This window comes from Hypanus sabinus, chromosome 1, assembly GCF_030144855.1.
Source record: "Hypanus sabinus isolate sHypSab1 chromosome 1, sHypSab1.hap1, whole genome shotgun sequence".
Lineage (NCBI taxonomy): Eukaryota > Metazoa > Chordata > Chondrichthyes > Myliobatiformes > Dasyatidae > Hypanus > Hypanus sabinus.
Window position 1 is genome coordinate 52,504,028 of NC_082706.1, and position 72,089 is coordinate 52,576,116.

The following is a 72,089-nucleotide window of genomic DNA, read 5'->3' on the forward strand; positions in this document are numbered from 1 at the left end:
CTGTGTCCCTGTGTGTTAATGCAGGATAAATCTCTTTCACTGTGTCACCGTGTGTTACTCCAGGACTAATCTCTGTCACTGTGACTCTGTGTGTTAATCCAGGACTAATCTCTGTTACTGTGTCCCTGTGTGTTACTCCAGAACTAAAAACATTCACTGTGTCCCCGTGTGTTACTCCTGGAGTAATCTCTGTCACTGTGTCCCAGTGTGATACTCCAGGACTAATCACTGTCACTGTGTCCCCGTGTGTTACTCCAGGACTAAACTCAGTCACTGTCCCAGTAGGTTAGTCCCGGACTAATCGCTTTCACTGTGTCCCTGTGTGTTAATCCAGGACTAATCTTTGTCACTGTGTCCCTCTGTGTTACACCAGGACTAATCTCTGTCACTTGGTCCCAGGGTGTTACTCCAGGACTAAGTGACTGTGTCCCCGTGTGTTACTCCAGGACTAATTGCTGTCACTGTGTCCCCGTGTGTTACTCCAGGAATAATCTCTTTCACTGTGTCCCTGTTTGTTACTCCAGGACTAATCTCTGTCACTGTTTCCCTGTAGGTTAATCCAGGACTAATCTCTGTCACTGTGTCCCTGTGTGTTAATCCAGGACTAATCTCTGTCACTGTGACCCCGTGAGTTACTCCAGGACTAATCTCTGTCACTGTCACCCCGTGAGTTACTCCAGGACTAATCTCTGTCACTGTGTCCCCGTGTGCTACTCCAGGACTAATCTCTGTAACTGTGTCTTACTCCAGGTCTAATCTCTGTCACCGTGTCCCCGTGTGCTACTCCAGGACTAATCCCTGTACCTGTGTGTTACTCCAGGACTAATCTCTGTCACTGTGTGTTACTCCAGGACTAGTGTCTGTCGTTGTGTCCCCGTGTGTTACTCCAGGACTAATCTCTCTCACTGTGTCCCTGTGTGTTAATCCAGGACTAATCTCTGTCACAATGACCCAGTGTGTCTTGCTGGACTAATCTCCGTTGCTGCCCCTGTGTGTTGCTCCTGAAATAATCTCTGTCACTGCGTCCCTATGTGTTACTCCAGGACTAAACTCTGCCACTGTTTCCCCGTGTGTTACTCCAGGACTAATCTCAGTCACTGTGTCCCCTTGTGTTACTCCAGGTCTAATCTCTGTCACTGTGTCCCTGTGTGTTAATATAGGACTAATCTATGTCACTGTATCCCAGTGTGTTACTCCAGGACTAATACTTTCACTGCGTCCCTGTGTGTTAATCCAGGACTAATCTCTGTCACTGTGACCCCGTGAGTTACTCCAGGACTAATCTCTGTCACTGTCACCCCGTGAGTTTCTCCAGGACTAATCTCTGTCACTGTGTCCCCGTGTGTTACTCCAGGACTAATCTCTCTCACTGTGTCCCTGTGTGTTAATCCAGGACTAATCTCTGTCACAATGTCCCAGCGTGTCATGCAGGACTAATCTCCGTTGCTGCCCCTGTGTGTTGCTCCAGAAATAATCTCTGTCACTGCGTCCCTATGTGTTACTCCAGGACTAAACTCTGCCACTGTTTCCCCGTGTGTTACTCCAGGACTAATCACAGTCACTGTGTCCCCGTGTGTTAGTCCAGGTCTAATCTCTGTCACTGTGTCCCTGTGTGTTAATATAGGACTAATCTCTGTCACTGTATCCCAGTGTGTTACTCCAGGACTAATCTCTTTCACTGCGTCCATGTGTGTTAATCCAGGACTAATCTCTGTCACTGTGTCCCCGTGTGTTACTCCAGGACTAATCTCTATTACTGTGTCCCTGTGTGTTACTCCAGGACTAATCTCTGTTACTGTGTCCCCGTGTGTTACTCTAGGACTCATCTCTATCACTGTGTCTCTGTGTGATAATCCAGGTCTAATCTCTGTCACTGGGTCCCCGTGAGATACTCCAGGACTAATCTCTTTCTCTGTGACCCCGTGCGTTAATCCAGGACTAATCTCTGTCACTGTGTCCCCATGTGTTAATCCCGGATTTATATCTGTCACTATGACCCGTGTGTTACTCCAGGACTAATCTCTGTCACTGTGTCCCTGTGTGTTAATCCAGGTCTGATCTCTGTCACAATGCCCCAGTGTGTCATGCAGGACTAATATCCTTTGCTGCCCCTGTGCGTTGCTCCAGAAATAATCTCTGTCACTGCGTCCCTTTGTGTTACTCCAGGACTAAACTCTGCCACTGTTTCCCCGTGTGTTACTCCAGGACTAATCCCAGTCACTGTGTCCCCGTGTGTTACTCCAGGTCAAATCTCTGTCACTGTGTCCCTGTGTGTTAATCTAGGACTAATCTCTGTCAATGTATCCCGGTGTGTTACTACAGGACTAATCTCCTTTACTGTGTCCCTGTGTGTTAATCCAGGACTAATCTCTGTCACTGTGTCCCTGTGTGTTAATACAGGATAAATCTCTTTCACTGTGTCGCCGTGTGTTACTCCAGGACTAATCTCTGTCACTGTGACTCTGTGTGTTAATCCAGGACTAATCTCTGTTACTGTGTCCCTGTGTGTTACTCCAGAACTAAAAACATTCACTGTGTCCCCGTGTGTTACTCCTGGAGTAATCTCTGTCACTGTGTCCCAGTGTGATACTCCAGGACTAATCACTGTCACTGTGTCCCCGTGTGTTACTCCAGGACTAAACTCAGTCACTGTCCCAGTAGGTTAGTCCCGGACTAATCGCTTTCACTGTGTCCCTGTGTGTTAATCCAGGACTAATCTTTGTCACTGTGTCCCTGTGTGTTACACCAGGACTAATCTCTGTCACTTTGTCCCAGGGTGTAACTCCAGGACTAAGTGACTGTGTCCCCGTGTGTTACTCCAGGACTAATTGCTGTCACTGTGTCCCCGTGTGTTACTCCAGGACTAATCTCTGTCACTGTTTCCCTGTAGGTTAATCCAGGACTAATCTCTGTCACAGTGTCCCTGTGTGTTAATCCAGGACTAATCTCTGTCACTGTGACTCCGTGAGTTACTCCAGGACTAATCTCTGTCACTGTCACCCCGTGAGTTACTCCAGGACTAATCTCTGTCACTGTGTCCCCGTGTGTTACTCCAGGACTAATCACTCTCACTGTGTCCCTGTGTGTTAATCCAGGACTAATCTCTGTCACAATGTCCCAGTTTGTCATGCAGGACTAATCTCCGTTGCGGCCCCTGTGTGTTGCTCCAGAAATAATCTCTGTCACTGCGTCCCTATGTGTTACTCCAGGACTAAACTCTGCCACTGTTTCCCCGTGTGTTACTCCAGGACTAATCTCTGTCACTGTGTCCCTGAGTGTTAATATAGGACTAATCTCTGTCACTGTGTCCCTGTGTGTTAATATAGGACTAATCTCTGTCACTGTTTCCCCGTGTGTTACTCCAGGACTAATCACAGTCACTGTGTCCCCGTGTGTTACTCCAGGTCTAATCTCTTTCACTGTGTCCCTGTGTGTTAATCTAGGACTAATCTCTGTCACTGTATCCAGGTGTGATACTACAGGACAAATCTCTTTCACTGTGTCCCTGTGTGTTAATCCAGGACTAATCTCTGTCACTGTGTCCCTGTGTGTTAATACAGGACAAATCTCTTTCACTGTGTCACCGTGTGTTACTCCAGGACTAAACTCAGTCACTGTCCCCGTGTGTTAGTCCCAGACTAATCTCTTTCACTGTGTCCCTGTGTGTTAATCCAGGACTAATCTTTGTCACTGTGTCCCTGTGTGTTACACCAGGACTAATCTCTTTCACTTTGTCCCAGGGTGTTACTCCAGGACTAAGTGACTGTGTCCCCGTGTGTTACTCCAGGACTAATTGCTGTCACTGTGTCCCCGTGTGTTACTCCAGGAATAATCTCATTCACTGTGTCCCTGTGTGTTACTCCAGGACTAATCTCTGTCACTGTGACCCCGTGAGTTACTCCAGGACTAATCTCTGTCACTGTCACCCCGTGAGTTACTCCAGGACTAATCTCTGTCACTGTGTCCCCGTGTGTTACTCCAGGACTAATCTCTCTCACTGTGTCCCTGTGTGTTAATCCAGGACTAATCTCTGTCACAATGTCCCAGCGTGTCATGCAGGACTAATCTCCGTTGCTGCCACTGTGTGTTGCTCCAGAAATAATCTCTGTCACTGCGTCCCTATGTGTTACACCAGGACTAAACTCTGCCACTGTTTCCCCGTGTGTTACTCCAGGACTAATCACAGTCACTGTGTCCCCGTGTGTTACTCCAGGTCTGATCTCTGTCACTGTGTCCCAGTGTGTTAATATAGGACTAATCTCTGTCACTGTGTCCCCGTGTGTTACTCCAGGACTAATCTCTGTCACTATGTTCCCATGAGTTACTCCAGGACTAATCTCTGTCACTGTGTCCCCGTGTGTTACTCTAGGACTCATCTCTATCACTGTGTCCCTGTGTGATAATCCAGGTCTAATCTCTGTCACTGGGTCCCCGTGAGATACTCCAGGACTAATCTCTTTCTCTGTGACACCGTGCGTTAATCCAGGACTAACCTCTGTCACTGTGTCCCCATGTGTTAATCCGTGATTTATCTCTGTCACTATGACCCGTGTGTTACTCCAGGACTAAGCTCAGTCACTGTCCCCGTGTGTTAGTCCCGGACTAATCTCTTTCACTGTGTCCCAGTGTGTTACTCCAGGAATAATCTCTTTCACTGTGTCCCTGTGTGTTACTCCAGGACTAATCTCTGTCACTGTTTCCCTGTAGGTTAATCCAGGACTAATCTCTGTCACTGTGTCCCTGTGTGTTAATATAGGACAAGTTTCTGTCACTGTGTCCCCGTGTGTTACTCCAGGACTAATCTCTCTCACTGGGTCCCCGTGAGATACTCCAGGACTAATCTCTTTCTCTGTGACCCCGTGCGTTAATCCAGGACTAATCTCTGTCACTGTGTCCCCATGTGTTAATCCCGGATTTATCTCTGTCACTATGACCCGTGTGTTACTCCAGGACTAATCTCTGTCACTGTGTCCCTGTGTGTTAATCCAGGTCTAATCTCTGTCACAATGCCACAGTGTGTCATGCAGGACTAATATCCGTTGCTGCCCCTGTGCGTTGCTCCAGAAATAATCACTGTCTCTGCATCCCTTTGTGTTACTCCAGGACTAAACTCTGCCACTGTTTCCCCATGTATTACTCCAGGACTAATCCCAGTCACTGTGTCCCTGTGTGTTAATCTAGGACTAATCTCTGTCACTGTATCCCGGTGTGTTACTACAGGACTAATCTCTTTCACTGTGTCCCTGTATGTTAATCCAGGACTAATCTCTGTCACTGTGTCCCTGTGTGTTAATACAGGACAAATCTCTTTCACTGTGTCGCCGTCTGTTACTCCAGGACTAATCTCTGTTACTGTGTCCCTGTGTGTTAATCCAGGACTAATCTTTGTCACTGTGTCCCTGCGTGTTACACCAGGACTAATCTCAGTCACTGTGTCCCTGTGTGTTACTCCAGGACTAAAAACATTCACTGTGTCCCCGTCTGTTACTCCTGGAGTAATCTCTTTCACTCTGTCCCCGTGTGTTACTCCAGGACTAAGCTCAGTCACTGTCCCCGTGTGTTAGTCCCGGACTAATCTCTTTCACTGTGTCCCAGTGTGTTACTCCAGGAATAATCTCTTTCACTGTGTCCCTGTGTGTTACTCCAGGACTAATCTCTGTCACTGTTTCCCTGTAGGTTAATCCAGGACTAATCTCTGTCACTGTGTCCCTGTGTGTTAATCCAGGACTAATCTCTGTCACTGTGACCCCGTGAGTTACTCCAGGACTAATCTCTGTCACTGTCACCCCGTGAGTTACTCCAGGACTAATCTCTGTCACTGTGTCCCCGTGTGTTACTCCAGGACTAATCTCTCTCACTGTGTCCCTGTGTGTTAATCCAGGACTAATCTCTGTCACAATGACCCAGTGTGTCATGCTGGACTAATATCCGTTGCTGCCCCTGTGCGTTGCTCCAGAAATAATCTCTGTCACTGCGTCCCTTTGTGTTACTCCAGGACTAAACTCTGCCACTGTTTCCCCGTGTGTTACTCCAGGACTAATCCCAGTCACTGTGTCCCCGTGTGTTACTCCAGGTCAAATCTCTGTCACTGTGTCCCTGTGTGTTAATCTAGGACTAATCTCTGTCACTGTATCCCGGTGTGTTACTACAGGACTAATCTCCTTCACTGTGTCCCTGTGTGTTAATCCAGGACTAATCTCTGTCACTGTGTCCCTGTGTGTTAATGCAGGATAAATCTCTTTCACTGTGTCACCGTGTGTTACTCCAGGACTAATCTCTGTCACTGTGACTCTGTGTGTTAATCCAGGACTAATCTCTGTTACTGTGTCCCTGTGTGTTACTCCAGAACTAAAAACATTCACTGTGTCCCCGTGTGTTACTCCTGGAGTAATCTCTGTCACTGTGTCCCAGTGTGATACTCCAGGACTAATCACTGTCACTGTGTCCCCGTGTGTTACTCCAGGACTAAACTCAGTCACTGTCCCAGTAGGTTAGTCCCGGACTAATCGCTTTCACTGTGTCCCTGTGTGTTAATCCAGGACTAATCTTTGTCACTGTGTCCCTCTGTGTTACACCAGGACTAATCTCTGTCACTTTGTCCCAGGGTGTTACTCCAGGACTAAGTGACTGTGTCCCCGTGTGTTACTCCAGGACTAATTGCTGTCACTGTGTCCCCGTGTGTTACTCCAGGAATAATCTCTTTCACTGTGTCCCTGCTTGTTACTCCAGGACTAATCTCTGTCACTGTTTCCCTGTAGGTTAATCCAGGACTAATCTCTGTCACTGTGTCCCTGTGTGTTAATCCAGGACTAATCTCTGTCACTGTGACCCCGTGAGTTACTCCAGGACTAATCTCTGTCACTGTCACCCCGTGAGTTACTCCAGGACTAATCTCTGTCACCGTGTCCCCGTGTGCTACTCCAGGACTAATCCCTGTACCTGTGTGTTACTCCAGGACTAATCTCTGTCACTGTGTGTTACTCCAGGACTAGTGTCTGTCGTTGTGTCCCCGTGTGTTACTCCAGGACTAATCTCTCTCACTGTGTCCCTGTGTGTTAATCCAGGACTAATCTCTGTCACAATGACCCAGTGTGTCTTGCTGGACTAATCTCCGTTGCTGCCCCTGTGTGTTGCTCCTGAAATAATCTCTGTCACTGCGTCCCTATGTGTTACTCCAGGACTAAACTCTGCCACTGTTTCCCCGTGTGTTACTCCAGGACTAATCACAGTCACTGTGTCCCCTTGTGTTACTCCAGGTCTAATCTCTGTCACTGTGTCCCTGTGTGTTAATATAGGACTAATCTATGTCACTGTATCTCAGTGTGTTACGCCAGGACTAATACTTTCACTGCGTCCCTGTGTGTTAATCCAGGACTAATCTCTGTCACTGTGACCCCGTGAGTTACTCCAGGACTAATCTCTGTCACTGTCACCCCGTGAGTTTCTCCAGGACTAATCTCTGTCACTGTGTCCCCGTGTGTTACTCCAGGACTAATCTCTCTCACTGTGTCCCTGTGTGTTAATCCAGGACTAATCTCTGTCACAATGTCCCAGCGTGTCATGCAGGACTAATCTCCGTTGCTGCCCCTGTGTGTTGCTCCAGAAATAATCTCTGTCACTGCGTCCCTATGTGTTACTCCAGGACTAAACTCTGCCACTGTTTCCCCGTGTGTTACTCCAGGACTAATCACAGTCACTGTGTCCCCGTGTGTTAGTCCAGGTCTAATCTCTGTCACTGTGTCCCTGTGTGTTAATATAGGACTAATCTCTGTCACTGTATCCCAGTGTGTTACTCCAGGACTAATCTCTTTCACTGCGTCCATGTGTGTTAATGCAGGACTAATCTCTGTCACTGTGTCCCCGTGTGTTACTCCAGGTCTAATCTCTATTACTGTGTCCCTGTGTGTTACTCCAGGACTAATCTCTGTTACTGTGTCCCCGTGTGTTACTCTAGGACTCATCTCTATCACTGTGTCTCTGTGTGATAATCCTGGTCTAATCTCTGTCACTGGGTCCCCGTGAGATACTCCAGGACTAATCTCTTTCTCTGTGACCCCGTGCGTTAATCCAGGACTAATCTCTGTCACTTTGTCCCCATGTGTTAATCCCGGATTTATATCTGTCACTATGACCCGTGTGTTACTCCAGGACTAATCTCTGTCACTGTGTCCCTGTGTGTTAATCCAGGTCTGATCTCTGTCACAATGCCCCAGTGTATCATGCAGGACTAATATCCGTTGCTGCCCCTGTGCGTTGCTCCAGAAATAATCTCTGTCACTGCGTCCCTTTGTGTTACTCCAGGACTAAACTCTGCCACTGTTTCCCCGTGTGTTACTCCAGGACTAATCCCAGTCACTGTGTCCCCGTGTGTTACTCCAGGTCAAATCTCTGTCACTGTGTCCCTGTGTGTTAATCTAGGACTAATCTCTGTCAATGTATCCCCGTGTGTTACTACAGGACTAATCTCCTTTACTGTGTCCCTGTGTGTTAATCCAGGACTAATCTCTGTCACTGTGTCCCTGTGTGTTAATACAGGATAAATCTCTTTGACTGTGTCGCCGTGTGTTACTCCAGGACTAATCTCTGTCACTGTGACTCTGTGTGTTAATCCAGGACTAATCTCTGTTACTGTGTCCCTGTGTGTTACTCCAGAACTAAAAACATTCACTGTGTCCCCGTGTGTTACTCCTGGAGTAATCTCTGTCACTGTGTCCCAGTGTGATACTCCAGGACTAATCACTGTCACTGTGTCCCCGTGTGTTACTCCAGGACTAAACTCAGTCACTGTCCCAGTAGGTTAGTCCCGGACTAATCGCTTTCACTGTGTCCCAGTGTGTTAATCCAGGACTAATCTTTGTCACTGTGTCCCTGTGTGTTACACCAGGACTAATCTCTGTCACTTTGTCCCAGGGTGTTACTCCAGGACTAAGTGACTGTGTCCCCGTGTGTTACTCCAGGACTAATTGCTGTCACTGTGTCCCCGTGTGTTACTCCAGGACTAATCTCTGTCACTGTTTCCCTGTAGGTTAATCCAGGACTAATCTCTGTCACAGTGTCCCTGTGTGTTAATCCAGGACTAATCTCTGTCACTGTGACTCCGTGAGTTACTCCAGGACTAATCTCTGTCACTGTCACCCCGTGAGTTACTCCAGGACTAATCTCTGTCACTGTGTCCCCGTGTGTTACTCCAGGACTAATCACTCTCACTGTGTCCCTGTGTGTTAATCCAGGACTAATCTCTGTCACAATGTCCCAGTTTGTCATGCAGGACTAATCTCCGTTGCGGCCCCTGTGTGTTGCTCCAGAAATAATCTCTGTCACTGCGTCCCTATGTGTTACTCCAGGACTAAACTCTGCCACTGTTTCCCCGTGTGTTACTCCAGGACTAATCTCTGTCACTGTGTCCCTGTGTGTTAATATAGGACTAATCTCTGTCACTGTGTCCCTGTGTGTTAATATAGGACTAATCTCTGTCACTGTTTCCCCGTGTGTTACTCCAGGACTAATCACAGTCACTGTGTCCCCGTGTGTTACTCCAGGTCTAATCTCTTTCACTGTGTCCCTGTGTGTTAATCTAGGACTAATCTCTGTCACTGTATCCAGGTGTGATACTACAGGACTAATCTCTTTCACTGTGTCTCTGTGTGTTAATCCAGGACTAATCTCTGTCACTGTGTCCCTGTGTGTTAATACAGGACAAATCTCTTTCACTGTGTCACCGTGTGTTACTCCAGGACTAAACTCAGCCACTGTCCCCGTGTGTTAGTCCCAGACTAATCTCTTTCACTGTGTCCCTGTGTGTTAATCCAGGACTAATCTTTGTCACTGTGTCCCTGTGTGTTACACCAGGACTAATCTCTTTCACTTTGTCCCAGGGTGTTACTCCAGGACTAAGTGACTGTGTCCCCGTGTGTTACTCCAGGACTAATTGCTGTCACTGTGTCCCCGTGTGTTACTCCAGGAATAATCTCATTCACTGTGTCCCTGTGTGTTACTCCAGGACTAATCTCTGTCACTGTTTCCCTGCAGGTTAATCCAGGACAAATCTCTGTCACTGTGTCCCTGTGTGTTAATCCAGGACTAATCTCTGTCACTGTGACCCCGTGAGTTACTCCAGGACTAATCTCTGTCACTGTCACCCCGTGAGTTACTCCAGGACTAATCTCTGTCACTGTGTCCCCGTGTGTTACTCCAGGACTAATCTCTCTCACTGTGTCCCTGTGTGTTAATCCAGGACTAATCTCTGTCACAATGTCCCAGCGTGTCATGCAGGACTAATCTCCGTTGCTGCCACTGTGTGTTGCTCCAGAAATAATCTCTGTCACTGCGTCCCTATGTGTTACTCCAGGACTAAACTCTGCCACTGTTTCCCCGTGTGTTACTCCAGGACTAATCACAGTCACTGTGTCCCCGTGTGTTACTCCAGGTCTGATCTCTGTCACTGTGTCCCAGTGTGTTAATATAGGACTAATCTCTGTCACTGTGTCCCCGTGTGTTACTCCAGGACTAATCTCTGTCACTATGTTCCCATGAGTTACTCCAGGACTAATCTCTGTCACTGTGTCCCCGTGTGTTACTCTAGGACTCATCTCTATCACTGTGTCCCTGTGTGATAATCCAGGTCTAATCTCTGTCACTGGGTCCCCGTGAGATACTCCAGGACTAATCTCTTTCTCTGTGACCCCGTGCGTTAATCCAGGACTAACCTCTGTCACTGTGTCCCCATGTGTTAATCCGGGATTTATCTCTGTCACTATGACCCGTGTGTTACTCCAGGACTAAGCTCAGTCACTGTCCCCGTGTGTTAGTCCCGGACTAATCTCTTTCACTGTGTCCCAGTGTGTTACTCCAGGAATAATCTCTTTCACTGTGTCCCTGTGTGTTACTCCAGGACTAATCTCTGTCACTGTTTCCCTGTAGGTTAATCCAGGACTAATCTCTGTCACTGTGTCCCTGTGTGTTAATCCAGGACTAATCTCTGTCACTGTGTCCCCGTGTGTTACTCCAGGACTAATCTCTCTCACTGTGTCCCTGTGTGTTAATCCAGGACTAATCTCTGTCACAATGTCCCAGCGTGTCATGCAGGACTAATCTCCGTTGCTGCCACTGTGTGTTGCTCCAGAAATAATCTCTGTCACTGCGTCCCTATGTGTTACTCCAGGACTAAACTCTGCCACTGTTTCCCCGTGTGTTACTCCAGGACTAATCACAGTCACTGTGTCCCCGTGTGTTACTCCAGGTCTGATCTCTGTCACTGTGTCCCAGTGTGTTAATATAGGACTAATCTCTGTCACTGTGTCCCCGTGTGTTAATCCGGGATTTATCTCTGTCACTATGACCCGTGTGTTACTCCAGGACTAAGCTCAGTCACTGTCCCCGTGTGTTAGTCCCGGACTAATCTCTTTCACTGTGTCCCAGTGTGTTACTCCAGGAATAATCTCTTTCACTGTGTCCCTGTGTGTTACTCCAGGACTAATCTCTGTCACTGTTTCCCTGTAGGATAATCCAGGACTAATCTCTGTCACTCTGTCCCTGTGTGTTAATCCAGGACTAATCTCTGTCACTGTGACCCCGTGAGTTACTCCAGGACTAATCTCTGTCACTGTCACCCCGTGAGTTACTGCAGGACTAATCTCTGTCACTGTGTCCCCGTGTGTTACTCTAGGACTAATCTCTCTCACTGTGTCCCTGTGTGTTAATCCAGGACTAATCTCTGTCACAATGTCGCAGTGTGTCATGCTGGACTAATCTCCGTTGCTGCCCCTGTGTGTTGCTCCAGAAATAATCTCTGTCACTGCGTCCCTATGTGTTACTCCAGGACAAAACTCTGCCACTGTTTCCCCGTGTGTTACTCCAGGACTAATCACAGTCACTGTGTCCCCGTGTGTTACTCCAGGTCTAATCTCTGTCACTGTGTCCCTGTGTGTTAATATAGGACTAATCTCTGTGACTGTATCCCAGTGTGTTACTCCAGGACTAATCTCTTTCACTGCGTCCCTGTGTGTTAATCCAGGACTAATCTCTTTCACTGTGTCCCCGTGTGTTACTCCAGGACTAATCTCTATTCCTGTGTCCCTGTGTGTTACTCCAGGACTAATCTCTGTTACTGTGTCCCCGTGTGTTACTCTAGGACTCATCTCTATCACTGTGTCTCTGTGTGATAATCCAGGTGTAATCTCTGTCACTGGGTCCCCGTGAGATACTCCAGGACTAATCTCTTTCTCTGTGACCCCGTGCGTTAATCCAGGACTAATCTCTGTCACTGTGTCCCCATGTGTTAATCCCGGATTTATATCTGTCACTATGACCCGTGTGTTACTCCATGACTAATCTCTGTCACTGTGTCCCTGTGTGTTAATCCAGGTCTAATCTCTGTCACAATGCCCCAGTGTGTCATGCAGGACTAATATCCGTTGCTGCCCCTGTGCGTTGCTCCAGAAATAATCTCTGTCACTGCGTCCCTTTGTGTTACTCCAGGACTAAACTCTGCCACTGTTTCCACGTGTGTTACTCCAGGACTAATCCCATTCACTGTGTCCCCGTGTGTTACTCCAGGTCAAATTTCTGTCACTGTGTCCCTGTGTGTTAATCTAGGACTAATCTCTGTCACTGTATCCCGGTGTGTTACTACAGGACTAATCACCTTCACTGTGTCCCTGTGTGTTAATCCAGGACTAATCTCTGTCACTGTGTCCCTGTGTGTTAATACAGGATAAATCTCTTTCACTTTGTCGCCGTGTGTTACTCCAGGACTAATCTCTGTCACTGTGACTCTGTGTGTTAATCCAGGACTAATCTCTATTACTGTGTCCCTGTGTGTTACTCCAGGACTAAAAACATTCACTGTGTCCCCGTGTGTTACTCCTGGAGTAATCTCTGTCACTGTGTCCCAGTGTGATACTCCAGGACTAATCACTGTCACTGTGTCCCCGTGTGTTACTCCAGGACTAAACTCAGTCACTGTCCCCGTAGGTTAGTCCCGGACTAATCTCTTTCACTGTGTCCCTGTGTGTTACACCAGGACTAATCTCTGTCACTTTGTCCCAGGGTGTTACTCCAGGACTAAGTGACTGTGTCCCCGTGTGTTACTCCAGGACTAATTGCTGTCACTGGGTCCCCGTGAGATACTCCAGGACTAATCTCTTTCTCTGTGACCCCGTGCGTTAATCCAGGACTAACCTCTGTCACTGTGTCCCCATGTGTTAATCCGGGATTTATCTCTGTCACTATGACCCGTGTGTTACTCCAGGACTAAGCTCAGTCACTGTCCCCGTGTGTTAGTCCCGGACTAATCTCTTTCACTGTGTCCCAGTGTGTTACTCCAGGAATAATCTCTTTCACTGTGTCCCTGTGTGTTACTCCAGGACTAATCTCTGTCACTGTTTCCCTGTAGGTTAATCCAGGACTAATCTCTGTCACTGTGTCCCTGTGTGTTAATCCAGGACTAATCTCTGTCACTGTGTCCCCGTGTGTTACTCCAGGACTAATCTCTCTCACTGTGTCCCTGTGTGTTAATCCAGGACTAATCTCTGTCACAATGTCCCAGCGTGTCATGCAGGACTAATCTCCGTTGCTGCCACTGTGTGTTGCTCCAGAAATAATCTCTGTCACTGCGTCCCTATGTGTTACTCCAGGACTAAACTCTGCCACTGTTTCCCCGTGTGTTACTCCAGGACTAATCACAGTCACTGTGTCCCCGTGTGTTACTCCAGGTCTGATCTCTGTCACTGTGTCCCAGTGTGTTAATATAGGACTAATCTCTGTCACTGTGTCCCCGTGTGTTAATCCGGGATTTATCTCTGTCACTATGACCCGTGTGTTACTCCAGGACTAAGCTCAGTCACTGTCCCCGTGTGTTAGTCCCGGACTAATCTCTTTCACTGTGTCCCAGTGTGTTACTCCAGGAATAATCTCTTTCACTGTGTCCCTGTGTGTTACTCCAGGACTAATCTCTGTCACTGTTTCCCTGTAGGATAATCCAGGACTAATCTCTGTCACTCTGTCCCTGTGTGTTAATCCAGGACTAATCTCTGTCACTGTGACCCCGTGAGTTACTCCAGGACTAATCTCTGTCACTGTCACCCCGTGAGTTACTGCAGGACTAATCTCTGTCACTGTGTCCCCGTGTGTTACTCTAGGACTAATCTCTCTCACTGTGTCCCTGTGTGTTAATCCAGGACTAATCTCTGTCACAATGTCGCAGTGTGTCATGCTGGACTAATCTCCGTTGCTGCCCCTGTGTGTTGCTCCAGAAATAATCTCTGTCACTGCGTCCCTATGTGTTACTCCAGGACAAAACTCTGCCACTGTTTCCCCGTGTGTTACTCCAGGACTAATCACAGTCACTGTGTCCCCGTGTGTTACTCCAGGTCTAATCTCTGTCACTGTGTCCCTGTGTGTTAATATAGGACTAATCTCTGTGACTGTATCCCAGTGTGTTACTCCAGGACTAATCTCTTTCACTGCGTCCCTGTGTGTTAATCCAGGACTAATCTCTTTCACTGTGTCCCCGTGTGTTACTCCAGGACTAATCTCTATTCCTGTGTCCCTGTGTGTTACTCCAGGACTAATCTCTGTTACTGTGTCCCCGTGTGTTACTCTAGGACTCATCTCTATCACTGTGTCTCTGTGTGATAATCCAGGTGTAATCTCTGTCACTGGGTCCCCGTGAGATACTCCAGGACTAATCTCTTTCTCTGTGACCCCGTGCGTTAATCCAGGACTAATCTCTGTCACTGTGTCCCCATGTGTTAATCCCGGATTTATATCTGTCACTATGACCCGTGTGTTACTCCATGACTAATCTCTGTCACTGTGTCCCTGTGTGTTAATCCAGGTCTAATCTCTGTCACAATGCCCCAGTGTGTCATGCAGGACTAATATCCGTTGCTGCCCCTGTGCGTTGCTCCAGAAATAATCTCTGTCACTGCGTCCCTTTGTGTTACTCCAGGACTAAACTCTGCCACTGTTTCCACGTGTGTTACTCCAGGACTAATCCCATTCACTGTGTCCCCGTGTGTTACTCCAGGTCAAATTTCTGTCACTGTGTCCCTGTGTGTTAATCTAGGACTAATCTCTGTCACTGTATCCCGGTGTGTTACTACAGGACTAATCACCTTCACTGTGTCCCTGTGTGTTAATCCAGGACTAATCTCTGTCACTGTGTCCCTGTGTGTTAATACAGGATAAATCTCTTTCACTTTGTCGCCGTGTGTTACTCCAGGACTAATCTCTGTCACTGTGACTCTGTGTGTTAATCCAGGACTAATCTCTATTACTGTGTCCCTGTGTGTTACTCCAGGACTAAAAACATTCACTGTGTCCCCGTGTGTTACTCCTGGAGTAATCTCTGTCACTGTGTCCCAGTGTGATACTCCAGGACTAATCACTGTCACTGTGTCCCCGTGTGTTACTCCAGGACTAAACTCAGTCACTGTCCCCGTAGGTTAGTCCCGGACTAATCTCTTTCACTGTGTCCCTGTGTGTTACACCAGGACTAATCTCTGTCACTTTGTCCCAGGGTGTTACTCCAGGACTAAGTGACTGTGTCCCCGTGTGTTACTCCAGGACTAATTGCTGTCACTGTGTCCCCGTGTGTTACTCCAGGAATAATCTCTTTCACTGTGTCCCTGTTTGTTACTCCAGGACTAATCTCTGTCACTGTTTCCCTGTAGGTTAATCCAGGACTAATCTCTGTCACTGTGTCCCTGTGTGTTAATCCTGGACTAATCTCTGTCACTGTGACCCCGTGAGTTACTCCAGGACTAATCTCTGTCACTGTCACCCCGTGAGTTACTCCAGGACTAATCTCTGTCACTGTGTCCCCGTGTGTTACTCCAGGACTAATCTCTCTCACTGTGTCCCTGTGTGTTAATCCAGGACTAATCTCTGTCAAAATGTCCCAGTGTGTCATGCAGGACTAATCTCCGTTGCTGCCCCTGTGTGTTGCTCCAGAAATAATCTCTGTCACTGCGTCCCTATGTGTTACTCCAGGACTAAACTCTGCCACTGTTTCCCGTGTGTTACTCCAGGACTAATCTCTGTCACTGTGTCCCTGTGTGTTAATATAGGACTAATCTCTGTCACTGTATCCCTGTGTGTTACTCCAGGACTAATCTCTTTCACTGCGTCCCTGTGTGTTAATCCAGGACTAATCTCTTTCCCTGTGTCCCCGTGTGTTACTCCAGGACTAATCTCTGTCACTGTGTCTCTGTGTGTTAATCCAGCACTAATCTCTGTTACTGTATCCCTGTGTGTTACTCCAGGACTAAACTCTATCACTGTGTCCCCGTGTGTTACTCCTGCAGTAATCTCTTTCACTGCGTCCCTGTGTGTTAATCCAGGACTAATCTCTTTCCCTGTGTCCCCGTGTGTTACTCCCGGACTAATCTCTTTCACTGAGTCCCTGTGTGTTAATCCAGGACTAATCTCTGTCCCTGTGTCCCTCTGTGATACTCCAGGACTAATCTCTGTCACTGTGTCCCCGTGTGTTACTCCAGGCCTAACCTCTGTCACTGTCCCCCTGTGTTACTCCCGGACTAATCTCTTTCACTGTGTCCCTGTGTGTTAATCCAGGAGTAATCACTGTCTCTGGGTCCCTGTGTGATACACTAGGACTAATCCCTGTCACTTTGTCCCAGGGTGTTACTCCAGGACTATGTGAGTGTGGCCCCGTGTGTTACTCCAGGACTAAGCTCTGTCACTGTGTCCCCGTGTGTTACTCCAGGACTAATCTCTATCACTGTGTCCCTGTGTGTTACTCCAGGAATAATCTCTGTCACTGTTTCCCTGTAGGTTAATCCAGGACTAATCTCTGTCACTGTTTCCCTGTGTGTTAATCCAGGACTAATCTCTGTCACTGTCACCCCGTGAGTTACTCCAGGACTAATCTCTGTTACTGTGTCCCCGTGTGTTACTCCAGGACTAATCTCTGTCACTGTGTCCCTGTGTGTTAATCCAGGACTAATCTCTGTCACAATGTCCCAGTGTGTCATGCAGGACTAATCTCCGTTGCTGCCCCTGTGTGTTGCTCCAGAAATAATCTCTGTCACTGCGTCCCTATGTGTTACTCCAGGACTAAACTCTGCCACTGTTTCCCCGTGTGTTACTCCAGGACTAATCAGAGTGTCTGTGTCCCCGTGTGTTACTCCAGGTCTAATCTCTGTCACTGTGTCCCTGTGTGTTAATCTAGGACTAATCTCTGTTACTGTTTCCCTGTGTGTTACTCCAGGACTAAACTCTATCACTGTGTCCCCGTGTGTTACTCCTGCAGTAATCTCTTTCACTGCGTCCCTGTGTGTTAATCCAGGACTAATCTCTTTCCCTGTGTCCCCGTGTGTTACTCCCGGACTAATCTCTTTCACTGTGTCCCTGTGTGTTAATCCAGGACTAATCTCTGTCCCTGTGTCCCTCTGTGATACTCCAGGACTAATCTCTGTCACTGTGTCCCCGTGTGTTACTCCAGGCCTAACCTCTGTCACTGTCCCCCTGTGTTACTCCCGGACTAATCTCTTTCACTGTGTCCCTGTGTGTTAATCCAGGACTAATCACTGTCTCTGGGTCCCTGTGTGATACACTAGGACTAATCCCTGTCACTTTGTCCCAGGGTGTTACTCCAGGACTATGTGAGTGTGGCCCCGTGTGTTACTCCAGGACTAAGCTCTGTCACTGGGTCCCCGTGTGTTACTCCAGGACTAATCTCTATCACTGTGTCCCTGTGTGTTACTCCAGGAATAATCTCTGTCACTGCGTCCCTATGTGTTACTCCAGGACAAAACTCTGCCACTGTTTCCCCGTGTGTTACTCCAGGACTAATCTCTCTCACTGTGTCCCTGTGTGTTAATCCAGGACTAATCTCTGTCACAATGTCGCAGTGTGTCATGCTGGACTAATCTCCGTTGCTGCCCCTGTGTGTTGCTCCAGAAATAATCTCTGTCACTGCGTCCCTATGTGTTACTCCAGGACAAAACTCTGCCACTGTTTCCCCGTGTGTTACTCCAGGACTAATCACAGTCACTGTGTCCCCGTGTGTTACTCCAGGTCTAATCTCTGTCACTGTGTCCCTGTGTGTTAATATAGGACTAATCTCTGTGACTGTATCCCAGTGTGTTACTCCAGGACTAATCTCTTTCACTGCGTCCCTGTGTGTTAATCCAGGACTAATCTCTTTCACTGTGTCCCCGTGTGTTACTCCAGGACTAATCTCTATTCCTGTGTCCCTGTGTGTTACTCCAGGACTAATCTCTGTTACTGTGTCCCCGTGTGTTACTCTAGGACTCATCTCTATCACTGTGTCTCTGTGTGATAATCCAGGTCTAATCTCTGTCACTGGGTCCCCGTGAGATACTCCAGGACTAATCTCATTCTCTGTGACCCCGTGCGTTAATCCAGGACTAATCTCTGTCACTGTGTCCCCATGTGTTAATCCCGGATTTATATCTGTCACTATGACCCGTGTGTTACTCCATGACTAATCTCTGTCACTGTGTCCCTGTGTGTTAATCCAGGTCTAATCTCTGTCACAATGCCCCAGTGTGTCATGCAGGACTAATATCCGTTGCTGCCCCTGTGCGTTGCTCCAGAAATAATCTCTGTCACTGCGTCCCTTTGTGTTACTCCAGGACTAAACTCTGCCACTGTTTCCACGTGTGTTACTCCAGGACTAATCCCATTCACTGTGTCCCCGTGTGTTACTCCAGGTCAAATTTCTGTCACTGTGTCCCTGTGTGTTAATCTAGGACTAATCTCTGTCACTGTATCCCGGTGTGTTACTACAGGACTAATCACCTTCACTGTGTCCCTCTGTGTTAATCCAGGACTAATCTCTGTCACTGTGTCCCTGTGTGTTAATACAGGATAAATCTCTTTCACTTTGTCGCCGTGTGTTACTCCAGGACTAATCTCTGTCACTGTGACTCTGTGTGTTAATCCAGGACTAATCTCTATTACTGTGTCCCTGTGTGTTACTCCAGGACTAAAAACATTCACTGTGTCCCCGTGTGTTACTCCTGGAGTAATCTCTGTCACTGTGTCCCAGTGTGATACTCCAGGACTAATCACTGTCACTGTGTCCCCGTGTGTTACTCCAGGACTAAACTCAGTCACTGTCCCCGTAGGTTAGTCCCGGACTAATCTCTTTCACTGTGTCCCTGTGTGTTACACCAGGACTAATCTCTGTCACTTTGTCCCAGGGTGTTACTCCAGGACTAAGTGACTGTGTCCCCGTGTGTTACTCCAGGACTAATTGCTGTCACTGTGTCCCCGTGTGTTACTCCAGGAATAATCTCTTTCACTGTGTCCCTGTTTGTTACTCCAGGACTAATCTCTGTCACTGTTTCCCTGTAGGTTAATCCAGGACTAATCTCTGTCACTGTGTCCCTGTGTGTTAATCCTGGACTAATCTCTGTCACTGTGACCCCGTGAGTTACTCCAGGACTAATCTCTGTCACTGTCACCCCGTGAGTTACTCCAGGACTAATCTCTGTCACTGTGTCCCCGTGTGTTACTCCAGGACTAATCTCTCTCACTGTGTCCCTGTGTGTTAATCCAGGACTAATCTCTGTCAAAATGTCCCAGTGTGTCATGCAGGACTAATCTCCGTTGCTGCCCCTGTGTGTTGCTCCAGAAATAATCTCTGTCACTGCGTCCCTATGTGTTACTCCAGGACTAAACTCTGCCACTGTTTCCCGTGTGTTACTCCAGGACTAATCTCTGTCACTGTGTCCCTGTGTGTTAATATAGGACTAATCTCTGTCACTGTATCCCTGTGTGTTACTCCAGGACTAATCTCTTTCACTGCGTCCCTGTGTGTTAATCCAGGACTAATCTCTTTCCCTGTGTCCCCGTGTGTTACTCCAGGACTAATCTCTGTCACTGTGTCTCTGTGTGTTAATCCAGCACTAATCTCTGTTACTGTATCCCTGTGTGTTACTCCAGGACTAAACTCTATCACTGTGTCCCCGTGTGTTACTCCTGCAGTAATCTCTTTCACTGCGTCCCTGTGTGTTAATCCAGGACTAATCTCTTTCCCTGTGTCCCCGTGTGTTACTCCCGGACTAATCTCTTTCACTGAGTCCCTGTGTGTTAATCCAGGACTAATCTCTGTCCCTGTGTCCCTCTGTGATACTCCAGGACTAATCTCTGTCACTGTGTCCCCGTGTGTTACTCCAGGCCTAACCTCTGTCACTGTCCCCCTGTGTTACTCCCGGACTAATCTCTTTCACTGTGTCCCTGTGTGTTAATCCAGGAGTAATCACTGTCTCTGGGTCCCTGTGTGATACACTAGGACTAATCCCTGTCACTTTGTCCCAGGGTGTTACTCCAGGACTATGTGAGTGTGGCCCCGTGTGTTACTGCAGGACTAAGCTCTGTCACTGTGTCCCCGTGTGTTACTCCAGGACTAATCTCTATCACTGTGTCCCTGTGTGTTACTCCAGGAATAATCTCTGTCACTGTTTCCCTGTAGGTTAATCCAGGACTAATCTCTGTCACTGTTTCCCTGTGTGTTAATCCAGGACTAATCTCTGTCACTGTCACCCCGTGAGTTACTCCAGGACTAATCTCTGTTACTGTGTCCCCGTGTGTTACTCCAGGACTAATCTCTGTCACTGTGTCCCTGTGTGTTAATCCAGGACTAATCTCTGTCACAATGTCCCAGTGTGTCATGCAGGACTAATCTCCGTTGCTGCCCCTGTGTGTTGCTCCAGAAATAATCTCTGTCACTGCGTCCCTATGTGTTACTCCAGGACTAAACTCTGCCACTGTTTCCCCGTGTGTTACTCCAGGACTAATCAGAGTGTCTGTGTCCCCGTGTGTTACTCCAGGTCTAATCTCTGTCACTGTGTCCCTGTGTGTTAATCTAGGACTAATCTCTGTTACTGTTTCCCTGTGTGTTACTCCAGGACTAAACTCTATCACTGTGTCCCCGTGTGTTACTCCTGCAGTAATCTCTTTCACTGCGTCCCTGTGTGTTAATCCAGGACTAATCTCTTTCCCTGTGTCCCCGTGTGTTACTCCCGGACTAATCTCTTTCACTGTGTCCCTGTGTGTTAATCCAGGACTAATCTCTGTCCCTGTGTCCCTCTGTGATACTCCAGGACTAATCTCTGTCACTGTGTCCCCGTGTGTTACTCCAGGCCTAACCTCTGTCACTGTCCCCCTGTGTTACTCCCGGACTAATCTCTTTCACTGTGTCCCTGTGTGTTAATCCAGGACTAATCACTGTCTCTGGGTCCCTGTGTGATACACTAGGACTAATCCCTGTCACTTTGTCCCAGGGTGTTACTCCAGGACTATGTGAGTGTGGCCCCGTGTGTTACTCCAGGACTAAGCTCTGTCACTGGGTCCCCGTGTGTTACTCCAGGACTAATCTCTATCACTGTGTCCCTGTGTGTTACTCCAGGAATAATCTCTGTCACTGCGTCCCTATGTGTTACTCCAGGACAAAACTCTGCCACTGTTTCCCCGTGTGTTACTCCAGGACTAATCTCTCTCACTGTGTCCCTGTGTGTTAATCCAGGACTAATCTCTGTCACAATGTCGCAGTGTGTCATGCTGGACTAATCTCCGTTGCTGCCCCTGTGTGTTGCTCCAGAAATAATCTCTGTCACTGCGTCCCTATGTGTTACTCCAGGACAAAACTCTGCCACTGTTTCCCCGTGTGTTACTCCAGGACTAATCACAGTCACTGTGTCCCCGTGTGTTACTCCAGGTCTAATCTCTGTCACTGTGTCCCTGTGTGTTAATATAGGACTAATCTCTGTGACTGTATCCCAGTGTGTTACTCCAGGACTAATCTCTTTCACTGCGTCCCTGTGTGTTAATCCAGGACTAATCTCTTTCACTGTGTCCCCGTGTGTTACTCCAGGACTAATCTCTATTCCTGTGTCCCTGTGTGTTACTCCAGGACTAATCTCTGTTACTGTGTCCCCGTGTGTTACTCTAGGACTCATCTCTATCACTGTGTCTCTGTGTGATAATCCAGGTGTAATCTCTGTCACTGGGTCCCCGTGAGATACTCCAGGACTAATCTCTTTCTCTGTGACCCCGTGCGTTAATCCAGGACTAATCTCTGTCACTGTGTCCCCATGTGTTAATCCCGGATTTATATCTGTCACTATGACCCGTGTGTTACTCCATGACTAATCTCTGTCACTGTGTCCCTGTGTGTTAATCCAGGTCTAATCTCTGTCACAATGCCCCAGTGTGTCATGCAGGACTAATATCCGTTGCTGCCCCTGTGCGTTGCTCCAGAAATAATCTCTGTCACTGCGTCCCTTTGTGTTACTCCAGGACTAAACTCTGCCACTGTTTCCACGTGTGTTACTCCAGGACTAATCCCATTCACTGTGTCCCCGTGTGTTACTCCAGGTCAAATTTCTGTCACTGTGTCCCTGTGTGTTAATCTAGGACTAATCTCTGTCACTGTATCCCGGTGTGTTACTACAGGACTAATCACCTTCACTGTGTCCCTGTGTGTTAATCCAGGACTAATCTCTGTCACTGTGTCCCTGTGTGTTAATACAGGATAAATCTCTTTCACTTTGTCGCCGTGTGTTACTCCAGGACTAATCTCTGTCACTGTGACTCTGTGTGTTAATCCAGGACTAATCTCTATTACTGTGTCCCTGTGTGTTACTCCAGGACTAAAAACATTCACTGTGTCCCCGTGTGTTACTCCTGGAGTAATCTCTGTCACTGTGTCCCAGTGTGATACTCCAGGACTAATCACTGTCACTGTGTCCCCGTGTGTTACTCCAGGACTAAACTCAGTCACTGTCCCCGTAGGTTAGTCCCGGACTAATCTCTTTCACTGTGTCCCTGTGTGTTACACCAGGACTAATCTCTGTCACTTTGTCCCAGGGTGTTACTCCAGGACTAAGTGACTGTGTCCCCGTGTGTTACTCCAGGACTAATTGCTGTCACTGTGTCCCCGTGTGTTACTCCAGGAATAATCTCTTTCACTGTGTCCCTGTTTGTTACTCCAGGACTAATCTCTGTCACTGTTTCCCTGTAGGTTAATCCAGGACTAATCTCTGTCACTGTGTCCCTGTGTGTTAATCCTGGACTAATCTCTGTCACTGTGACCCCGTGAGTTACTCCAGGACTAATCTCTGTCACTGTCACCCCGTGAGTTACTCCAGGACTAATCTCTGTCACTGTGTCCCCGTGTGTTACTCCAGGACTAATCTCTCTCACTGTGTCCCTGTGTGTTAATCCAGGACTAATCTCTGTCAAAATGTCCCAGTGTGTCATGCAGGACTAATCTCCGTTGCTGCCCCTGTGTGTTGCTCCAGAAATAATCTCTGTCACTGCGTCCCTATGTGTTACTCCAGGACTAAACTCTGCCACTGTTTCCCGTGTGTTACTCCAGGACTAATCTCTGTCACTGTGTCCCTGTGTGTTAATATAGGACTAATCTCTGTCACTGTATCCCTGTGTGTTACTCCAGGACTAATCTCTTTCACTGCGTCCCTGTGTGTTAATCCAGGACTAATCTCTTTCCCTGTGTCCCCGTGTGTTACTCCAGGACTAATCTCTGTCACTGTGTCTCTGTGTGTTAATCCAGCACTAATCTCTGTTACTGTATCCCTGTGTGTTACTCCAGGACTAAACTCTATCAATGTGTCCCCGTGTGTTACTCCTGCAGTAATCTCTTTCACTGCGTCCCTGTGTGTTAATCCAGGACTAATCTCTTTCCCTGTGTCCCCGTGTGTTACTCCCGGACTAATCTCTTTCACTGAGTCCCTGTGTGTTAATCCAGGACTAATCTCTGTCCCTGTGTCCCTCTGTGATACTCCAGGACTAATCTCTGTCACTGTGTCCCCGTGTGTTACTCCAGGCCTAACCTCTGTCACTGTCCCCCTGTGTTACTCCCGGACTAATCTCTTTCACTGTGTCCCTGTGTGTTAATCCAGGAGTAATCACTGTCTCTGGGTCCCTGTGTGATACACTAGGACTAATCCCTGTCACTTTGTCCCAGGGTGTTACTCCAGGACTATGTGAGTGTGGCCCCGTGTGTTACTCCAGGACTAAGCTCTGTCACTGTGTCCCCGTGTGTTACTCCAGGACTAATCTCTATCACTGTGTCCCTGTGTGTTACTCCAGGAATAATCTCTGTCACTGTTTCCCTGTAGGTTAATCCAGGACTAATCTCTGTCACTGTTTCCCTGTGTGTTAATCCAGGACTAATCTCTGTCACTGTCACCCCGTGAGTTACTCCAGGACTAATCTCTGTTACTGTGTCCCCGTGTGTTACTCCAGGACTAATCTCTGTCACTGTGTCCCTGTGTGTTAATCCAGGACTAATCTCTGTCACAATGTCCCAGTGTGTCATGCAGGACTAATCTCCGTTGCTGCCCCTGTGTGTTGCTCCAGAAATAATCTCTGTCACTGCGTCCCTATGTGTTACTCCAGGACTAAACTCTGCCACTGTTTCCCCGTGTGTTACTCCAGGACTAATCAGAGTGTCTGTGTCCCCGTGTGTTACTCCAGGTCTAATCTCTGTCACTGTGTCCCTGTGTGTTAATCTAGGACTAATCTCTGTTACTGTTTCACTGTGTGTTACTCCAGGACTAAACTCTATCACTGTGTCCCCGTGTGTTACTCCTGCAGTAATCTCTTTCACTGCGTCCCTGTGTGTTAATCCAGGACTAATCTCTTTCCCTGTGTCCCCGTGTGTTACTCCCGGACTAATCTCTTTCACTGTGTCCCTGTGTGTTAATCCAGGACTAATCTCTGTCCCTGTGTCCCTCTGTGATACTCCAGGACTAATCTCTGTCACTGTGTCCCCGTGTGTTACTCCAGGCCTAACCTCTGTCACTGTCCCCCTGTGTTACTCCCGGACTAATCTCTGTTACTGTGTCCCCGTGTGTTACTCCAGGACTAATCTCTGTCACTGTGTCCCTGTGTGTTAATCCAGGACTAATCTCTGTCACAATGTCCCAGTGTGTCATGCAGGACTAATCTCCGTTGCTGCCCCTGTGTGTTGCTCCAGAAATAATCTCTGTCACTGCGTCCCTATGTGTTACTCCAGGACTAAACTCTGCCACTGTTTCCCCGTGTGTTACTCCAGGACTAATCAGAGTGTCTGTGTCCCCGTGTGTTACTCCAGGTCTAATCTCTGTCACTGTGTCCCTGTGTGTTAATCTAGGACTAATCTCTGTTACTGTTTCCCTGTGTGTTACTCCAGGACTAAACTCTATCACTGTGTCCCCGTGTGTTACTCCTGCAGTAATCTCTGTCACTGTGTCCCCGTGTGATACTCCAGGACTAACCTCAGTCACTGTCCCCCTGTGTTGCTCCCGAACTAATCTCTTTCACTGTGTCCCTGTGTGTTAATCCAGGACTAATCTCTTTCACTGTGTCCCCGTGTGTTACTCCAGGACTAATCTCTGTCACAATGTCCCAGTGAGTCATCCAGGACTAATCTCCGTTGCTGCCACTGTGTGGTGCTCCGTGAATAAACTCAGTCACTGTCCCCCTGTTTTACTCCCGGACTAATCTCTGTCTCTGTATCCCAGTGTGTTACTCCAGGACTAATCTCTTTCACTGTGTCCCTGTGTGTTAATCAAGGACTAATCTCTCTCACTGTGTCCCTGTGTGTTACTACAGGACTAATCACTGTCACTGTGTCCCCGTGTGTTACTCCAGGACTAATCTCTATCACTGTGTCCCCGTGGGTTACTCCAGGACTAATCACTGTCACTGTGTCCCCGGGTGTTACTACAGGACTAATCTCTGTCACTGTGTCCCCATGTGTTACTCCAGGAGTAATCTCTGTCACTGTTTCCCTGTGTGTTACACCAGGAGTAATCTCTGTCACTGTGTCTAAGTGTGTTACTCCAAGACAATATCACTGTGTCCCTGTGAGATACTCCAGGACTAAACTCTTTGACTGTGTCCCTGTGTGTTACTCCAGGACCAATCTCTGTTACTGTGTCCCTGTGTGTTTATCCAGGACTAATCTCTGTCACTGTATCCCTGTGTGTTGCTCCAGGAGTAATCTCTTTCACTGTGTCCCCGTGTGTTACTCCAGGACTAATCTCTGTCACTGTGTACCAGTGTGTTAATCCAGGACTAATCTCTGTCACTGTATCCCTGTGTGTTGCTCCAGGAGTAATCTCTTTCACTGTGTCCCCGTGTGTTACTCCAGGACTAATCTCTGTCACTGTGTCCCAGTGTGTTACTCCAGGACTATGTCACTGTGTCCCCGTGTGTTACTCCAGGTGTACTCTCTGTCACTGTGTCCCTGTGTGTTAATCCAGGACTAATATCTGTCACAATGTCCCAGTGCGTCATGCAGGACTAGTATCCGTGGCTGCCCCTGTATGTTGCACCAGAAATAATCTCTGTCACTGTGCCCCTGTGTGTTACTCCAGGACTAATCTCTGTCACTGTGTCCCCCTGTTTTACTCCAGGACTAATCTCTGTCACTGTTTCCCTGTGTGTTGCACCAGGAGTAATCTCTGTCACTGTGTCCAAGTGTGTTACTCCAGGACTACTCTCTGTCACTGTGTCCATGTGTGTTAATCCAGGACTAATCTCTGTCACTGTATCCCTGTGTGTTGCTCCAGGAGTAATCTCTTTCACTGTGTCCCCGAGTGTTACTCCAGGACTAATCACTGTCACTGTGTCCCAGTGTGTTACTCCAGGACTATGTCACTGTGTCCCCGTGTGTTACTCCAGGACTAAACTCTGTCACTGTGACCCCGTTGTTCCTCCACGACAAATCTCTATCACTGTGTCCCTGTGTGTTAATCCAGGACTATGTCACTGTGTCCCCGTGTGTTACTCCAGGACTACTCTCTGTCACTGTGCCCCTGTGTGTTAATCCAGGACTAATCTCTGTCACTGTGACCCCGTGATTTACTCCAGGACTAATCTCTGTCACTGTGTCCCCGTGTGTTACTCCAGGACTAAACTCTGTCACTGTGACCCGTGTGTTACTCCACGACTAATCTCTGTCACTGTGTCCCAGTGTGTTACTCCAGGACTATGTCACTGTGTCCCCGTGTGTAACTCCAGGACTACTCTCAGTCACTGTGTCCCTGTGTGTTAATCCAGGACTAATATCTGTCACAATGTCCCAGTGTGTCATGCAGGACTAATATCCGTAGCTGCCCCTGTGTGTTGCTCCAGAAATAATCTCTGTCACTGTGTCCCTGTGTGTTACTCCAGGACTAATTTCTGTCACTGTGTCCCCATGTGTTACTCCAGGACTAATCTCTGTCACTGTTTCCCTGTGTGTTACACCAGGAGTAATCTCTGTCACTGTGTCCAAGTGTGTTACTCCAGGACAATGTCACCGTGTCTCCGGTTGTTACTCCAGGACTAATCTCTGTCGCTGTGTCCCTGTGTGTTAATCCAGGAGTAATCTCTGTCACTGCGTCCAAGTGTGTTACTCCAGGAATATGTCACTGTGTCCTCGTGTGTTACTCCAGGACTAATCTCTGTCACTGTGTCCCTTTGTGTTAATCCAGGTCTAATATCTGTCACTGTGACCCCGTGTATTACTCCAGGACTAATCTCTGACACTGTGTCCCCGTGTGTTACTCCAGGACTAAACTCTGTCACTGTGTCCCCGTGTGTTACTCCACGACTAATCTCTATCACTGAGTCCCTGTGTGTTAATCCAGGACTAATCTCTGTCACTGTGTCCCTGTGAGATACTCCAGAACAAAACCCTTTCATTGTGTCCCCGTGTGTTACACCAGGACTAATCTCTGTCACTGTGTCCCTGTGTGTTACTCCAGGACTAATCTCTGTCACTGTCTCCCAGTGTGTTACTCCAGTACTATGTCACTGTGTCCCCGTGTGTTCCTCCAGGACTAATCTCTGTCACTGTGTCCCTGTGTGTTAATCCAGGACTAATCTCTGTCACTGTATCCCTGTGTGTTGCTCCAGGAGTAATCTCTTTCACTGTGTCCCCGTGTGTTACTCCAGGACTAATCTCTGTCACTGTGTCCCGGTGTGTTACTACAGGACTAATCTCTTTCACTGTGTCCCCGTGTGTCACTGCAGGACTAATCTCTGTCACTGTGTCTCTGTGTGTTAATCCAGGACTAATCTCTGTCACTGTGTCCCTGTGTGTTACTCCAGAACTAAACTTTGTCACTGTGTCCCCGTGTGTTACTCCTAGAGTAATCTCTGTCACTGTGTCCCCGTGTGTTACTCCAGGACTAATCTCTTTCACTGTGTCCCCGTGTGTTACTCCAGGACTAAACTCAGTAACTTTCACCGTGTGTTACACACGGACTAATCTCTATCACTGTGTCACTGTGTTTTACTCCAGGAATGATCTCTGTCACTGTGTCCCAGTGTGTTACTCCAGGACTATGTCACTGTGTCCACGTGTGTAACTCCAGGACTACTCTCAGTCACTGTGTCCCTGTGTGTTAATCCAGGACTAATATCTGTCACAATGTCCCAGTGTGTCATGCAGGACTAATATCCGTAGCTGCCCCTGTGTGTTGCTCCAGAAATAATCTCTGTCACTGTGTCCCTGTGTGTTACTCCAGGACTAATTTCTGTCACTGTGTCCCCATGTGTTACTCCAGGACTAATCTCTGTCACTGTTTCCCTGTGTGTTACACCAGGAGTAATCTCTGTCACTGTGTCCAAGTGTGTTACTCCAGGACAATGTCACCGTGTCTCCGGTTGTTACTCCAGGACTAATCTCTGTCGCTGTGTCCCTGTGTGTTAATCCAGGAGTAATCTCTGTCACTGCGTCCAAGTGTGTTACTCCAGGAATATGTCACTGTGTCCTCGTGTGTTACTCCAGGACTAATCTCTGTCACTGTGTCCCTGTGTGTTAATCCAGGTCTAATATCTGTCACTGTGACCCCGTGTATTATCCAGGACTAATCTCTGACACTGTGTCCCCGTGTGTTACTCCAGGACTAAACTCTGTCACTGTGTCCCCGTGTGTTACTCCACGACTAATCTCTATCACTGAGTCCCTGTGTGTTAATCCAGGACTAATCTCTGTCACTGTGTCCCTGTGAGATACTCCAGAACAAAACCCTTTCATTGTGTCCCCGTGTGTTACACCAGGACTAATCTCTGTCACTGTGTCCCTGTGTGTTACTCCAGGACTAATCTCTGTCACTGTCTCCCAGTGTGTTACTCCAGTACTATGTCACTGTGTCCCCGTGTGTTCCTCCAGGACTAATCTCTGTCACTGTGTCCCTGTGTGTTAATCCAGGACTAATCTCTGTCACTGTATCCCTGTGTGTTGCTCCAGGAGTAATCTCTTTCACTGTGTCCCCGTGTGTTACTCCAGGACTAATCTCTGTCACTGTGTCCCGGTGTGTTACTACAGGACTAATCTCTTTCACTGTGTCCCCGTGTGTCACTGCAGTACTAATCTCTGTCACTGTGTCTCTGTGTGTTAATCCAGGACTAATCTCTGTCACTGTGTCCCTGTGTGTTACTCCAGAACTAAACTTTGTCACTGTGTCCCCGTGTGTTACTCCTAGAGTAATCTCTGTCACTGTGTCCCCGTGTGTTACTCCAGGACTAATCTCTTTCACTGTGTCCCCGTGTGTTACTCCAGGACTAAACTCAGTAACTTTCACCGTGTGTTACACACGGACTAATCTCTATCACTGTGTCACTGTGTTTTACTCCAGGAATGATCTCTGTCACTGTGTCCCCGTGTGTTACTAGAGGACTTATCTCTGTCACCGTTTCCCTGTGTGTTATCCAGGACTAATCTCTGTCAAAATGTCCCAGTGAGTCATCCAGGACTAATCTCCGTTGCTGCCACTGTGTGTTGCTCCAGAAATAATCTCTGTCGCTGTGTCCCTGTGTGTTACTCCAGGACTAATCTCTGTCTCCGTGTCCTCGTGTGTTACTCCAGGACTAATCTTTGTCACTGTGTCGCCGTGTGTTCCTCCAGGACTAATCTCTATCACTGCGACCCCGTGTGTTACTCCAGTACTAATCACGGTCACTGTGTCCCCGTGTGTTACTCCAGGACTAATCTCAGTCACTGTGTCGCCGTGTGCTACTCCAGGAGTAATCTCTGTCACTGCGTCCCCATGTGTTACTCCAGGACTAATCTCTGTCACTGTGACCCTGTGTATTACTCCAGGACTAATCTCTGTCACTGTGTCCCCGTGTGTTACTCCAGGACTAATCTCTATCACTGTGTCCCTGCGTGTTACTCCAGGACTAATCTCTGTCACTGTGTCCCAATGTGTTACTCCATGACTAATCTCTGTCACTGTGTCCCTGTGAGATACCCAAGGACTAATCTTTTTCACTGTGTCCCCTTGTGTTACACCAGGACTAATCTCAGACACTGTGTCCCTGTGTGTTACTCCAGGACTAAACTCAGTCACTGTCCCCGAGTGTTACTCCCGGACTAATCTCTTTCACTGTGTCCCTGTGTGTTAATCCATGACTAATCTCTGTCACTGTGTCCCCTTGTGTTACTCCAGGACTAATCACTGTCACTGTGTCCCTGTGTGTTACTCCAGAACTAATCTCTGTCACTGTTTCCCTGTATGTTAATCCAGGACTAATCTCAGTCACTCTGTCCCTGTGTGTTAATCCAGGACTATTCTCTGTCACTGTGACCCCGTGAGTTACTCCAGCACTAATCTCTTTCACTGTGTCCCCGTGTGTTACTCCAGGACTAATCTCTGTCACTGTGTCCCTGTGTGTTAATCCAGGACTAATCTCTGTCACAATGTCCCAGTGTGTCATGCAGGACTAATCTCCGTTGCTGCCCCTGTGTGTTGCTCCAGAATTAATGTCTGTCACTGCGTCCTTGTGTGTTACTCCAGGACTAATCACTGTCATGTGTCCCCGTGTGTTACTCCAGGACTAATCACAGTCACTGTATCCCTGTGTGTTACTCCAGGACTAATCTCTGTCACTGTCTCCCAGTGTGTTACTCCAGTACTATGTCACTGTGTCCCCGTGTGTTCCTCCAGGACTAATCTCTGTCACTGTGTCCCTGTGTGTTAATCCAGGACTAATCTCTGTCACTGTATCCCTGTGTGTTACTACAGGACTAATCTCTTTCACTGTGTCCCCGTGTGTTACTCCAGGACTAATCTCTGTCACTGTGTCTCTGTGTGTTAATCCAGGACTAATCTCTGTCACTGTGTCCCTGTGTGTTACTCCAGGACTAAACTCTTTCACTGTGTCCCCGTGTGTTACTCCTAGAGTAATCTCTGTCACTGTGTCCCCGTGTGTTACTCCAGGACTAATCTCTTTCACTGTGTCCCCGTGTGTTACTCCAGGACTAAACTCAGTAACTGTCACCGTGTGTTACTCACGGACTAATCTCTATCACTGAGTCCCTGTGTTTTACTCCAGGACTGATCTCTGTCACTGTGTCCCCGTGTGTTACTAGAGGACTTATCTCTGTCACCGTTTCCCTGTGTGTTATCCAGGACTAATCTCTGTCAAAATGTCCCAGTGAGTCATCCAGGTCAACTCTCGTTGCTGCCACTGTGTGTTGCTCCAGAAATAATCTCTGTCGCTGTGTCCCCGTGTGTTACTCCAGGACTAATCTTTGTCACTGTGTCGCCGTGTGTTCCTCCAGGACTAATCTCTATCACTGCGACCCCGTGTGTTACTACAGTACTAATCACGGTCACTGTGTCCCAGTGTGTTACTCCAGGACTAATCTCTGTCACTGTGTCGCCGTGTCATACTCCAGGACTAATCTCTGTCACTGCGTCCCCATTTGTTACTCCAGGACTAATCTCTGTCACTGTGACACCGTGTATTACTCAAGGACTAATCTTTGTCACTGTGTCCCCGTGTGTTACTCCAGGACTAATCTCCATTACTGTGTCCCTGCGTGTTACTCCAGGACTAATCTCTGTCACTGTGTCCCCATGTGTTACTCCATGACTAATCTCTATCACTGTGTCCCTGTGTTTTAATCCAGGACTAATCTCTGTCACTGTGTCCCTGTGAGATACCCAAGGACTAATCTTTTTCACTGTGCCCCTTGTGTTACACCAGGACTAATCTCAGTCTCTGTGTCCCTGTGTGTTACTCCAGGACTAAACACAGTCACTGTCCCCGGGTGTTACTCCCGGACTAATCTTTTGCACTGTGTCCCTGTGTGTTAATCCAGGACTAATCTCTGTCACTGTTTCCCTCTGTGATACTCCAGGACTAAACACTGTCACTGTGTCCCCGTGTGTTACTCCAGGACTAATCTCTTTCACTGTGTCCCTGTGTGTTAATCCAGGACTAATCTCTTTCACTGTGTCCCTGTGTGTTACACCAGGACTAATCTCTGTCACTTTGTCCCAGGGTGTTACTCCTGGACTATGTGACTGTGTCCCCGTGTGTTACTCCAGGACTAATCTCTGTCACTGTGTCCCCGTGTGTTACTCCAGGACTAATCACTATCATTGTGTCCCTGTGTGTTACTCCAGGACTAATCTCTGTCACGGTGTCCCCGTGTGTTACTCCAGGACTAATCACTGTCACTGTGTCCCTGTGTGTTACTCCAGGACTAATCTCTGTCACTGTTTCCCTGTAAGTTAATCCAGGACTAATCACAGTCACTCTGTCCCTGTGTGTTAATCCAGGACTATTCTCTGTCACTGTGACCCCGTGAGTTACTCCAGCACTAATCTCTTTCACTGTGTCCCCGTGTGTTACTCCAGGACTAATCTCTGTCACTGTGTCCCTGTGTGTTAATCCAGGACTAATCTCTGTCTCAATGTCCCAGTGTGTCATGCAGGACTAATCTCCGTTGCTGCCCCTGTTTGTTGCTCCAGAATTAATGTCTGTCACTGCGTCCTTGTGTGTTACTCCAGGACTAATCACTGTCATGTGTCCCCGTGTGTTACTCCAGGACTAATCACATTCACTGTATCCCTGTGTGTTACTCCAGGACTAATCTCTGTCACTGTGTCCCTGTGAGATACCCAAGAACTAATTTCTTTCACTTTGTCCCCGTGTGTTACACCAGGACTAATCTCAGTCACTGTGTCCCTGTGTGTTACTCCAGGACTAAACTCAGTCACTGTCCCCGAATGTTACTCCCGGACTAATCTCTGTGACTGTGTCCTGTGTGTTACTCCAGGTCAAATCTTTGTCACTGTGTCCCCATGTGTTACACCAGGACTAATCTATCTCACTGTTTCCCTGTGTATTACACCAGGAGTAATCTCTGTCACTGTGTCCAATAGTGTTACTCCAGGACTATGTCACTGTGTCCCCGGGTGTTAGTCCAGGACTAATCTCTGTCACTGTGTCCCTGTGTGTTAATCTAGGACTAATCTCTGTCACTGTGACCAAGTGTATTACTCCAGGACTAATCTCTGTCACTGTGTCCCCGTGTGTTACTCCAGGACTAAACACTGTCACTGTGTCCCCGTGTGTTACTCCACGACTAATCTCTATCACTGAGTCCCTGTGTGTTAATCCAGGACTTTGTCACTGTGTCCCTGTGTGTTACTCCAGGACTACTCTCTGTGAATGTGTCCCTGTGTGTTAATCCAGGACTAATGTCTGTCACAATGTCCCAGTGTGTCATGCAGGACTAATCTCCGTTGCTGCCCCTGTATGTTGCTCCAGAAATAATGTCTGTCACTGCGTCCTTGTTTGTTACTTCAGGACTAATCTCTGTCACTGTGTCCCTGTGTGTTAATCTAGGACAAATCTCTGTCACTGTGCCCCCGTGTGTTACTCCAGGACTAATCTCTGTCACTGTGTCCCTGTGTGTTAATCCAGGTCTAATCTCTGTCACTGTGTCCCAGTGTATTACTCCAGGACTAATCTCTGACACTGTGTCCCCGTGTGTTACTCCAGGACTAAACTCTGTCACTGTGTCCCTGTGTGTTACTCCACGACTAATCTCTATCAATGAGTCCCTGTTTGTTAATCCAGGACTAATCTCTGTCACTGTGTCCCTGTGAGATACTCCAGAACTAAACTCTTTCACTGTGTCCCCGTGTGTTACACCAGAACAAATCTCTGTCACTGTGTCCCTGTGTGTTACTCCAGGACTAATCTCTGTCACTGTCTCCCAATGTGTTACTCCAGTACTATGTCACTGTGTCCCCGTGTGTTCCTCCAGGACTAATCTCTGTCACTGTGTCACTGTGTGTTAATCCAGGACTAATCTCTGTCACTGTATCCCTGTGTGTTGCTCCAGGAGTAATCTCTTTCACTGAGTCCCCGTGTGTTACTCCAGGACTATGTCACTGTGTCCCTGTGTGTTACTCGAGGACTAATCCCAGTCACTGTGTCCCCGTGTGTTACTCCAGGACTAATCTCTGTCACTGTGTCCCTCTGTGATACTCCAGGACTAAACACTGTCACTGTGTCCCCGTGTGTTACTCCAGGACTAATCTCTTTCACTGTGTCCCTGTGTGTTAATCCAGGACTAATCTCTTTCACTGTGTCCCTGTGTGTTACACCAGGACTAATCTCTGTCACTTTGTCCCAGTGTGTTACTCCTGGACTATGTGACTGTGTCCCCGTGTGTTACTCCAGGACTAATCTCTGTCACTGTGTCCCCGTGTGTTACTCCAGGACTAATCACTATCATTGTGTCCCTGTGTGTTACTCCAGGACTAATCTCTGTCACGGTGTCCCCGTGTGTTACTCCAGGACTAATCACTGTCACTGTGTCCCTGTGTGTTACTCCAGGACTAATCTCTGTCACTGTTTCCCTGTAAGTTAATCCAGGACTAATCACAGTCACTCTGTCCCTGTGTGTTAATCCAGGACTATTCTCTGTCACTGTGACCCCGTGAGTTACTCCAGCACTAATCTCTTTCACTGTGTCCCCGTGTGTTACTCCAGGACTAATCTCTGTCACTGTGTCCCTGTGTGTTAATCCAGGACTAATCTCTGTCTCAATGTCCCAGTGTGTCATGCAGGACTAATCTCCGTTGCTGCCCCTGTGTGTTGCTCCAGAATTAATGTCTGTCACTGCGTCCTTGTGTGTTACTCCAGGACTAATCACTGTCATGTGTCCCCGTGTGTTACTCCAGGACTAATCACATTCACTGTATCCCTGTGTGTTACTCCAGGACTAATCTCTGTCACTGTGTCCCTGTGAGATACCCAAGAACTAATTTCTTTCACTTTGTCCCCGTGTGTTACACCAGGACTAATCTCAGTCACTGTGTCCCTGTGTGTTACTCCAGGACTAAACTCAGTCACTGTCCCCGAATGTTACTCCCGGACTAATCTCTGTGACTGTGTCCTGTGTGTTACTCCAGGTCAAATCTTTGTCACTGTGTCCCCATGTGTTACACCAGGACTAATCTATCTCACTGTTTCCCTGTGTATTACACCAGGAGTAATCTCTGTCACTGTGTCCAATAGTGTTACTCCAGGACTATGTCACTGTGTCCCCGGGTGTTAGTCCAGGACTAATCTCTGTCACTGTGTCCCTGTGTGTTAATCTAGGACTAATCTCTGTCACTGTGACCAAGTGTATTACTCCAGGACTAATCTCTGTCACTGTGTCCCCGTGTGTTACTCCAGGACTAAACACTGTCACTGTGTCCCCGTGTGTTACTCCACGACTAATCTCTATCACTGAGTCCCTGTGTGTTAATCCAGGACTTTGTCACTGTGTCCCTGTGTGTTACTCCAGGACTACTCTCTGTGAATGTGTCCCTGTGTGTTAATCCAGGACTAATGTCTGTCACAATGTCCCAGTGTGTCATGCAGGACTAATCTCCGTTGCTGCCCCTGTATGTTGCTCCAGAAATAATGTCTGTCACTGCGTCCTTGTTTGTTACTTCAGGACTAATCTCTGTCACTGTGTCCCTGTGTGTTAATCTAGGACAAATCTCTGTCACTGTGCCCCCGTGTGTTACTCCAGGACTAATCTCTGTCACTGTGTCCCTGTGTGTTAATCCAGGTCTAATCTCTGTCACTGTGACCCAGTGTATTACTCCAGGACTAATCTCTGACACTGTGTCCCCGTGTGTTACTCCAGGACTAAACTCTGTCACTGTGTCCCTGTGTGTTACTCCACGACTAATCTCTATCAATGAGTCCCTGTTTGTTAATCCAGGACTAATCTCTGTCACTGTGTCCCTGTGAGATACTCCAGAACTAAACTCTTTCACTGTGTCCCCGTGTGTTACACCAGAACAAATCTCTGTCACTGTGTCCCTGTGTGTTACTCCAGGACTAATCTCTGTCACTGTCTCCCAATGTGTTACTCCAGTACTATGTCACTGTGTCCCCGTGTGTTCCTCCAGGACTAATCTCTGTCACTGTGTCACTGTGTGTTAATCCAGGACTAATCTCTGTCACTGTATCCCTGTGTGTTGCTCCAGGAGTAATCTCTTTCACTGAGTCCCCGTGTGTTACTCCAGGACTATGTCACTGTGTCCCTGTGTGTTACTCGAGGACTAATCCCAGTCACTGTGTCCCCGTGTGTTACTCCAGGACTAATCTCTGTCACTGTTTCCCTGTGTGTTACTACTGGACTAATCTCTTTCACTGAGTCCCCATGTGTTACTCCAGGACTAATCTCTGTCACTGTGTCCGCGTGTGTTACTCCTCGACTAATCTCTATCACTGAGTCCCTGTGTGTTAATCCAGGACTAATCTCTGTCACTGTGTCCCTGTGAGATACTCCAGAACAAAACCCTTTCATTGTGTCCCCGTGTGTTACACCAGGACTAATATCTGTCACTGTGTCCCTGTGTGTTACTCCAGGACTAATCTCTGTCACTGTCTCCCAGTGTGTTACTCCAGTACTATGTCACTGTGTCCCCGTGTGTTCCTCCATTACTAATCTCTGTCACTGTGTCCCTGTGTGTTAATCCAGGACTAATCTCTGTCACTGTATCCCTGTGTGTTGCTCCAGGAGTAATCTCTTTCACTGTGTCCCCCTGTGTTACTCCAGGACTAATCTCTGTCACTGTGTCCCTGTGTGTTACTACAGGACTAATCTCTTTCACTGTGTCCCCGTGTGTCACTGCAGGACTAATCTCTGTCACTGTGTCTCTGTGTGTTAATCCAGGACTAATCTCTGTCACTGTGTCCCTGTGTGTTACTCCAGAACTAAACTTTGTCACTGTGTCCCCGTGTGTTACTCCTAGAGTAATCTCTGTCACTGTGTCCCCGTGTGTTACTCCAGGACTAATCTCTTTCACTGTGTCCCCGTGTGTTACTCCAGGACTAAACTCAGTAACTTTCACCGTGTGTTACACACGGACTAATCTCTATCACTGTGTCACTGTGTTTTACTCCAGGAATGATCTCTGTCACTGTGTCCCCGTGTGTTACTAGAGGACTTATCTCTGTCACCGTTTCCCTGTGTGTTATCCAGGACTAATCTCTGTCAAAATGTCCCAGTGAGTCATCCAGGACTAATCTCCGTTGCTGCCACTGTGTGTTGCTCCAGAAATAATCTCTGTCGCTGTGTCCCTGTGAGTTACTCCAGGACTAATCTCTGTCTCCTCGTCCCCGTGTGTTACTCCAGGACTAATCTTTGTCACTGTGTCGCCGTGTGTTCCTCCAGGACTAATCTCTATCACTGCGACCCCGTGTGTTACTCCAGTACTAATCACGGTCACTGTGTCCCCGTGTGTTACTCCAGGACTAATCTCAGTATCTGTGTCGCCGTGTACTACTCCAGGAGTAATCTCTGTCACTGCGTCCCCATGTGTTACTCCAGGACTAATCTCTGTCACTGTGACCCTGTGTATTACTCCAGGACTAATCTCTGTCACTGTGTCCCCGTGTGTTACTCCAGGACTAATCTCTATCACTGTGTCCCTGCGTGTTACTCCAGGACTAATCTCTGTCACTGTGTCCCAATGTGTTACTCCATGTCTAATCTCTGTCACTGTGTCCCTGTGAGATACCCAAGGACTAATCTTTTTCACTGTGTCCCCTTGTGTTACACCAGGACTAATCTCAGACACTGTGTCCCTGTGTGTTACTCCAGGACTAAACTCAGTCACTGTCCCTGAGTGTTACTCCCGGACTAATCTCTTTCACTGTGTCCCTGTGTGTTAATCTAGGACTAATCTCTGTCACTGTGACCAAGTGTATTACTCCAGGACTAATCTCTGTCACTGTGTCCCCGTGTGTTACTCCAGGACTAAACACTGTCACTGTGTCCCCGTGTGTTACTCCACGACTAATCTCTATCACTGAGTCCCTGTGTGTTAATCCAGGACTTTGTCACTGTGTCCCTGTGTGTTACTCCAGGACTACTCTCTGTGAATGTGTCCCTGTGTGTTAATCCAGGACTAATGTCTGTCACAATGTCCCAGTGTGTCATGCAGGACTAATCTCCGTTGCTGCCCCTGTATGTTGCTCCAGAAATAATGTCTGTCACTGCGTCCTTGTTTGTTACTTCAGGACTAATCTCTGTCACTGTGTCCCTGTGTGTTAATCTAGGACAAATCTCTGTCACTGTGCCCCCGTGTGTTACTCCAGGACTAATCTCTGTCACTGTGTCCCTGTGTGTTAATCCAGGTCTAATCTCTGTCACTGTGACCCAGTGTATTACTCCAGGACTAATCTCTGACACTGTGTCCCCGTGTGTTACTCCAGGACTAAACTCTGTCACTGTGTCCCTGTGTGTTACTCCACGACTAATCTCTATCAATGAGTCCCTGTTTGTTAATCCAGGACTAATCTCTGTCACTGTGTCCCTGTGAGATACTCCAGAACTAAACTCTTTCACTGTGTCCCCGTGTGTTACACCAGAACAAATCTCTGTCACTGTGTCCCTGTGTGTTACTCCAGGACTAATCTCTGTCACTGTCTCCCAATGTGTTACTCCAGTACTATGTCACTGTGTCCCCGTGTGTTCCTCCAGGACTAATCTCTGTCACTGTATCACTGTGTGTTAATCCAGGACTAATCTCTGTCACTGTATCCCTGTGTGTTGCTCCAGGAGTAATCTCTTTCACTGAGTCCCCGTGTGTTGCTCCAGGACTATGTCACTGTGTCCCTGTGTGTTACTCGAGGACTAATCCCAGTCACTGTGTCCCCGTGTGTTACTCCAGGACTAATCTCTGTCACTGTTTCCCTGTGTGTTACTACTGGACTAATCTCTTTCACTGAGTCCCCATGTGTTACTCCAGGACTAATCTCTGTCACTGTGTCCCCGTGTGTTACTCCACGACTAATCTCTATCACTGAGTCCCTGTGTGTTAATCCAGGACTAATCTCTGTCACTGTGTCCCTGTGAGATACTCCAGAACAAAACCCTTTCATTGTGTCCCCGTGTGTTACACCAGGACTAATATCTGTCACTGTGTCCCTGTGTGTTACTCCAGGACTAATCTCTGTCACTGTCTCCCAGTGTGTTACTCCAGTACTATGTCACTGTGTCCCCGTGTGTTCCTCCAGGACTAATCTCTGTCACTGTATCCCTGTGTGTTGCTCCAGGAGTAATCTCTTTCACTGTGTCCCCCTGTGTTACTCCAGGACTAATCTCTGTCACTGTGTCCCTGTGTGTTACTACAGGACTAATCTCTTTCACTGTGTCCCCGTGTGTCACTGCAGGACTAATCTCTGTCACTGTTTCTCTGTGTGTTAATCCAGGACTAATCTCTGTCACTGTGTCCCTGTGTGTTACTCCAGAACTAAACTTTGTCACTGTGTCCCCGTGTGTTACTCCTAGAGTAATCTCTGTCACTGTGTCCCCGTGTGTTACTCCAGGACTAATCTCTTTCACTGCGTCCCCGTGTGTTACTCCAGGACTAAACTCAGTAACTTTCACCGTGTGTTACACACGGACTAATCTCTATCACTGTGTCACTGTGTTTTACTCCAGGAATGATCTCTGTCACTGTGTCCCCGTGTGTTACTAGAGGACTTATCTCTGTCACCGTTTCCCTGTGTGTTATCCAGGACTAATCTCTGTCAAAATGTCCCAGTGAGTCATCCAGGACTAATCTCCGTTGCTGCCACTGTGTGTTGCTCCAGAAATAATCTCTGTCGCTGTGTCCCTGTGTGTTACTCCAGTACTAATCACGGTCACTGTGTCCCCGTGTGTTACTCCAGGACTAATCTCAGTCACTGTGTCGCCGTGTGCTACTCCAGGAGTAATCTCTGTCACTGCGTCCCCATGTGTTACTCCAGGACTAATCTCTGTCACTGTGACCCTGTGTATTACTCCAGGACTAATCTCTGTCACTGTGTCCCCGTGTGTTACTCCAGGACTAATCTCTATCACTGTGTCCCTGCGTGTTACTCCAGGACTAATCTCTGTCACTGTGTCCCAATGTGTTACTCCATGACTAATCTCTGTCACTGTGTCCCTGTGAGATACCCAAGGACTAATCTTTTTCACTGTGTCCCCTTGTGTTACACCAGGACTAATCTCAGACACTGTGTCCCTGTGTGTTACTCCAGGACTAAACTCAGTCACTGTCCCCGAGTGTTACTCCCGGACTAATCTCTTTCACTGTGTCCCTGTGTGTTAATCCAGGACTAATCTCTGTCACAATGTCCCAGTGTGTCATGCAGGACTAATCTCCGTTGCTGCCCCTGTGTGTTGCTACAGAATTAATGTCTGTCACTGCGTCCTTGTTTGTTACTTCAGGACTAATCTCTGTCACTGTGTCCCTGTGTGTTAATCTCGGACAAATCTCTGTCACTGTGCCCCCGTGTGTTACTCCAGGACTAATCTCTGTCACTGTGTCCCTGTGTGTTAATCCAGGTCTAATCTCTGTCACTGTGACCCAGTGTATTACTCCAGGACTAATCTCTGACACTGTGTCCCCGTGTGTTACTCCAGGACTAAACTCTGTCACTGTGTCCCTGTGTGTTACTCCACGACTAATCTCTATCAATGAGTCCCTGTTTGTTAATCCAGGACTAATCTCTGTCACTGTGTCCCTGTGAGATACTCCAGAACTAAACTCTTTCACTGTGTCCCCGTGTGTTACACCAGAACAAATCTCTGTCACTGTGTCCCTGTGTGTTACTCCAGGACTAATCTCTGTCACTGTCTCCCAATGTGTTACTCCAGTACTATGTCACTGTGTCCCCGTGTGTTCCTCCAGGACTAATCTCTGTCACTGTGTCACTGTGTGTTAATCCAGGACTAATCTCTGTCACTGTATCCCTGTGTGTTGCTCCAGGAGTAATCTCTTTCACTGAGTCCCCGTGTGTTACTCCAGGACTATGTCACTGTGTCCCTGTGTGTTACTCGAGGACTAATCCCAGTCACTGTGTCCCCGTGTGTTACTCCAGGACTAATCTCTGTCACTGTTTCCCTGTGTGTTACTACTGGACTAATCTCTTTCACTGAGTCCCCATGTGTTACTCCAGGACTAATCTCTGTCACTGTGTCCCCGTGTGTTACTCCACGACTAATCTCTATCACTGAGTCCCTGTGTGTTAATCCAGGACTAATATCTGTCACTGTGTCCCTGTGTGTTACTCCAGGACTAATCTCTGTCACTGTCTCCCAGTGTGTTACTCCAGTACTATGTCACTGTGTCCCCGTGTGTTCCTCCAGGACTAATCTCTGTCACTGTGTCCCTGTGTGTTAATCCAGGACTAATCTCTGTCACTGTATCCCTGTGTGTTGCTCCAGGACTAATCTCTTTCACTGTGTCCCCGTGTGTTACTCCAGGACTAAACTCAGTAACTTTCACCGTGTGTTACACACGGACTAATCTCTATCACTGTGTCACTGTGTTTTACTCCAGGAATGATCTCTGTCACTGTGTCCCCGTGTGTTACTAGAGGACTTATCTCTGTCACCGTTTCCCTGTGTGTTATCCAGGACTAATCTCTGTCAAAATGTCCCAGTGAGTCATCCAGGACTAATCTCCGTTGCTGCCACTGTGTGTTGCTCCAGAAATAATCTCTGTCGCTGTGTCCCTGTGTGTTACTCCAGGACTAATCTCTGTCTCCGTGTCCCCGTGTGTTACTCCAGGACTAATCTTTGTCACTGTGTCGCCGTGTGTTCCTCCAGGACTAATCTGTATCACTGCGACCCCGTGTGTTACTCCAGTACTAATCACGGTCACTGTGTCCCCGTGTGTTACTCCAGGACTAATCTCAGTCACTGTGTCGCCGTGTGCTACTCCAGGAGTAATCTCTGTCACTGCGTCCCCATGTGTTACTCCAGGACTAATCTCTGTCACTGTGACCCTGTGTATTACTCCAGGACTAATCTCTGTCACTGTGTCCCCGTGTGTTACTCCAGGACTAATCTCTATCACTGTGTCCCTGCGTGTTACTCCAGGACTAATCTCTGTCACTGTGTCCCAATGTGTTACTCCATGACTAATCTCTGTCACTGTGTCCCTGTGAGATACCCAAGGACTAATCTTTTTCACTGTGTCCCCTTGTGTTACACCAGGACTAATCTCAGACACTGTGTCCCTGTGTGTTACTCCAGGACTAAACTCAGTCACTGTCCCCGAGTGTTACTCCCGGACTAATCTCTTTCACTGTGTCCCTGTGTGTTAATCCAGGACTAATCTCTGTCACTGTGTCCATCTGTGATACTCCAGGACTAATCTCTAGCAATGTGTCCCCGTGTGTTACTCCAGGACTAAACTCAGTCACTGTCCCCGAGTGTTACTCCCGGACTAATCTCTTTCACTGTGTCCCTGTGTGTTAATCCAGGACAAATCTCTGTCACTGTGTCCCTGTGTGTTACACCAGGACTAATCTCTGTCACTTTGTCCCAGGGTGTTACTCCAGGACTATGTGACTGTGTCCCCGTGTGTTACTCCAGGACTAATCTCTGTCACTGTGTCCCCGTGTGTTACTCCAGGACTAATCACTATCATTGTGTCCCTGTGTGTTACTCCAGGACTAATCTCTGTCACGGTGTCCCCTTGTGTTACTCCAGGACTAATCACTGTCACTGTGTCCCTGTGTGTTACTCCAGAACTAATCTCTGTCACTGTGACCCCGTGAGTTACTCCAGCACTAATCTCTGTCACGGTGTCCCCTTGTGTTACTCCAGGACTAATCACTGTCACTGTGTCCCTGTGTGTTACTCCAGAACTAATCTCTGTCACTGTGACCCCGTGAGTTACTCCAGCACTAATCTCTTTCACTGTGTCCCCGTGTGTTACTCCAGGACTAATCTCAGTCACTCTGTCCCTGTGTGTTAATCCAGGACTATTCTCTGTCACTGTGACCCCGTGAGTTACTCCAGCACTAATCTCTTTCACTGTGTCCCCGTGTGTTACTCCAGGACTAATCTCTGTCACTGTGTCCCTGTGTGTTAATCCAGGACTAATCTCTGTCACAATGTCCCAGTGTGTCATGCAGGACTAATCTCCGTTGCTGCCCCTGTGTGTTGCTCCAGAATTAATATCTGTCACTGCGTCCTTGTGTGTTACTCCAGGACTAATCACTGTCATGTGTCCCCGTGTGTTACTCCAGGACTAATCACAGTCACTGTATCCCTGTGTGTTACTCCAGGACTAATCTCTGTCACTGTCTCCCAGTGTGTTACTCCAGTACTATGTCACTGTGTCCCCGTGTGTTCCTCCAGGACTAATATCTGTCACTGTGTCCCTGTGTGTTAATCCAGGACTAATCTCTGTCACTGTATCCCTGTGTGTTGCTCCAGGAGTAATCTCTTTCACTGTGTCCCCGTGTGTTATTCCAGGACTAATCTCTGTCACTGTGTCCCTGTGTGTTACTCCAGGACTAATCCCAGTCACTGTGTCCCCGTGTGTTACTCCAGGTCTAATCTCTGTCACTGTGTCCCTGTGTGTTACTACAGGACTAATCTCTTTCACTGTGTCCCCGTGTGTTACTCAAGGACTAATCTCTGTCACTGTGTCCCTGTGTGTTACACCAGGACTAATCTCTGTCACTTTGTCCCAGGGTGTTACTCCAGGACTATGTGACTGTGTCCCCGTGTGTTACTCCAGGACATATCTCTGTCACTGTGTCCCCGTGTGTTACTCCAGGACTAATCACTATCATTGTGTCCCTGTGTGTTACTCCAGGACAAATCTCTGTCACGGTGTCCCCTTGTGTTACTCCAGGACTAATCACTGTCACTGTGTCCCTGTGTGTTACTCCAGAACTAATCTCTGTCACTGTTTCCCTGTATGTTAATCCAGGACTAATCTCAGTCACTCTGTCCCTGTGTGTTAATCCAGGACTATTCTCTGTCACTGTGACCCCGTGAGTTACTCCAGCACTAATCTCTTTCATTGTGTCCCCGTGTGTTACTCCAGGACTAATCTCTGTCACTGTGTCCCTGTGTGTTAATCCAGGACTAATCTCTGTCACAATGTCCCAGTGTGTCATGCAGGACTAATCTCCGTTGCTGCCCCTGTGTGTTGCTCCAGAATTTATATCTGTCACTGCGTCCTTGTGTGTTACTCCAGGACTAATCACTGTCATGTGTCCCCGTGTGTTACTCCAGGACTAATCACAGTCACTGTATCCCTGTGTGTTACTCCAGGACTAATCTCTGTCACTGTCTCCCAGTGTGTTACTCCAGTACTATGTCACTGTGTCCCCGTGTGTTCCTCCAGGACTAATATCTGTCACTGTGTCCCTGTGTGTTAATCCAGGACTAATCTCTGTCACTGTATCCCTGTGTGTTACTCCAGGACTAATCTCTGTCACTGTGTCCCTGTGTGTTACTCCAGGACTAATCCCAGTCACTGTGTCCCCGTGTGTTACTCCAGGACTAATCTCTGTCACTGTGTCCCTGTGTGTTACTACAGGACTAATCTCTTTCACTGTGTCCCCGTGTGTTACTCCAGGACTAAACTCAGTAACTGTCACCGTGTGTTACACACGGACTAATCTCTATCACTGTGTCCCTGTGTTTTACTCCAGGACTGATCTCTGTCACTGTGTCCCCGTGTGTTACTAGAGGACTTATCTCTGTCACCGTTTCCCTGTGTGTTATCCAGGACTAATCTCTGTCAAAATGTCCCAGTGAGTCATCCAGGACTAATCTCCGTTGCTGCCACTGTGTGTTGCTCCAGAAATAATCTCTGTCGCTGTGTCCCCGTGTGTTACTCCAGGACTAATCTTTGTCACTGTGTCGCCGTGTGTTCCTCCAGGACTAATCTCTATCACTGCGACCCCGTGTGTTACTACAGTACTAATCACGGTCACTGTGTCCCCGTGTGTTACTCCAGGACTAATCTCTGTCACTGGGTCGCCGTGTGATACTCCAGGACTAATCTCTGTCACAGCGTCCCCATTTGTTACTTCAGGACTAATCTCTGTCACTGTGACACCGTGTATTACTCAAGGACTAATCTCTGTCACTGTGTCCCCGTGTGTTACTCCAGGACTAATCTCCATTACTGTGTCCCTGCGTGTTACTCCAGGACTAATCTCTGTCACTGTGTCCCCATGTGTTACTCCATGACTAATCTCTATCACTGTGTCCCTGTGTTTTAATCCAGGACTAATCTCTGTCACTGTGTCCCTGTGAGATACCCAAGGACTAATCTTTTTCACTGTGTCCCCTTGTGTTACACCAGTACTAATCTCAGTCTCTGTGTCCCTGTGTGTTACTCCAGGACTAAACACAGTCACTGTCCCCGAGTGTTACTCCCGGACTAATCTTTTGCACTGTGTCCCTGTGTGTTAATCCAGGACTAATCTCTGTCACTGTGTCCCTCTGTGATACTCCAGGACTAAACACTGTCACTGTGTCCCCGTGTGTTACTCCAGGACTAATCTCTTTCACTGTGTCCCTGTGTGTTAATCCAGGACTAATCTCAGTCACTCTGTCCCTGTGTGTTAATCCAGGACTATTCTCTGTCACTGTGACCCCGTGAGTTACTCCAGCACTAATCTCTTTCATTGTGTCCCCGTGTGTTACTCCAGGACTAATCTCTGTCACTGTGTCCCTGTGTGTTAATCCAGGACTAATCTCTGTCACAATGTCCCAGTGTGTCATGCAGGACTAATCTCCGTTGCTGCCCCTGTGTGTTGCTCCAGAATTTATATCTGTCACTGCGTCCTTGTGTGTTACTCCAGGACTAATCAATGTCATGTGTCCCCGTGTGTTACTCCAGGACTAATCACAGTCACTGTATCCCTGTGTGTTACTCCAGGACTAATCTCTGTCACTGTCTCCCAGTGTGTTACTCCAGTACTATGTCACTGTGTCCCCGTGTGTTCCTCCAGGACTAATATCTGTCACTGTGTCCCTGTGTGTTAATCCAGGACTAATCTCTGTCACTGTATCCCTGTGTGTTACTCCAGGACTAATCTCTGTCACTGTGTCCCTGTGTGTTACTCCAGGACTAATCCCAGTCACTGTGTCCCCGTGTGTTACTCCAGGACTAATCTCTGTCACTGTGTCCCTGTGTGTTACTACAGGACTAATCTCTTTCACTGTGTCCCCGTGTGTTACTCCAGGACTAAACTCAGTAACTGTCACCGTGTGTTACACACGGACTAATCTCTATCACTGTGTCCCTGTGTTTTACTCCAGGACTGATCTCTGTCACTGTGTCCCCGTGTGTTACTAGAGGACTTATCTCTGTCACCGTTTCCCTGTGTGTTATCCAGGACTAATCTCTGTCAAAATGTCCCAGTGAGTCATCCAGGACTAATCTCCGTTGCTGCCACTGTGTGTTGCTCCAGAAATAATCTCTGTCGCTGTGTCCCCGTGTGTTACTCCAGGACTAATCTTTGTCACTGTGTCGCCGTGTGTTCCTCCAGGACTAATCTCTATCACTGCGACCCCGTGTGTTACTACAGTACTAATCACGGTCACTGTGTCCCCGTGTGTTACTCCAGGACTAATCTCTGTCACTGGGTCGCCGTGTGATACTCCAGGACTAATCTCTGTCACAGCGTCCCCATTTGTTACTTCAGGACTAATCTCTGTCACTGTGACACCGTGTATTACTCAAGGACTAATCTCTGTCACTGTGTCCCCGTGTGTTACTCCAGGACTAATCTCCATTACTGTGTCCCTGCGTGTTACTCCAGGACTAATCTCTGTCACTGTGTCCCCATGTGTTACTCCATGACTAATCTCTATCACTGTGTCCCTGTGTTTTAATCCAGGACTAATCTCTGTCACTGTGTCCCTGTGAGATACCCAAGGACTAATCTTTTTCACTGTGTCCCCTTGTGTTACACCAGTACTAATCTCAGTCTCTGTGTCCCTGTGTGTTACTCCAGGACTAAACACAGTCACTGTCCCCGAGTGTTACTCCCGGACTAATCTTTTGCACTGTGTCCCTGTGTGTTAATCCAGGACTAATCTCTTTCACTGTGTCCCTGTGTGTTAATCCAGGACTAATCTCTTTCACTGTGTCCCTGTGTGTTACACCAGGACTAATCTCTGTCACTTTGTCCCAGGGTGTTACTCCTGGACTATGTGACTGTGTCCCAGTGTGTTACTCCAGGACTAATCTCTGTCACTGTGTCCCCGTGTGTTACTCCAGGACTAATCACTATCATTGTGTCCCTGTGTGTTACTCCAGGACTAATCTCTGTCACGGTGTCCCCGTGTGTTACTCCAGGACTAATCACTGTCACTGTGTCCCCGTGTGTTACTCCTAGAGTAATCTCTGTCACTGTGTCCCCGTGTGTTACTCCAGGACTAATCTCTTTCACTGTGTCCCCGTGTGTTACTCCAGGACTAAACTCAGTAACTGTCACCGTGTGTTACACACGGACTAATCTCTATCACTGTGTCCCTGTGTTTTACTCCAGGACTGATCTCTGTCACTGTGTCCCCGTGTGTTACTAGAGGACTTATCTCTGTCACCGTTTCCCTGTGTGTTATCCAGGACTAATCTCTGTCAAAATGTCCCAGTGAGTCATCCAGGACTAATCTCCGTTGCTGCCACTGTGTGTTGCTCCAGAAATAATCTCTGTCGCTGTGTCCCCGTGTGTTACTCCAGGACTAATCTTTGTCACTGTGTCGCCGTGTGTTCCTCCAGGACTAATCTCTATCACTGCGACCCCGTGTGTTACTACAGTACTAATCACGGTCACTGTGTCCCCGTGTGTTACTCCAGGACTAATCTCTGTCACTGTGTCGCCGTGTGATACTCCAGGACTAATCTCTGTCACTGCGTCCCCATTTGTTACTCCAGGACTAATCTCTGTCACTGTGACACCGTGTATTACTCAAGGACTAATCTCTGTCACTGTGTCCCCGTGTGTTACTCCAGGACTAATCTCCATTACTGTGTCCCTGCGTGTTACTCCAGGACTAATCTCTGTCACTGTGTCCCCATGTGTTACTCCATGACTAATCTCTATCACTGTGTCCCTGTGTTTTAATCCAGGACTAATCTCTGTCACTGTGTCCCTGTGAGATACCCAAGGACTAATCTTTTTCACTGTGTCCCCTTGTGTTACACCAGGACTAATCTCAGTCTCTGTGTCCCTGTGTGTTACTCCAGGACTAAACACAGTCACTGACCCCGAGTGTTACTCCCGGACTAATCTTTTGCACTGTGTCCCTGTGTGTTAATCCAGGACTAATCTCTGTCACTGTGTCCCTCTGTGATACTCCAGGACTAAACACTGTCACTGTGTCCCCGTGTGTTACTCCAGGACTAATCTCTTTCACTGTGTCCCTGTGTGTTAATCCAGGACTAATCTCTTTCACTGTGTCCCTGTGTGTTACACCAGGACTAATCTCTGTCACTTTGTCCCAGGGTGTTACTCCTGGACTATGTGACTGTGTCCCCGTGTGTTACTCCAGGACTAATCTCTGTCACTGTGTCCCCGTGTGTTACTCCAGGACTAATCACTATCATTGTGTCCCTGTGTGTTACTCCAGGACTAATCTCTGTCACGGTGTCCCCGTGTGTTACTCCAGGACTAATCACTGTCACTGTGTCCCTGTGTGTTACTCCAGGACTAATCTCTGTCACTGTTTCCCTGTATGTTAATCCAGGACTAATCTCAGTCACTCTGTCCCTGTGTGTTAATCCAGGACTATTCTCTGTCACTGTGACCCCGTGAGTTACTCCAGCACTAATCTCTTTCACTGTGTCCCCGTGTGTTACTCCAGGACTAATCTCTGTCACTGTGTCCCTGTGTGTTAATCCAGGACTAATCTCTGTCACAATGTCCCAGTGTGTCATGCAGGACTAATCTCCGTTGCTGCCCCTGTGTGTTGCTCCAGAATTAATGTCTGTCACTGCGTCCTTGTGTGTTACTCCAGGACTAATCACATTCACTGTATCCCTGTGTGTTACTCCAGGACTAATCTCTGTCACTGTGTCCCTGTGAGATACCCAAGAACTAATTTCTTTCACTTTGTCCCCGTGTGTTACACCAGGACTAATCTCAGTCACTGTGTCCCTGTGTGTTACTCCAGGACTAAACTCAGTCACTGTCCCCGAATGTTACTCCCGGACTAATCTCTGTGACTGTGTCCTGTGTGTTACTCCAGGTCAAATCTTTGTCACTGTGTCCCCATGTGTTACACCAGGACTAATCTATCTCACTGTTTCCCTGTGTATTACACCAGGAGTAATCTCTGTCACTGTGTCCAATAGTGTTACTCCAGGACTATGTCACTGTGTCCCCGGGTGTTAGTCCAGGACTAATCTCTGTCACTGTGTCCCTGTGTGCTAATCTAGGACTAATCTCTGTCACTGTGACCAAGTGTATTACTCCAGGACTAATCTCTGTCACTGTGTCCCCGTGTGTTACTCCAGGACTAAACACTGTCACTGTGTCCCCGTGTGTTACTCCACGACTAATCTCTATCACTGAGTCCCTGTGTGTTAATCCAGGACATTGTCACTGTGTCCCTGTGTGTTACTCGAGGACTACTCTCTGTGAATGTGTCCCTGTGTGTTAATCCAGGACTAATGTCTGTCACAATGTCCCAGTGTGTCATGCAGGACTAATCTCCGTTGCTGCCCCTGTATGTTGCTCCAGAAATAATGTCTGTCACTGCGTCCTTGTTTGTTACTTCAGGACTAATCTCTGTCACTGTGTCCCTGTGTGTTAATCTAGGACAAATCTCTGTCACTGTGCCCCCGTGTGTTACTCCAGGACTAATCTCTGTCACTGTGTCCCTGTGTGTTAATCCAGGTCTAATCTCTGTCACTGTGACCCAGAGTATTACTCCAGGACTAATCTCTGACACTGTGTCCCCGTGTGTTACTCCAGGACTAAACTCTGTCACTGTGTCCCTGTGTGTTACTCCACGACTAATCTCTATCAATGAGTCCCTGTTTGTTAATCCAGGACTAATCTCTGTCACTGTGTCCCTGTGAGATACTCCAGAACTAAACTCTTTCACTGTGTCCCCGTGTGTTACACCAGAACTAATCTCTGTCACTGTGTCCCTGTGTGTTACTCCAGGACTAATCTCTGTCACTGTCTCCCAATGTGTTACTCCAGTACTATGTCACTGTGTCCCCGTGTGTTCCTCCAGGACTAATCTCTGTCACTGTGTCACTGTGTGTTAATCCAGGACTAATCTCTGTCACTGTATCCCTGTGTGTTGCTCCAGGAGTAATCTCTTTCACTGAGTCCCCGTGTGTTACTCCAGGACTATGTCACTGTGTCCCTGTGTGTTACTCCAGGACTAAACTCTGCCACTGTTTCGCCGTGTGTTACTCCAGGACTAATCCCAGTCACTGTGTCCCCGTGTGTTACTCCAGGACTAATCTCTGTCACTGTTTCCCTGTGTGTTACTACTGGACTAATCTCTTTCACTGAGTCCCCATGTGTTACTCCAGGACTAATCTCTGTCACTGTGTCTCTGTGTGTTAGTACAGGACTAATCTCTGTCACTGTGTCCCTGTGTGTTACTCCAGGACTAAACTCTGTCACTGTGTCCCCGTGTGTTACTCCTAGAGTAATCTCTGTCACGGTGTCCCCGTGTGTTACTCCAGGACTAATCTATCTCACTGTTTCCCTGTGTATTACACCAGGAGTAATCTCTGTCACTGCGTCCCCATTTGTTACTCCAGGACTAATCTCTGTCACTGTGACACCGTGTATTACTCAAGGACTAATCTCTGTCACTGTGTCCCCGTGTGTTACTCCAGGACTAATCTCCATTACTGTGTCCCTGCGTGTTACTCCAGGACTAATCTCTGTCACTGTGTCCCCATGTGTTACTCCATGACTAATCTCTATCACTGTGTCCCTGTGTTTTAATCCAGGACTAATCTCTGTCACTGTGTCCCTGTGAGATACCCAAGGACTAATCTTTTTCACTGTGTCCCCTTGTGTTACACCAGGACTAATCTCAGTCTCTGTGTCCCTGTGTGTTACTCCAGGACTAAACACAGTCACTGACCCCGAGTGTTACTCCCGGACTAATCTTTTGCACTGTGTCCCTGTGTGTTAATCCAGGACTAATCTCTGTCACTGTGTCCCTCTGTGATACTCCAGGACTAAACACTGTCACTGTGTCCCCGTGTGTTACTCCAGGACTAATCTCTTTCACTGTGTCCCTGTGTGTTAATCCAGGACTAATCTCTTTCACTGTGTCCCTGTGTGTTACACCAGGACTAATCTCTGTCACTTTGTCCCAGGGTGTTACTCCTGGACTATGTGACTGTGTCCCCGTGTGTTACTCCAGGACTAATCTCTGTCACTGTGTCCCCGTGTGTTACTCCAGGACTAATCACTATCATTGTGTCCCTGTGTGTTACTCCAGGACTAATCTCTGTCACGGTGTCCCCGTGTGTTACTCCAGGACTAATCACTGTCACTGTGTCCCTGTGTGTTACTCCAGGACTAATCTCTGTCACTGTTTCCCTGTATGTTAATCCAGGACTAATCTCAGTCACTCTGTCCCTGTGTGTTAATCCAGGACTATTCTCTGTCACTGTGACCCCGTGAGTTACTCCAGCACTAATCTCTTTCACTGTGTCCCCGTTTGTTACTCCAGGACTAAACTCAGTCACTTTCCCCGTGTGTTACACCCGGACAAATCTCTATCACTGTGTCCCTGTGTTTACTCCAGGATTGATCTCTGTCACTGTGTCCCCGTGTGTTACTAGAGGACCTATCTCTGTCACCGTTTCCCTGTGTGTTATTCAGGACTAATCTCTGTCAAAATGTCCCAGTGAGTCATCCAGGACTAATCTCCGTTGCTGCCACTGTGTGTTGCTCCAGAAATAATCTCTGTCGCTGTGTCCCTGTGTGTTACTCCAGGATTAATCTCTGTCTCCGTGTCCCCGTGTGTTACTCCAGGACTAATCTTTGTCATTGTGTTGCCCCGTGTTCCTCCAGGACTAATCTCTATTACTGCGACCCCGTGTGTTACTCCTGGAGTAATCTCTGTCACTGTGTCCCCGTGTGTTACTCCAGGACTAATCTCTTTCACTGTCTCCCCGTGTGTTACTCCAGGACTAAACTCAGTCACTTTCCCCCTGTGTAACACACGGACTAATCTCTATCACTGTGTCCCTGTGTTTTACTCCAGGACTGATCTCTGTCACTTTGTCCCCGTGTGTTACTAGAGGACTTATCTCTGTCACCGTTTCCCTGTGTGTTATCCAGGACTAATCTCTGTCAAAATGTCCCAGTGGGTCATCCAGGACTAATCTCCGTTGCTGCGACTGTGTGTTGCTCCAGAAATAATCTCTGTCGCTGTGTCCCTGTGTGTTACACCAGGACTAATCTCTGTCACTTTGTCCCAGGGTTTTACTCCAGGACTAAGTGACTGTGTCCCCGTGTGTTACTCCATGACTAATTGCTGTCACTGTGTCCCTGTGTGTTACTCCAGGACTAATCTCTGTCACTGTTTCCCTGTAGGTTAATCCAGGACTAATCTCTGTCACTGTATCCCTGTGTGTTAATCCAGGACTAATCTCTGTCACTGTGACCCCGTGAGTTACTCCAGGACTAATCTCTGTCACTGTCACCCCGTGAGTTACTCCAGGACTAATCTCTGTCACTGTGTCCCCGTGTGTTACTCCAGGACTAATCTCTCTCACTGTGTCCCTGTGTGTTAATCCAGGACTAATCTCTGTCACAATGTCCCAGTGTGTCATGCAGGACTAATCTCTGTCACTGTGTCCCCGTGTGTTACTGCAGGACTAATCACTGTCACTGTGTCCACGTGTGTTGCTCCAGGACTAATCTCTATCACTGTGTCCCCGTGTGTTACTCCAGGACTAATCTCTTTCACTGTGTCCCCGTGTGTTACTCCAGGACTAATCTCTGTCACTGTGTCCCTGTGTATTAATCCAGGACTAATCTCTGTCACAATGTCCCAGTGTGTCATGCAGGACTAATCTCCGTTGCTGCCCCTGTGTGTTGCTCCAGAATTAATGTCTGTCACTGCGTCCTTGTGTGTTACTCCAGGACTAATCACTGTCATGTGTCCCCGTGTGTTACTCCAGGACTAATCACAGTCACTGTATCCCTGTGTGTTACTCCAGGACTAATCTCTGTCACTGTGTCCCTGTGAGATACCCAAGAACTAATTTCTTTCACTGTGTCCCCATGTGTTACACCAGGACTAATCTCAGTCACTGTGTCCCTGTGTGTTACTCCAGGACTAAACTCAGTCACTGTCCCCGAATGTTTCTCCCGGACTAATCTCTGTGACTGTGTCCTGTGTGTTACACCAGGTCAAATCTTTGTCACTGTGTCCCCATGTGTTACACCAGGACTAATCTATCTCACTGTTTCCCTGTGTATTACACCAGGAGTAATCTCTGTCACTGTGTCCAATAGTGTTACTCCAGGACTATGTCACTGTGTCCCCGGGTGTTAGTCCAGGACTAATCTCTGTCACTGTGTCCCTGTGTGTTAATCTAGGACTAATCTCTGTCACTGTGACCAAGTGTATTACTCCAGGACTAATCTCTGTCACTGTGTCCCCGTGTGTTACTCCAGGACTAAACACTGTCACTGTGTCCCCGTGTGTTACTCCACGACTAATCTCTATCACTGAGTCCCTGTGTGTTAATCCAGGACTTTGTCACTGTGTCCCTGTGTGTTACTCCAGGACTACTCTCTGTGAATGCGTCCCTGAGTGTTAATCCAGGACTAATGTCTGTCACAATGTCCCAGTGTGTCATGCAGGACTAATCTCCGTTGCTGCCCCTGTATGTTGCTCCAGAAATAATGTCTGTCACTGCGTCCTTGTTTGTTACTTCAGGACTAATCTCTGTCATTGTGTCCCTGTGTGTTAATCTAGGACAAATCTCTGTCACTGTGCCCCCGTGTGTTACTCCAGGACTAATCTCTGTCACTGTGTCCCTGTGTGTTAATCCAGGTCTAATCTCTGTCACTGTGACCCCGTGTATTACTCCAGGACTAATCTCTGACACTGTGTCCCCGTGTGTTACTCCAGGACTAAACTCTGTCACTGTGTCCCTGTGTGTTACTCCACGACTAATCTCTATCAATGAGTCCCTGTTTGTTAATCCAGGACTAATCTCTGTCAGTGTGTCCCTGTGAGATACTCCAGAACTAAACTCTTTCACTGTGTCCCCGTGTGTTACACCAGAACAAATCTCTGTCACTGTGTCCCTGTGTGTTACTCCAGGACTAATCTCTGTCACTGTCTCCCAATGTGTTACTCCAGTACTATGTCACTGTGTCCCCGTGTGTTCCTCCAGGACTAATCTCTGTCACTGTGTCACTGTGTGTTAATCCAGGACTAATCTCTGTCACTGTATCCCTGTGTGTTGCTCCAGGAGTAATCTCTTTCACTGAGTCCCCGTGTGTTACTCCAGGACTATGTCACTGTGTCCCTGTGTGTTACTCGAGGACTAATCCCAGTCACTGTGTCCCCGTGTGTTACTCCAGGACTAATCTCTGTCACTGTTTCCCTGTGTGTTACTACTGGACTAAACTCTGTCACTGTGTCCCCGTGTGTTACTCCTAGAGTAATCTCTGTCACGGTGTCCCCGTGTGTTACTCCAGGACTAAACTCAGTCACTTTCCCCGTGTGTTACACCCGGACAAATCTCTATCACTGTGTCCCTGTGTTTACTCCAGGATTGATCTCTGTCACTGTGTCCCCGTGTGTTACTGGAGGACCTATCTCTGTCACCGTTTCCCTGTGTGTTATTCAGGACTAATCTCTGTCAAAATGTCCCAGTGAGTCATCCAGGACTAATCTCCGTTGCTGCCACTGTGTGTTGCTCCAGAAATAATCTCTGTCGCTGTGTCCCTGTGTGTTACTCCAGGATTAATCTCTGTCTCCGTGTCCCCGTGTGTTACTCCAGGACTAATCTTTGTCATTGTGTTGCCGCGTGTTCCTCCAGGACTAATCTCTATCACTGCGACCCCGTGTGTTACTCCTGGAGTAATCTCTGTCACTGTGTCCCCGTGTGTTACTCCAGGACTAATCTCTTTCACTGTCTCCCCGTGTGTTACTCCAGGACTAAACTCAGTCACTTTCCCCCTGTGTTACACACGGACTAATCTCTATCACTGTGTCCCTGTGTTTTACTCCAGGACTGATCTCTGTCACTTTGTCCACGTGTGTTACTAGAGGACTTATCTCTGTCACCGTTTCCCTGTGTGTTATCCAGGACTAATCTCTGTCAAAATGTCCCAGTGGGTCATCCAGGACTAATCTCCGTTGCTGCGACTGTGTGTTGCTCCAGAAATAATCTCTGTCGCTGTGTCCCTGTGTGTTACACCAGGACTAATCTCTGTCACTTTGTCCCAGGGTTTTACTCCAGGACTAAGTGACTGTGTCCCCGTGTGTTACTCCATGACTAATTGCTGTCACTGTGTCCCCGTGTGTTACTCCAGGAATAATCTCTTTCACTGTGTCCCTGTGTGTTACTCCAGGACTAATCTCTGTCACTGTTTCCCTGTAGGTTAATCCAGGACTAATCTCTGTCACTGTATCCCTGTGTGTTAATCCAGGACTAATCTCTGTCACTGTGACCCCGTGAGTTACTCCAGGACTAATCTCTGTCACTGTCACACCGTGAGTTACTCCAGGACTAATCTCTGTCACTGTGTCCCCGTGTGTTACTCCAGGACTAATCTCTCTCACTGTGTCCCTGTGTGTTAATCCAGGACTAATCTCTGTCACAATGTCCCAGTGTGTCATGCAGGACTAATGTCCGTTGCTGCCCCTGTGTGTTGCTCCAGAAATAATCTCTGTCACTGCGTCCCTATGTGTTACTCCAGGACTAAACTCTGCCACTGTTTCCCCGTGTGTTACTCCAGGACTAATCTCTGTCACTGTTTCCCTGTGAGTTAATCGAGAACTAATCTCTGTCACAATGTCCCAGTGTGTCATGCAGGACTAATCTCTGTCACTGTGTCCCCGTGTGTTACTGCAGGACTAATCACTGTCACTGTGTCCACGTGTGTTACTCCAGGACTAATCTCTATCACTGTGTCCCCGTGTGTTACTCCAGGACTAATCTCTTTCACTGTGTCCCCGTGTGTTACTCCAGGACTAAACTCAGTCACTTTCCCCGTGTGTTACACCCGGACAAATCTCTATCACTGTGTCCCTGTGTTTACTCCAGGATTGATCTCTGTCACTGTGTCCCCGTGTGTTACTAGAGGACCTATCTCTGTCACCGTTTCCCTGTGTGTTATCCAGGACTAATCTCTGTCAAAATGTCCCAGTGAGTCATCCAGGACTAATCTCCGTTGCTGCCACTGTGTGTTGCTCCAGAAATAATCTCTGTCGCTGTGTCCCTGTGTGTTACTCCAGGATTAATCTCTGTCTCCGTGTCCCCGTGTGTTACTCCAGGACTAATCTTTGTCATTGTGTTGCCGCGTGTTCCTCCAGGACTAATCTCTATCACTGCGACCCCGTGTGTTACTCCTGGAGTAATCTCTGTCACTATGTCCCCGTGTGTTACTCCAGGACTAATTTCTTTCACTGTCTCCCCGTGTGTTACTCCAGGACTAAACTCAGTCACTTTCCCCCTGTGTTACACACGGACTAATCTCTATCACTGTGTCCTTGTGTTTTACTCCAGGACTGATCTCTGTCACTTTGTCCCCGTGTGTTACTAGAGGACTTATCTCTGTCACCGTTTCCCTGTGTGTTATCCAGGACTAATCTCTGTCAAAATGTCCCAGTGGGTCATCCAGGACTAATCTCCGTTGCTGCGACTGTGTGTTGCTCCAGAAATAATCTCTGTCGCTGTGTCCCTGTGTGTTACACCAGGACTAATCTCTGTCACTTTGTCCCAGGGTGTTACTCCAGGACTAAGTGACTGTGTCCCCATGTGTTTCTCCATGACTAATTGCTGTCACTGTGTCCCCGTGTGTTACTCCAGGAATAATCTCTTTCACTGTGTCCCTGTGTGTTACTCCAGGACTAATCTCTGTCACTGTTTCCCTGTAGGTTAATCCAGGACTAATCTCTGTCACTGTATCCCTGTGTGTTAATCCAGGACTAATCTCTGTCACTGTGACCCCGTGAGTTACTCCAGGACTAATCTCTCTCACTGTCACCCCGTGAGTTACTCCAGGACTAATCTCTTTCACTGTGTCCCCGTGTGTTACTCCAGGACTAAACTCAGTCACTTTCCCCGTGTGTTACACCCGGACAAATCTCTATCACTGTGTCCCTGTGTTTACTCCAGGATTGATCTCTGTCACTGTGTCCCCGTGTGTTACTAGAGGACCTATCTCTGTCACCGTTTCCCTGTGTGTTATCCAGGACTAATCTCTGTCAAAATGTCCCAGTGAGTCATCCAGGACTAATCTCCGTTGCTGCCACTGTGTGTTGCTCCAGAAATAATCTCTGTCGCTGTGTCCCTGTGTGTTACTCCAGGATTAATCTCTGTCTCCGTGTCCCCGTGTGTTACTCCAGGACTAATCTTTGTCATTGTGTTGCCGCGTGTTCCTCCAGGACTAATCTCTATCACTGCGACCCCGTGTGTTACTCCTGGAGTAATCTCTGTCACTGTGTCCCCGTGTGTTACTCCAGGACTAATCTCTTTCACTGTCTCCCCGTGTGTTACTCCAGGACTAAACTCAGTCACTTTCCCCCTGTGTTACACACGGACTAATCTCTATCACTGTGTCCTTGTGTTTTACTCCAGGACTGATCTCTGTCACTTTGTCCCCGTGTGTTACTAGAGGACTTATCTCTGTCACCGTTTCCCTGTGTGTTATCCAGGACTAATCTCTGTCAAAATGTCCCAGTGGGTCATCCAGGACTAATCTCCGTTGCTGCGACTGTGTGTTGCTCCAGAAATAATCTCTGTCGCTGTGTCCCTGTGTGTTACACCAGGACTAATCTCTGTCACTTTGTCCCAGGGTGTTACTCCAGGACTAAGTGACTGTGTCCCCATGTGTTTCTCCATGACTAATTGCTGTCACTGTGTCCCCGTGTGTTACTCCAGGAATAATCTCTTTCACTGTGTCCCTGTGTGTTACTCCAGGACTAATCTCTGTCACTGTTTCCCTGTAGGTTAATCCAGGACTAATCTCTGTCACTGTATCCCTGTGTGTTAATCCAGGACTAATCTCTGTCACTGTGACCCCGTGAGTTACTCCAGGACTAATCTCTCTCACTGTCACCCCGTGAGTTACTCCAGGACTAATCTCTGTCACTGTGTCCCCGTGTGTTACTCCAGGACTAATCTCTCTCACTGTGTCCCTGTGTGTTAATCCAGGACTAATCTCTGTCACAATGTCCCAGTGGGTCATGCAGGACTAATCTCCGTTGCTGCCCCTGTGTGTTGCTCCAGAAATAATCTCTGTCACTGCGTCCCTATGTGTTACTCCAGGACTAAACTCTGCCACTGTTTCCCCGTGTGTTACTCCAGGACTAATCTCTGTCACTGTTTCCCTGTGAGTTAATCGAGAACTAATCTCTGTCACAATGTCCCAGTGCGTCATGCAGGACTAACCTCTGTCACTGTGTCCCCGTGTGTTACTGCAGGACTAATCACTGTCACTGTGTCCCCGTGTGTTACTCCAGGACTAATCACTGTCACTGTGTCCCCGGGTGTTACTCCAGGACTAATCTCTGTCACTGTGTCCCCATGTGTTACTCCAGGACTAATCTCTGTCACTGTTTCCCTGTGTGTTACATCAGGAGTAATCTCTGTCACTGTGTCTAAGTGTGTTACTCCAGGACAATATCACTGTGTCCCTGTGAGATACTCCAGGACTAAACTCTTTGTCTGTGTCCCTCTGTGTTACTCCAGGACTAATCTCTTTTACTGTGTCCCTGTGTGTTAATCCAGGACTAATCTCTGTCACTGTATCCCTGTGCGTTGCTCCAGGAGTAATCTCTTTCACTGTGTCCCCGTGTGTTACTCCAGGACTAATCTCTGTCACAGTGTCCCTGTGTGTTAATCCAGGACTAATATCCGTCACAATGTCCCAGTGCGTCATGCAGGACTAGTATCCGTAGCTGCCCCTGTGTGTTGCTCCAGAAATAATCTCTGTCACTGTGTCCCTGTGTGTTACTCCAGGACTAATCTCTGTCACTGTGTCCCCATGTGTTACTCCAGGACTAACCTCAGTCACTGTCCCACTGTGTTACTCCCGGACTAATCTCTTTCACTGTGTCCCTGTGTGTTAATCCAGGACTAATCACTATCACTGTGTCCCTGTGTGTTACTACAGGACTAATCTCTGTCACTGTGTCCCTGTGTGATACACCATGACTAATCTCTGTCACTTTGTCCCAGGGTGTAAATCCAGGACTATGTGAGTTTGGCCCCGTGTGTTACTCCAGGACTAAGCTCTGTCACTGTGTCCCCGTGTGTTACTCCAGGACTAATCTCTATCACTGTGTCCCTGTGTGTTACTCCAGGAATAATCTCTGTCACTGTTTCCCTGTAGGTTAATCCAGGACTAATCTCTGTCACTGTTTCCCTGTGTGTTAATCCAGGACTAATCTCTGTCACTGTCACCCCGTGAGTTAATCCAGGACTAATCTCTGTCACTGTGTCCCCGTGTGTTACTCCAGGACTAATCTCTGTCACTGTGTCCCTGTGTGTTAATCCAGGACTAATCTCTGTCACAATGTCCCAGTGTGTCATGCAGGACTAATCTCCGTTGCTGCCCCTGTGTGTTGCTCCAGAAATAATCTCTGTCACTGCGTCCCTATGTGTTACTCCAGGACTAAACTCTGCCACTGTTTCCCCGTGTGTTACTCCAGGACTAATCACAGTGTCTGTGTCCCCGTGTGTTACTCCAGGTCTAATCTCTGTCACTGTGTCCCTGTGTGTTAATCAAGGACTAATCTCTGTCACTGTATCCCCGTGTGTTACTCCATGACTAATCTCTTTCACTGTGTCCCTGTGTGTTAATCCAGGACAAATCTCTTTCACCGTGTCCCCGTGTGTTACTCCAGGACTAATCTCTGTCACTGTGTCTCTGTGTGTTAATCCAGCACTAATCTCTGTTACTGTTTCCCTGTGTGTTACTCCAGGACTAAACTCTATCACTGTGTCCCCGTGTGTTACTCCTGCAGTAATCTCTGTCACTGTGTCCCCGTGTGATACTCCAGGACTAACCTCCGTCACTGTCCCCCTGTGTTGCTCCCGAACTAATCTCTTTCACTGTGTCCCTGTGTGTTAATCCAGGACTAATCACTTACACTGTGTCCCCGTGTGTTACTCCAGGAATAATCTCTGTCACAATGTCCCAGTGAGTCAACCTGGACTAATCTCCGTTGCTGCCACTGTGTGTTGCTCCAGAAATAAACTCAGTCACTGTCCCCCTGTGTTACTCCCGGACTAATCTCTGTCTCTGTATCCCAGTGTGTTACTCCAGGACTAATCTCTTTCACTGTGTCCCTGTGTGTTAATCAAGGACTAATCTCTGTCACTGTGTCCCCGTGTGTTACTGCAGGACTAATCACTGTCACTGTGTCCCCGTGTGTTACTCCAGGACAAATCTCTATCGCTGTGTCCCCGTGTGTTACTCCAGGACGAATCACTGTCACTGTGTCCCCGGGTGTTACTCCAGGACTAATCTCTGTCACTGTGTCCCCATGTGTTACTCCAGGACTAATCTCTGTCACTGTGTCCCTGTGCATTACACCAGGAATAATCTCTGTCTCTGTGTCCCAGTGTGTTACTCCAGGACTATGTCACTGTGTCCCCGTGTGTTACTCCAGGACTAATCTCTGTCACGGTTTCCCTGTGAGTTAATCGAGAACTATTCTCTGTCACAATGTCCCAGTGTGTCATGCAGGACTAATCTCCGTTGCTGCCACTGAGTGTTGCTCCGGGAGTAATCACTGTCACTGTGTCCACGTGTGTTACTGCAGGACTAATCACTGTCACTGTGTCCCCGTGTGTTACTCCAGGACTAATCTCTATCACTGTGTCCCCGTGTGTTACTCCAGGACTAATCACTGTCACTGTGTCCCCGGGTGTTACTCCAGGACTAATCTCTGTCACTGTGTCCCCATGTGTTACTCCAGGACTAATCTCTGTCACTGTTTCCCTGTGTGTTACACCAGGAGTAATCTCTGTCACTGTGTCTAAGTGTGTTACTCCAGGACAATATCACTGTGTCCCTGTGAGATACTCCAGGACTAAACACTTTGACTGTGTCCCTGTGTGTTACTCCAGGACTAATCTCTGTTACTGTCTCCCAGTGTGTTAATCCAGGACTAATCTCTGTCACTGTGTCCCTGTGTGTTACTCCAGGACTAATCTCTGTCACTGTGTCCCCATGTGTTACTCCATGACTAATCTCTGTCACTGTTTCCCTGTGTGTTACACCAGGAGTAATCTCTGTCACTGTGTCCAAGTGTGTTACTCCAGGACTATGTCACTGTTTCCCCGGGTGTTACTCCAGGACTAATCTCTGTCACTGTTTCCCTGTGTGTTAATCCAGGACTAATCTCTGTCACTGTGAGCCCGTGTATTACTCCAGGACTAATCTCTGTCACTGTGTTCCAGAGTGTTACTCCAGGACTATGTCACTGTGTCCCCGTGTGTTACACCAGGACTACTCTCTGTCACTGTGTCCCTGTGTGTTAATCCAGGACTAATATCTGTCACAATGTCCCAGTGTGTCATGCAGGACTAATCTCCGTTGCTGCCCCTGTGTGTTGCTCCAGAATTAATGTCTGTCACTGCGTCCTTGTGTGTTACTCCAGGACTAATCACTGTCATGTGTCCCCGTGTGTTACTCCAGGACTAATCACATTCACTGTATCCCTGTGTGTTACTCCAGGACTAATCTCTGTCACTGTGTCCCTGTGAGATACCCAAGAACTAATTTCTTTCACTTTGTCCCCGTGTGTTACACCAGGACTAATCTCAGTCACTGTGTCCCTGTGTGTTACTCCAGGACTAAACTCAGTCACTGTCCCCGAATGTTACTCCCGGACTAATCTCTGTGACTGTGTCCTGTGTGTTACTCCAGGTCAAATCTTTGTCACTGTGTCCCCATGTGTTACACCAGGACTAATCTATCTCACTGTTTCCCTGTGTATTACACCAGGAGTAATCTCTGTCACTGTGTCCAATAGTGTTACTCCAGGACTATGTCACTGTGTCCCCGGGTGTTAGTCCAGGACTAATCTCTGTCACTGTGTCCCTGTGTGTTAATCTAGGACTAATCTCTGTCACTGTGACCAAGTGTATTACTCCAGGACTAATCTCTGTCACTGTGTCCCCGTGTGTTACTCCACGACTAATCTCTATCACTGAGTCCCTGTGTGTTAATCCAGGACTTTGTCACTGTGTCCCTGTGTGTTACTCCAGGACTACTCTCTGTGAATGTGTCCCTGTGTGTTAATCCAGGACTAATGTCTGTCACAATGTCCCAGTGTGTCATGCAGGACTAATCTCCGTTGCTGCCCCTGTATGTTGCTCCAGAAATAATGTCTGTCACTGCGTCCTTGTTTGTTACTTCAGGACTAATCTCTGTCACTGTGTCCCTGTGTGTTAATCTAGGACAAATCTCTGTCACTGTGCCCCCGTGTGTTACTCCAGGACTAATCTCTGTCACTGTGTCCCTGTGTGTTAATCCAAGGCTAATCTCTGTCACTGTGACCCAGTGTATTACTCCAGGACTAATCTCTGACACTGTGTCCCCGTGTGTTACTCCAGGACTAAACTCTGTCACTGTGTCCCTGTGTGTTACTCCACGACTAATCTCTATCAATGAGTCCCTGTTTGTTAATCCAGGACTAATCTCTGTCACTGTGTCCCTGTGAGATACTCCAGAACTAAACTCTTTCACTGTGTCCCCGTGTGTTACACCAGAACTAATCTCTGTCACTGTGTCCCTGTGTGTTACTCCAGGACTAATCTCTGTCACTGTCTCCCAATGTGTTACTCCAGTACTATGTCACTGTGTCCCCGTGTGTTCCTCCAGGACTAATCTCTGTCACTGTGTCACTGTGTGTTAATCCAGGACTAATCTCTGTCACTGTATCCCTGTGTGTTGCTCCAGGAGTAATCTCTTTCACTGAGTCCCCGTGTGTTACTCCAGGACTATGTCACTGTGTCCCTGTGTGTTACTCCAGGACTAAACTCTGCCACTGTTTCGCCGTGTGTTACTCCAGGACTAATCCCAGTCACTGTGTCCCCGTGTGTTACTCCAGGACTAATCTCTGTCACTGTTTCCCTGTGTGTTACTACTGGACTAATCTCTTTCACTGAGTCCCCATGTGTTACTCCAGGACTAATCTCTGTCACTGTGTCTCTGTGTGTTAATCCAGGACTAATCTCTGTCACCGTGTCCCTGTGTGTTACTCCAGGACTAAACTCTGTCACTGTGTCCCCGTGTGTTACTCCTAGAGTAATCTCTGTCACGGTGTCCCCGTGTGTTACTCCAGGACTAATCTCTTTCACTGTGTCCCCGTTTGTTACTCCAGGACTAAACTCAGTCACTTTCCCCGTGTGTTACACCCGGACAAATCTCTATCACTGTGTCCCTGTGTTTACTCCAGGATTGATCTCTGTCACTGTGTCCCCGTGTGTTACTAGAGGACCTATCTCTGTCACCGTTTCCCTGTGTGTTATTCAGGACTAATCTCTGTCAAAATGTCCCAGTGAGTCATCCAGGACTAATCTCCGTTGCTGCCACTGTGTGTTGCTCCAGAAATAATCTCTGTCGCTGTGTCCCTGTGTGTTACTCCAGGATTAATCTCTGTCTCCGTGTCCCCGTGTGTTACTCCAGGACTAATCTTTGTCATTTTGTTGCCGCGTGTTCCTCCAGGACTAATCTCTATCACTGCGACCCCGTGTGTTACTCCTGGAGTAATCTCTGTCACTGTGTCCCCGTGTGTTACACCAGGACTAATCACTGTCACTGTGCCCCCGTGTGTTACTCCAGGACTAATCTCTGTCACTGTGTCCCTGTGTGTTAATCCAGGGCTAATCTCTGTCACTGTGACCCAGTGTATTACTCCAGGACTAATCTCTGACACTGTGTCCCCGTGTGTTACTCCAGGACTAAACTCTGTCACTGTGTCCCTGTGTGTTACTCCACGACTAATCTCTATCAATGAGTCCCTGTTTGTTAATCCAGGACTAATCTCTGTCACTGTGTCCCTGTGAGATACTCCAGAACTAAACTCTTTCACTGTGTCCCCGTGTGTTACACCAGAACTAATCTCTGTCACTGTGTCCCTGTGTGTTACTCCAGGACTAATCTCTGTCACTGTCTCCCAATGTGTTACTCCAGTACTATGTCACTGTGTCCCCGTGTGTTCCTCCAGGACTAATCTCTTTCACTGTCTCCCCGTGTGTTACTCCAGGACTAAACTCAGTCACTTTCCCCCTGTGTTACACACGGACTAATCTCTATCACTGTGTCCCTGTGTTTTACTCCAGGACTGATCTCTGTCACTTTGTCCTCGTGTGTTACTAGAGGACTTATCTCTGTCACCGTTTCCCTGTGTGTTATCCAGGACTAATCTCTGTCAAAATGTCCCAGTGGGTCATCCAGGACTAATCTCCGTTGCTGCGACTGTGTGTTGCTCCAGAAATAATCTCTGTCGCTGTGTCCCTGTGTGTTACACCAGGACTAATCTCTGTCACTTTGTCCCAGGGTTTTACTCCAGGACTAAGTGACTGTGTCCCCGTGTGTTACTCCATGACTAATTGCAGTCACTGTGTCCCTGTGTGTTACTCCAGGACTAATCTCTGTCACTGTTTCCCTGTAGGTTAATCCAGGACTAATCTCTGTCACTGTATCCCTGTGTGTTAATCCAGGACTAATCTCTGTCACTGTGACCCCGTGAGTTACTCCAGGACTAATCTCTGTCACTGTCACCCCGTGAGTTACTCCAGGACTAATCTCTGTCACTGTGTCCCCGTGTGTTACTCCAGGACTAATCTCTCTCACTGTGTCCCTGTGTGTTAATCCAGGACTAATCTCTGTCACAATGTCCCAGTGTGTCATGCAGGACTAATCTCTGTCACTGTGTCCCCGTGTGTTACTGCAGGACTAATCACTGTCACTGTGTCCACGTGTGTTACTCCAGGACTAATCTCTATCACTGTGTCCCCGTGTGTTACTCCAGGACAAATCTCTTTCACTGTGTCCCCGTGTGTTACTCCAGGACTAATCTCTGTCACTGTGTCCCTGTGTATTAATCCAGGACTAATCTCTGTCACAATGTCCCAGTGTGTCATGCAGGACTAATCTCCGTTGCTGCCCCTGTGTGTTGCTCCAGAATTAATGTCTGTCACTGCGTCCTTGTGTGTTACCCCAGGACTAATCACTGTCATGTGTCCCCGTGTGTTACTCCAGGACTAATCACAGTCACTGTATCCCTGTGTATTACTCCAGGACTAATCTCTGTCACTGTGTCCCTGTGAGATACCCAAGAACTAATTTCTTTCACTGTGTCCCCATGTGTTACACCAGGACTAATCTCAGTCACTGTGTCCCTGTGTGTTACTCCAGGACTAAACTCAGTCACTGTCCCCGAATGTTTCTCCCGGACTAATCTCTGTGACTGTGTCCTGTGTGTTACTCCAGGTCAAATCTTTGTCACTGTGTCCCCATGTGTTACACCAGGACTAATCTATCTCACTGTTTCCCTGTGTATTACACCAGGAGTAATCTCTGTCACTGTGTCCAATAGTGTTACTCCAGGACTATGTCACTGTGTCCCCGGGTGTTAGTCCAGGACTAATCTCTGTCACTGTGTCCCTGTGTGTTAATCTAGGACTAATCTCTGTCACTGTGACCAAGTGTATTACTCCAGGACTAATCTCTGTCACTGTGTCCCCGTGTGTTACTCCAGGACTAAACACTGTCACTGTGTCCCCGTGTGTTACTCCACGACTAATCTCTATCACTGAGTCCCTGTGTGTTAATCCAGGACTTTGTCACTGTGTCCCTGTGTGTTACTCCAGGACTACTCTCTGTGAATGCGTCCCTGTGTGTTAATCCAGGACTAATGTCTGTCACAATGTCCCAGTGTGTCATGCAGGACTAATCTCCGTTGCTGCCCCTGTATGTTGCTCCAGAAATAATGTCTGTCACTGCGTCCTTGTTTGTTACTTCAGGACTAATCTCTGTCACTGTGTCCCTGTGTGTTAATCCAGGACTAATCTCTGTCACTGTGCCCCCGTGTGTTACTCCAGGACTAATCTCTGTCACTGTGTCCCTGTGTGTTAATCCAGGTCTAATCTCTGTCACTGTGACCCAGTGTATTACTCCAGGACTAATCTCTGACACTGTGTCCCCGTGTGTTACTCCAGGACTAAACTCTGTCACTGTGTCCCTGTGTGTTACTCCACGACTAATCTCTATCAATGAGTCCCTCTTTGTTAATCCAGGACTAATCTCTGTCACTGTGTCCCTGTGAGATACTCCAGAACTAAACTCTTTCACTGTGTCCCCATGTGTTACACCAGAACAAATCTCTGTCACTGTGTCCCTGTGTGTTACTCCAGGACTAATCTCTGTCACTGTCTCCCAATGTGTTACTCCAGTACTATGTCACTGTGTCCCCGTGTGTTCCTCCAGGACTAATCTCTGTCACTGTGTCACTGTGTGTTAATCCAGGACTAATCTCTGTCACTGTATCCCTGTGTGTTGCTCCAGGAGTAATCTCTTTCACTGAGTCCCCGTGTGTTACTCCAGGACTATGTCACTGTGTCCCTGTGTGTTACTCGAGGACTAATCCCAGTCACTGTGTCCCCGTGTGTTACTCCAGGACTAATCTCTGTCACTGTTTCCCTGTGTGTTACTACTGGACTAATCTCTTTCACTGAGTCCCCATGTGTTACTCCAGGACTAATCTCTGTCACTGTGTCTCTGTGTGTTAATCCAGGACTAATCTCTGTCACTGTGTCCCTGTGTGTTACTCCAGGACTAAACTCTGTCACTGTGTCCCCGTGTGTTACTCCTAGAGTAATCTCTGTCACGGTGTCCCCGTGTGTTACTCCAGGACTAATCTCTTTCACTGTGTCCCCGTTTGTTACTCCAGGACTAAACTCAGTCACTTTCCCCGTGTGTTACACCCGGACAAATCTCTATCACTGTGTCCCTGTGTTTACTCCAGGATTGATCTCTGTCACTGTGTCCCCGTGTGTTACTGGAGGACCTATCTCTGTCACCGTTTCCCTGTGTGTTATTCAGGACTAATCTCTGTCAAAATGTCCCAGTGAGTCATCCAGGACTAATCTCCGTTGCTGCCACTGTGTGTTGCTCCAGAAATAATCTCTGTCGCTGTGTCCCTGTGTGTTACTCCAGGATTAATCTCTGTCTCCGTGTCCCCGTGTGTTACTCCAGGACTAATCTTTGTCATTGTGTTGCCGCGTGTTCCTCCAGGACTAATCTCTATCACTGCGACCCCGTGTGTTACTCCTGGAGTAATCTCTGTCACTGTGTCCCCGTGTGTTACACCAGGACTAATCTCTGTCACTTTGTCCCAGGGTTTTAATCCAGGACTAAGTGACTGTGTCCACGTGTGTTACTCCATGACTAATTGCTGTCACTGTGTCCCCGTGTGTTACTCCAGGAATAATCTCTTTCACTGTGTCCCTGTGTGTTACTCCAGGACTAATCTCTGTCACTGTTTCCCTGTAGGTTAATCCAGGACTAATCTCTGTCACTGTATCCCTGTGTGTTAATCCAGGACTAATCTCTGTCACTGTGACCCCGTGAGTTACTCCAGGACTAATCTCTGTCACTGTCACCCCGTGAGTTACTCAGGACTAATCTCTGTCACTGTGTCTCCGTGTGTTACTCCAGGACTAATCTCTCTCACTGTGTCCCTGTGTGTTAATCCAGGACTAATCTCTGTCAAAATGTCCCAGTGTGTCATGCAGGACTAATGTCCGTTGCTGCCCCTGTGTGTTGCTCCAGAAATAATCTCTGTCACTGCGTCCCTATGTGTTACTCCAGGACTAAACTCTGCCACTGTTTCCCCGTGTGTTACTCCAGGACTAATCTCTGTCACTGTTTCCCTGTGAGTTAATCGAGAACTAATCTCTGTCACAATGTCCCAGTGTGTCATGCAGGACTAATCTCTGTCACTGTGTCCCCGTGTGTTACTGCAGGACTAATCACTGTCACTGTGTCCACGTGTGTTACTCCAGGACTAATCTCTATCAATGTGTCCCCGTGTGTTACTCCAGGACTAATCTCTTTCACTGTGTCCCCGTGTGTTACTCCAGGACTAAACTCAGTCACTTTCCCCGTGTGTTACACCCGGACAAATCTCTATCACTGTGTCCCTGTGTTTACTCCAGGATTGATCTCTGTCACTGTGTCCCCGTGTGTTACTGGAGGACCTATCTCTGTCACCGTTTCCCTGTGTGTTATTCAGGACTAATCTCTGTCAAAATGTCCCAGTGAGTCATCCAGGACTAATCTCCGTTGCTGCCACTGTGTGTTGCTCCAGAAATAATCTCTGTCGCTGTGTCCCTGTGTGTTACTCCAGGATTAATCTCTGTCTCCGTATCCCCGTGTGTTACTCCAGGACTAATCTTTGTCATTGTGTTGCCGCGTGTTCCTCCAGGACTAATCTCTATCACTGCGACCCCGTGTGTTACTCCTGGAGTAATCTCTGTCACTGTGTCCCCGTGTGTTACTCCAGGACTAATCTCTTTCACTGTCTCCCCGTGTGTTACTCCAGGACTAAACTCAGTCACTTTCCCCCTGTGTTACACACGGACTAATCTCTATCACTGTGTCCTTGTGTTTTACTCCAGGACTGATCTCTGTCACTTTGTCCCCGTGTGTTACTAGAGGACTTATCTCTGTCACCGTTTCCCTGTGTGTTATCCAGGACTAATCTCTGTCAAAATGTCCCAGTGGGACATCCAGGACTAATCTCCGTTGCTGCGACTGTGTGTTGCTCCAGAAATAATCTCTGTCGCTGTGTCCCTGTGTGTTACACCAGGACTAATCTCTGTCACTTTGTCCCAGGGTGTTACTCCAGGACTAAGTGACTGTGTCCCCATGTGTTACTCCATGACTAATTGCTGTCACTGTGTCCCCGTGTGTTACTCCAGGACTAATCTCTGTCACTGTTTCCCTGTAGGTTAATCCAGGACTAATCTCTGTCACTGTATCCCTGTGTGTTAATCCAGGACTAATCTCTGTCACTGTGACCCCGTGAGTTACTCCAGGACTAATCTCTCTCACTGTCACCCCGTGAGTTACTCCAGGACTAATCTCTGTCACTGTGTCCCCGTGTGTTACTCCAGGACTAATCTCTCTCACTGTGTCCCTGTGTGTTAATCCAGGAGTAATCTCTGTCACAATGTCCCAGTGGGTCATGCAGGACTAATCTCCGTTTCTGCCCCTGTGTGTTGCTCCAGAAATAATCTCTGTCACTGCGTCCCTATGTGATACTCCAGGACTAAACTCTGCCACTGTTTCCCCGTGTGTTACTCCAGGACTAATCTCTGTCACTGTTTCCCTGTGAGTTAATCGAGAACTAATCTCTGTCACAATGTCCCAGTGCGTCATGCAGGACTAATCTGTGTCACTGTGTCCCCGTGTGTTACTGCAGGACTAATCACTGTCACTGTGTCCCCGTGTGTTACTCCAGGACTAATCTCTATCACTGTGTCCCCGTGTGTTACTCCAGGACTAATCTCTATCGCTGTGTCCCCGTGTGTTACTCCAGGATTAATCACTGTCACTGTGTCCCCGGGTGTTACTCCAGGACTAATCTCTGTCACTGTGTCCCCATGTGTTACTCCAGGACTAATCTCTGTCACTGTTTCCCTGTGTGTTACATCAGGAGTAATCTCTGTCACTGTGTCTAAGTGTGTTACTCCAGGACAATATCACTGTGTCCCTGTGAGATACTCCAGGACTAAACTCTTTGTCTGTGTCCCTCTGTGTTACTCCAGGACTAATCTCTGTTACTGTGTCCCTGTGTGTTAATCCAGGACTAATCTCTGTCACTGTATCCCTGTGCGTTGCTCCAGGAGTAATCTCTTTCACTGTGTCCCCGTGTGTTACTCCAGGACTACTCTCTGTCACAGTGTCCCTGTGTGTTAATCCAGGACTAATATCCGTCACAATGTCCCAGTGCGTCATGCAGGACTAGTATCCGTAGCTGCCCCTGTGTGTTGCTCCAGAAATAATCTCTGTCACTGTGTCCCTGTGTGTTACTCCAGGACTAATCTCTGTCACTGTGTCCCCATGTGTTACTCCAGGACTAACCTCAGTCACTGTCCCACTGTGTTACTCCCGGACTAATCTCTTTCACTGTGTCCCTGTGTGTTAATCCAGGACTAATCACTATCACTGTGTCCCTGTGTGTTACTACAGGACTAATCTCTGTCACTGTGTCCCTGTGTGATACACCATGACTAATCTCTGTCACTTTGTCCCAGGGTGTAAATCCAGGACTATGTGAGTTTGGCCACGTGTGTTACTCCAGGACTAAGCTCTGTCACTGTGTCCCCGTGTGTTACTCCAGGACTAATCTCTATCACTGTGTCCCTGTGTGTTACTCCAGGAATAATCTCTGTCACTGTTTCCCTGTAGGTTAATCCAGGACTAATCTCTGTCACTGTTTCCCTGTGTGTTAATCCAGGACTAATCTCTGTCACTGTCACCCCGTGAGTTAATCCAGGACTAATCTCTGTCACTGTGTCCCCGTGTGTTACTCCAGGACTAATCTCTGTCACTGTGTCCCTGTGTGTTAATCCAGGACTAATCTCTGTCACAATGTCCCAGTGTGTCATGCAGGACTAATCTCCGTTGCTGCCCCTGTGTGTTGCTCCCGAAATAATCTCTGTCACTGCGTCCCTATGTGTTACTCCAGGACTAAACTCTGCCACTGTTTCCCCGTGTGTTACTCCAGGACTAATCACAGTGTCTGTGTCCCCGTGTATTACTCCAGGTCTAATCTCTGTCACTGTGTCCCTGTGTGTTAATCAAGGACTAATCTCTGTCACTGTATCCCCGTGTGTTACTCCATGACTAATCTCTTTCACTGTGTCCCTGTGTGTTAATCCAGGACAAATCTCTTTCACCGTGTCCCCGTGTGTTACTCCAGGACTAATCTCTGTCACTGTGTCTCTGTGTGTTAATCCAGCACTAATCTCTGTTACTGTTTCCCTGTGTGTTACTCCAGGACTAAACTCTATCACTGTGTCCCCGTGTGTTACTCCTGCAGTAATCTCTGTCACTGTGTCCCCGTGTGATACTCCAGGACTAACCTCCGTCACTGTCCCCCTGTGTTGCTCCCGAACTAATCTCTTTCACTGTGTCCCTGTGTGTTAATCCAGGACTAATCACTTACACTGTGTCCCCGTGTGTTACTCCAGGAATAATCTCTGTCACAATGTCCCAGTGAGTCAACCTGGACTAATCTCCGTTGCTGCCACTGTGTGTTGCTCCAGAAATAAACTCAGTCACTGTCCCCCTGTGTTACTCCCGGACTAATCTCTGTCTCTGTATCCCAGTGTGTTACTCCAGGACTAATCTCTTTCACTGTGTCCCTGTGTGTTAATCAAGGACTAATCTCTGTCACTGTGTCCCCGTGTGTTACTGCAGGACTAATCACTGTCACTGTGTCCCCGTGAGTTACTCCAGGACAAATCACTATCGCTGTGTCCCCGTGTGTTACTCCAGGACGAATCACATTCACTGTGTCCCCGGGTGTTACTCCAGGACTAATCTCTGTCACTGTGTCCCCATGTGTTACTCCAGGACTAATCTCTGTCACTGTGTCCCTGTGCATTACACCAGGAATAATCTCTGTCTCTGTGTCCCAGTGTGTTACTCCAGGACTATGTCACTGTGTCCCCGTGTGTTACTCCAGGACTAATCTCTGTCACGGTTTCCCTGTGAGTTAATCGAGAACTATTCTCTGTCACAATGTCCCAGTG